General features: G+C 54.8%; 1 protein-coding gene across 3 annotated transcripts; it reads right to left on the minus strand.

Annotated features, from left to right (window-relative positions):
• Positions 1 to 13,865: 13,865 nt before the first annotated feature.
• LOC116795020 (ankyrin repeat and fibronectin type-III domain-containing protein 1-like) lies at positions 13,866 to 60,355 on the minus strand. Of its 3 annotated transcripts, XM_032704313.1 has the most exons (21): positions 60,127 to 60,355; positions 56,597 to 56,683; positions 54,488 to 54,616; positions 29,531 to 29,732; positions 29,018 to 29,225; positions 28,534 to 28,728; positions 28,147 to 28,260; positions 27,479 to 27,576; positions 25,827 to 25,917; positions 23,971 to 24,078; positions 23,632 to 23,731; positions 22,897 to 23,029; positions 22,025 to 22,144; positions 21,451 to 21,666; positions 20,938 to 21,104; positions 20,351 to 20,501; positions 19,447 to 19,615; positions 19,015 to 19,181; positions 17,950 to 18,160; positions 16,992 to 17,659; positions 13,866 to 15,047 (listed from the first exon to the last, which is right to left on the minus strand). In XM_032704313.1, exons 2-21 carry the CDS (start codon positions 56,668 to 56,670, stop codon positions 14,760 to 14,762), a joined length of 3,609 nt encoding a protein of 1,202 aa, XP_032560204.1. In that variant the 5' UTR covers positions 56,671 to 56,683; positions 60,127 to 60,355; the 3' UTR covers positions 13,866 to 14,759. The 3 variants fall into 3 exon arrangements, with proteins under 3 accessions (XP_032560204.1, XP_032560205.1, XP_032560206.1); XM_032704314.1 differs by lacking the exon at positions 56,597 to 56,683 and having other exon boundaries at positions 60,127 to 60,354; XM_032704315.1 differs by lacking the exons at positions 54,488 to 54,616; positions 56,597 to 56,683.
• Positions 60,356 to 64,993: the final 4,638 nt, after the last annotated feature.

Raw genomic sequence — 64,993 nt, forward strand, 5'->3', positions numbered from 1 at the left:
CAGGGTCTACTGAGTGGGTGAGGAGGACATATGAGCAGGTGATGCTCAGCCTGTCCCTGGCACTGCTCAGAGGGATGTCCTGCCAGCGTGCTGCAGTCCCACGAGGACTCGATCTGCTGGCGAGCCCATCCAGTCCTTCCGAGCTGCTAGTGGGCTGTCCCTGCCAAGGACTCATCCTGCTCCTGATCTGCTGGGAAGCCAACTGGTCAGACAGCCAGACTGAGTTCGCTCACCCTCTCCTGCTCTGCTCTCTGGCTGGAACCTTCTCCATCCAGCACCTCCAGCAGCCTACACGGCTCTCCTGAAGGCTCACCGTGACTTTGGATGTACCACTAGCCTCCTTCATCCCTCTTTCTGGGGAACAAAGGGTGGTTCAGGAACCGTGGGGCAGCCTGGAAGTATGGCAAGGTGACATTTTTGCCAGGGACAGGGACAACTTTACCTTGTTTGGAGGAGATGGCTGGGAAGCGGTTAACATTTGGTACTGGATTGATTTCTCCTGGAAGGAAGTGTCCTCACGCAGAAAAAATGCAGAAATAACAGGGTTGGGGTGTTGTGTTTTTGGTTTTTGGTTTTTGTTTGTTTTTTTTTTTTAAATAACTATTCTTTTTTTTCCAGTCATCTGTGCCATTTGCAGCTGATGGGAGGGGGGACAATGCTGGATGGGGGGAATCATTTGGGTTTGGGACCGATACTGCATTTACGGTGTACAAAACAAGGGAGGACATCTGTCCCCAGTGGAGTATTACGCACAGATCCAGGATTTTAACATTGTGCTCACGTCCAGTGTTATCACTGCAGATGCACAGAGATGGTAATGCATAACCCTGAGTTCCCTCCTCCTTGCTGTCCTCCTCATCTGCAACCCACCATGGCTCCCATTGCCCATGGTCCCACCATTCCCAAATGTCTGAGTGTTTTCCAGCCTCCTCCTGCCCTTCATCCATCCTTTTTCCTGCTCATTGATGCTTAGGGGAAGTAGCAGGCAGGAGCCAAAGGCTGGTCCTTCACACCTCTCCAAAGCCAGCCATGGAGAACAGAGCAGGGGTCTCCAAGACTAATTCAGGAACAGCCCTCAGAGAGTGCAGACTCGTCATCCAGAAAAAAATGTCGTCGCAGACAGCAGCATGCCAAGTGCTAGATGTGTGGTGCTGCAGCTCACCTCTTTAGTGAGCCTGGCCCCTGACTGTGCTCCCTGAGAGCAGCAAAATGGCATTTCTGCCACAGCCTGCCAGGCTTCTCTGTAGAGGAGGGTCTGTGTGCTCCTCTGGTGCTTCCACACTGGAGCACATTGGCTGGTGCAGAGCAGCAGAACCCCTTGCTGGGGAACGGCTGCTGGGAGCATCCCAAGAGAGGAGGCTGCTCCTGCTAAAATCCAGCCCTACCAGGAAGATGGCAATGCTGAGATGAGACTTTGGCTGGGATATCCTTGGGCACAGTCCTGTCACTTGGATGATGGGCCCTCACCAGCCCTGCCCAAGGTCCCTGGGCAGGCTCTGACTGTGGGCAGTGTGGCTTTGCCAAAAAGCTTTTCAACAAAACCTTCAGCCCGACTCTAGCTTTCCCTTTTGGCGTGTCCCTCCCCTGCCTTTCCAGGTTATTTCTAGTGGTGTGATCACCCAGGTAGTATTTTCAATCCTGCCAAAAGAGGTCAATTGACTTGTTAGTGAATACTCTAATGAAGAGAGATGCTGCTCTGTTGGCTCGAGCGAGACAGGACCCAGTTGTGTGCAATGTGTGCAACACGTGAGGGCTTCAACAAAGAAGAGACCTGAGGAATTGGGCTCTGCTGGAGAGGTTCCAGGTGCCCTGCTCCTGTCCTTGAGGAGAGGGGCAGGTGAAAGATGAACCAGAGGAGGGAAAAGAGGGAATTGGAGAAGCAGAGCAACCCATGTTAATTTTATTACCTATATATAAATGTGAAGGTTCACATGTGCCAAGTGGAGGTTTGCATGACCTCCAGAGCAGGCAAAGGTGAGCAGATGTGACTGGGAGGACAGGCAGTGATGGCAGAGCAGAGAGGCCTGCCAGTGGCTGGGAGAACGTGCTCTTACAGCAGGGAGGTGAGCACGTGCCCCACGGCTGGTTACAAGCAGCTCAGGCAATTAATCTCCCTTGCCTTGGGACTTCGGAAGAGAGAAGCAGCAGATTGGTGGCTACGTCCCGTGATTCACAATACATCTAATAGTTCTAGCCCATTAATAAAACATGCAGTTGGCCATGAAAGGCACATCTGCCTATTTTAAAGACTATAATAATGGATAAAGCTCTGACACATGGATTTCTGTAAGAAAACTAGCACTGTAAATAGCATTCCAAAATTATGTATTCCGTCAAATTCAATGGGACAGTTATTGTACGTTAATTAAATACTACTGAACTATTCAACAGTTGGATGGTGAATAGAGACCTGATTTTAGAAAGGCACACAGTCCCTCAGAACACCCACAGATTCTCAAGGCTTTTACTGGCATTCCCAGCCTGCAATCAGCTCTGATAACAGCAGGCAGGACAGGGATTCACAGGTCAAGTGACCCATCTGTAAGGAGCTCTGGGAACGTGAGGACATGGTTTAGTGGTGGACTTGGCAGTCCTGGGTTAATGGTTGGACTAGATGATCTTAAAGGACTTTTCCAATCTTAACTGTTCCATGATTCTACGAGCACAGATGTAATCCACTTTTCAGGTGATTAAATGATCGTGAAAAAGGATTACTCATCCTCTCTTCTGGAATCAGACCATCCAGAGCAAAACCTGCTCCACAATTTCTCTTTGCTTCTTAAGAAGGCCTCCACACCCTCCTTACTGTTGCCTCTTCTCCCTTCCTGAGATGATCTCCTGACTGCACTGCCTTCCAAGACCTTCTTCACTTTGGTTGACCTGTGCCTGTTGGATGTCTGTCTGGGGCCCTCCAAGCAGTGCAGACCCATTTACATGCAGGGTACAAACAAAGACATAAGAAAGGGCTGACTGCAATGGCAAGGCCCATGTTTGCAATGGGAAGAGAAGTGGGATAAAAGAGACAGGTTTTGCCCCAGCTCTGAACTGACCTACTCCAGGCTTGAGATGTTCCCTGACAGGGATGGAGAGGTCTGGTGGGGGGTCTCCAGGAGTCATGCTGTTCTCCATGATCCCACGGGAAACCCTTCTCCAAACTCCTGGGCTGTGTCACATCAGCTTTCACCCATCTCCTGCTGGTGGGGTTTCCTCCTCTTCCTTCTCCACAAACAGCCAGACCAAAAGCTAATGAAGTAGAGACAGACAGACAGACAGACAGAGGTACTTCCAAATCTTCACTGGTGCCTAATGCAGGAGTTCCTAAGGGGATCTCATTCTACCCAGTACTTTGGTCTGGGAGCTTTCGCATGACCCAGTCCAGGACTGCCGAGCTCTCTGCCGAGTATTGATAAAGCCTGCGGACACTTTCAAGTCTGCTAAAAAGATGTTCTGAGGTGACAGATCTTAAGCAACACACAGAGCCGAGCGCTGCTCTGCTCTCCACACCCTTCCCCGCTGCCAGGGAAAAGCAGCCACTATCAGTGATAGCTGGATCCAATTTATTAGGCGCTTCGAGGAGACATTCATCAGGCAGGGAGATAAATAATCTTCAGATGGGACAATTAAATTTAATTGCCTGAAGATTATTTGTCTCCTTCCCTGATGATTGTCTCTGCTGAGCGCCTTATAAATTGGATCCAGCTATCAGCAATATTAACGGCGCTTCCCCTCAGGACTGGCCCAGCTGCCCAGACCAAAACACTGGGCTCAGAATGAACTTTCACTGTTAGAAACTGTCACTGTTATCAAAACTGATGCTGACTCAAGGCTTGTGGGTGTTTTTTTTCTTGTGGTTAGACAGGTCTGTGCTTAAGGTGGCTGGGTTTTCTGGTCCCTGCTGGTGCATCCCAAGCTCAGCAGAGCTACTCCCACTCCGATGGCCCCCTGACAGTGATGTCCTGCTTGACAAAGGCTTGAGGAGGGAAGTGCTGAGCCCCAAGGTGGAGCGTGCAAGGTTTCAGTGGGCTGGATTTTGTTGTGGCTGCAGAAACAAGGAGGTTGTGGGGTACATACCACACTATGGAGCAGCAACGGCATATTGTGCTGGCCATGAGAAAAATGTTGACAGAGCCACATCTTGGACTAAAGAGACCTTCAAAATGTGTGTGGGCTCACAACTGCCTGTCCCAGCCGGTCTGCCAGCTCGACAGCCAGCACACCGCGGGAGCACAGCTTTTCCATGCGGAGACATCACCAGGGTAGCCACCTTAGTCATGCTACTCCAGGCCAGGACCAAAGCTGGAACCTCTTCAACAACCCAGGAGCCATCAACTCCCTCCTCTGTATACGCCTTAAGTCTGGAAAATATCTTAAATATGGGAGAGGAAAGGGAGGGGTTTGATCCTCAGCTGGTGTAAATCAACGGAACTCCATTGACGTTGTTGGACGATCACTGAGACTTATGTCCTCTGACCCCAAAAATTTCTAGGGAGGGAGGTAATGACTGCAGAGCATTCCAGTGTTGCAAGAGATCTTCCTCCAGTCTGACTTCAGGAAGGCTATAACTCCGAGGGCTGGGAAGCAGAGGGATAAGTGTCTGGTTGAAGGAAAGGGAGAAGGAAAGACCCCAGATTCCCAACTCTGAGTCCCAGCTGGAAGCCAAACTGGAATCAAGCAAGATGGAGCTGTACGGACCATACACCATGGGGAGATCTCATCCTCCTGTACCTTTCTGAGAGCAGAGAATGGATGGGGCTGGATGTGAGCACCGTGATATTTTGCCCTCACCCTCCTCTGGGCAGTGGTGGAGACTAAAGCATCTGCGAGTCAGGACCAAGTCTAACCGCCCTGGTGCCCGCCCTGCACATGGTGTACCACGGAGCAACCAGTGGCTCGCCCCACATCATCCACCCTGCCTGCCTTGGGAAAGCTTTGGGCTGTTGGCAACTGCCAAGGACCACGGGCAACACAACCCTTGGCTGCAACGCCGCCAATCCTGATGAGCTGTGTCCAGGCGTCCCTGAGCAAGAGGCAGCGCTCGGACGTGCAGGCCAGGGGCCAGCACTGTGCGCTCCTTCCTGTGAGCAGCGCCGAAAAGACCCTGGAATCAACATGTTTACTGACAGACTCCTGCACTGTTGGCCTGGTTTTCTAAGGAAATGAAGCTTGTGCAATCACATTGTCTGGGGGTGTCTGTTCCTAATAACTTCTCAGTCCACCAGCCAATTCCAATCCAATTTGTCGGAGGGGGAGAGGTCTCAAAGTACTGCATCCTACCCAGTCTCCTGACGGCACTCTGGGTGTCCAACTGGGGTGCAGGTAACTTGGACCAGGCAATGAATAGGAGCATCTTCTACACAAAGTCACTGAGAAGAGCAGCAAGGTCACAGTTGGTGGCCAGTAGGCAGCCCCCAGCCCTGTTGGGAAGAGGACCTCGCCAGCTGTGGCCAGAGCCGGATGCACACCGTCAGCTGAGGGAAACATGTGTGTCCGGAAGGACGCGAGCTCCAGCTCGTTAGCACATGTCTGGGCAGAGAAGGACAGAGTCTGCAGCAAGCCATGGCTGCCAGAACGCGTGGAGCTGAGTGCTGAAAAGCCTCCAGCTCCCTGAAGCACCGGGACTGAGGGATTTTCAACTGGAAGGCATGGGCTCCCAGCGGGCAGAAGTCTCTCTTCCGTGGGTGACGGACACTTCCAGGAGCGGAACCGCACCGGGGGCACCCGGCCAAGCAGTGTGGGACCCACGGCATGCCTTGTCTTGCTTCAGTCTGACAGGATCTGGACAGTAGTGCCTCATTTCTCCTCTAGATGCTGGTTTAATTTGCTGAAGGCATTTGATGGTGCACATGGTCTCTCTAGCTCAACCCTGCCAGTAACATGAGCTTAACAGAGCTGGAGAAGACTATTTTTTTAAGCGCCTATACAAACATGATTTGTTTTGTAATAACTCTTCTGTTCTGTTTTGAAGGGGATGATGGCTCTGGGATCTGAGGGGCTCGGAGACAGCTCAGAGCAGCTCGAATTCCTCCCCACATGCTATCAATTAACATCTTCATTAAACACCCATTCAAAGCCACTTCCAGCCAGAGCATGACGGCGCAACAAAGCTTGGTTTCATGAAGTCACCCACAGTCAGTGACAAATCAAAAAGGGCTTGGTGTGTCCTGTACCAGCTTCACATGGAGATGGGAGATAACTGCCGATGGAGGGAGCGAGTGTCCCTCCTCAGCTCCTCATTACCACCCAAGACACAAGCCATGGTGAGGGACCTGTTGCATGTGCACTTGTTGGGAGATGCACTCACTGCAGCAGTGGATCACATCCCCTGCTCCCAGGCCAAACCTCTGGTCCCACCAGCATCAAGAGCAACTCTCCAGGTTGACTTCATTGAGACTTGACTTTGAGTTAACCTGGCAAAGCAAGAGGACTGGGAAAGGCATCTGGAAGGAAACACCACTACAAAATTGTCCATATTGGTGTTTCCTAGAGACGCTCCAATGTATCTTCTGCCTCTATTTTACTTAAACTATCAGCATCCAGGAAACCCAGCCCCTAGCAGAGTACAAGCTGCCTGTCTGCACCACCATGCACATCTTTGTGCCCTCAGGGGTGACCACCAAGGGGACACAGCCTTCTGCTACCATGACTCCATCTCTGCTGGCCGTGGCAGCAATGGCACCAGTTGGTCCTTAGCCAGTCACTCTCACATCCTGGACTTGGTACAGATATCTGTGCTTCAGCCTGGGGCAAAAAGGTATGTTTCCATTTTTGGTCAAAATCTGGGATTTAAATACCTGTGGCAGCTTGGGTGCACCGATAATCCACTCTCAGTGCTCAGCCTAGGCTGCAGACCCTATCACAGGGTCTCCCCCTTCGTTAGACATCAAGAAAGCTGAACCTCTTGGTGAAACCAGACAGCACTGGGTCCCGCCATGCAGGCAACCCATCCACTTCTCTTCCCACCCTCCTTCCTGGTCCTACCATCTCACTATGGTTTCTCTCTAGGTGCTTGCAACACTCAGGGTGGCAGGACAAGGCAGCTCCTGTGAGACGATGAGACCAGGAATAGCCAGGGCCTGTTCACCAGCCTGGGGGTGTGATCCACACTCGTGTTTTACAGGGTAACAGTGGGTGGGATCTTGGAATATTCTCCCCCCTTGCTTCTGTGCCCAAACACACACGGTATTTGTGTCTGTTGTACTGAATGTTACGTGAGGGACCTTTTCTTTAAAGATACCATAAAATCATAGAATCATAGTGTGGTTTGGATTGGAAGGGACTTTAAAGCTCATCTTGTTGCAACCTCACTGCCATGGGCAGGGACACCTTCCACTAGCCCAGGTTGCTCCAAGCCCTGTCCAATCTGGTCTCGGACACTTCCAGGGATGGGGCAGCCACAGTTTCTCTGGGTAACCTGTGCCAGGGCCTCACCACAGATTCAGCTATGTGGATCTATAATTAGCTACTCATTTCCCCCTTCCTTAAGATAAATTTAGCAGACTTTGGCAGCTGGTTCCAGTTTGCTGGTGTCATTGTAGGGCAATCTGAGGGCAGTAACAGTCCAGCATGGACAGAAGTGGTGCCCTCCTTTACATCGAGCTGTTGTACGAAAGCCTCCACCCGTGACCTGCTTTGCATTGATGGATGGCACCAGACTGGGTTTTGCTCTTAATGCAGATCATTTAACTGGGTGTACTGCTCATGAAGGATCAGGAACAGCAATACTGGGACTGGGAATAGGGAATATCAGAACACTTGGGGACATAACACCTCCCAGTACTCTGCCCCACCATGTCACTGACCTGTAAACCACAGCACACGCTCTAATCCTTTCTGGGACACTTCACCCTTCTCCACCCCCTTCCCACGCAGTGTGTCTAGGGGCTCAGTGGGATGGATTTCTATGGCCTTACACCTTGTGCATTTGATTTCCAGTTTGGGGGTATTGTCAGAAAACAGCTGTGTTGTGGGAAAACACTGGGAATCAGGTTAACTGAAGCCATCATGGTGACGGGTCCCCTACACCTGCAAGCAGGAGAGGTGACATTTGTTTGCAGAGTGCTCCGTTGTGTTTTGGTTGTGGCTGGCTTTGGGGAGAACTTAGAACCCTTTCCAGTGCCTAAAGGGGCTCCAAGAGAGCTGGGGAGGGACTTGAGACAAGGGATGGAGGGACAGGACAAGGGGCAATGGCTTCCCACTGCCAGAGGGCAGGGTTACATGGGATATTGGGAAGGAATTGTTCCCTGTGAGGGTGGGAAGGCCCTGGCACAAGTTGCCCAGAGAAGCTGTGGCTGCCCCATCCCTGGAAGTGTCCAAGGCCAGGTTGGACAGGGCTTAGAGCAACCTGGGCAAGTGGAAGGTGTCCCTGCCCATGGTGGGGGGTGGGACTGGATGGGCTTTAGGGTCCCTTCCAAGCCTAGTCGTTCCATGATTCTGTGAAGTCAAGGACTGCACTCTATCAGTTTAAAAGCTTTCAAAAAAAGAAGAGCAGAATCATAATTTGTCCCTATCTCCATGTACAGATCAAGTTAAACTTCATCAGGACAAGCACATGGGCATCTCCAAAGGTTCTCTGAAGCCCAAGACTGCAAAGCACACCCTCAGCTTTGAGCATGTGGTTTATGAACTATCACATTAGACTGGGGCTTGAGGGAATACTGATATAAAAACATTATCTTAACACATTATCTGTTGGATTTTTCTTTTTTCTTCCTACCAAACTCAATCAATTTTAGCCATAATATAAATGTCCATAAAGTATTCTTGGTTTCAACAGAAGGTATCCTCCCTAATTCTTGAGTTATAATAAACTTACAGGTGAAAGTGAGTTTTGTTAAAAAAAAAAATCAGGTTTACTTTTCATTTTTGAGTGGAAATAAAATAAAAAAAAAACCATCATATTTTCAGTTCCTGTTTTCACAATATTTTATTTTTCAGGCTGCTTTGGGAGCAGAAGACTTCCCTGTGTCCCAGGAATTTTCTTGGGATGGAAACAGTTGTTTTCTGCCTGCTCTATACATGGGTTTGGAGAACCTCAAGCCAAAAAATCCTAGACACACCAAAGCCAGTCGGAGCTTTCCGATGGTGCTAATGTCACCCGGACTCTCATCTCCTCCAGCCCAAGTGTCTTCGTGGTTGGGAAATTGCAGTCTTGGTCTAAACTCTGTGTTGTCCAGCCCGGTTCCACATGGGAAGTGGCTTTGCCCACAGCGGACAGAGCAGACCAGTGTGTGTGTTCTCGGGGAAGCCTGGGCTGCCTGAGCAAAGGCTCCTTGACACAAACCTTGGGCCAGTGGTGTTTTGCTCAGCAAAACCGCATCCTCCGTGGGCATCTCGGCTGGCCATGGAAGGTGCGGGCAACCTGCAACCCCTTGATTCCACCCACCATAAATGTGATCACAGCACGTTTCAGTTCCATGGCAGTGCTATTTATAGGTCACGTGGGTAAACAGGCTGTGTCACTGCACAGGTGTGGTACAGAGTTCCTACAGATGGCAGAGCACAGATTAACTTGGTAATTGCATGTGCCAGAGTGGCCCTGGAACTTCCACTGTGTTTTGGACGGCTGGGGTGGCTCTTGCTTGTGTTCTTGCCCCCTGTTTGAGGGTAGAAAGGCTTCCGCTGCCTTCACCGGGGCAGGCTCAGAGCATCCTGCCTCTGTGGCCACTGCAGCAGCTCTTCAACTTTCCTATAACCAGAGCTGAGGAAAGAAGAAGTGTCCCAGGCAAAAAAAGAACAAAGAAGAAGGGACGGGAGAGGAAGAAAGAAAAAGGCAAAGAAAGGGCAAAAACCCCCAACCTCCAAACAACAACAACAACAACAAAAAAAAAAAACCAAACAAAAAAAAACAACAAAAAGCCCCACCTAATCAAACAAACAAAACAAAACACCCCAAACCCCAAAACATCCCAGTGTCTCAGACTCAGAGAGAAAACCTTGGAAAACATAAAGCTGGATTCATGTCTGATAAATTGAGCAACTCCCTTTGGATGGGATAAAAGCAGATCAGATGCTTTAGAACTGATGCCAACAAGCTCCTGATTTTGGGCAGGAATTTCAGTGTCACAAATTGTGTTTATTTCTATGAATATGCACAATGTGAGCAAAACACCACTCAGGCAGGGCTCCTCTGGTGATGGAAATGAAAACATTCCCATTACCTTCCATGGTTAATGTACTCAAGTTTTCTCCTGCTGTGCTTCTGGACCTGGGTCTACCTCCAAGTGGAAGGAGGAGAAGACCTGTTTGCCCCCCTGCACAAGCTGGTATTTTGCTTTCACTGTGCCCAGAAGCAAAAACTAATACACTGATCTGCATTCAAATGCTGTTAGTGATGCAAGCGACTTTGACAGAGAGACAAGAAAAAGGCCCTCACAAAATACAAATTGTTCTGCAGCGTCATCTTTTGGTGCTCCACAGCACCTGGAAGAGGAGCCCACACATCCCAGCTGAGGAGAATGGTCCCTGCCTCCAAGGGAAGGTGGAAAATGCCTTCCCATGTGGTGCCCACTGCTGCCCTCAGACCCTGCTTCTGCCCCACCTACCACGTGGCACTGCTCAGACCGACCCCTGCCCGGGGCAGATCTTCAGGGGTGCACATCTCCAGCTTGTGGGATTGTCTGTGGAAGGCTGGAACAAAACCCAGGGAGGGGTGGTGTGTGTGGGCAGGGTGTTGGGGTGGCAGCAGGACCGGAGAAGTGCCAGTCCCTGTGCTGGCACTGCTGAGGCACCTCCAGCCCTGGGGGCAGTTCTGGGTCCCTCAGACAAGAGACACTGAGGGTCTGGAGCGTGTCCAGGGAAGGGAACGGAGCTGGGGAACGGGCTGGAGCAGCAGGAGCAGCTGAGGGAGATGGGGGGGCTCAGTCTGGAGAAAAGGAGGCTCAGGGGGGACCTTCTGGCTCTGCAACTCCCTGACAGGAGGGGGGAGCCAGATGGGGCTTGGGCTCTGCTTCCAGGGAACAAGGGACAGAAGTGGAAATGTCCTCAAGCTGTGCCACGGGAGGTTTAGATGGATACTGGGTAAATTTCTTCACGGAAAGGGCTCTCCAACCCTGGCACAGCTGCCCAGGGCAGTGGTGGAGTCCCCATCCCTGGAGGGATTTAAACGCTGTATGGATGTGGCACGTGGGGACGTGGGTCAGTGGTGGCCTGGGCAGTGCTGGGGGAGCAGTTGGATTCAATGATCTTGAAGCACTTTTCCGACCTAAATGGTTCCACGATCCTGTGATACCGGTGCAGAGGGGTTAGTGAGCACTAAAGGTGCCCACCTGGGCTCAGGTGGGTGCAGCTACAGGTACAGGTGCCTCTGTGCCTGGGACAGGCTGTGGGACTGGGGACATGGACACCACAGGGACAGTTATATTTGTGTGGGTGACACAGGTCTGTGCAGGAGCAGCGTCCCCAACCCCCTGCATTCTCACCTGCCTTGCCCATTAAAATACTGGAGAAAAGGGATGCTACAAGCCAAATGATGCCTCTTCCATATCCACCTCCACTGCTTCCCCAAGTGGGGAGAGAGCAGGGCTGAGGTCAGGTGCTCTGGGAATTTTCCTCCATTACTGGTACCGTGGAGTGCATGCCAGGTCCCCATGGAGAAAGCCCCTTCACCAAACCCCTGCACCACTGTCTGGAGACCTACCAGGGCTTGTGCTGCCTGGGGTGACTGCTCCTCACCTGACAGCATGCCTTGTCACACCATGTCACCTCGGGCAGCCACCTTGGCTCCCCACAGCCCTTAACATTGAGACTGCAGCCTTAAAAGCTGCCACAGACAGAGCCTACTGGTTTCTACTCCCATTCCTTGGCCACAGAGAAGGTCAAGAGAGCATCTGAAGGCTTTGCAACCTGTTCAGGAAGAAAGCATTGGGATGTACCCATGAAACCACCCAAGGAGAGAATGAGAATGTGAAAGGAAGCAACCACCTTGCAAGTGAAGACTGAGAGGAGGCCTCATCAATCTGTACAAATGCCTCCAAGGGGTGTCAGAGGATGGTGCCAGACTCTTTTCAGTGGTGCCCAGTGATAGGAGAAGGAGTAATGGACATAAACTAAAACACAAGCTGTTCCACCTCAACATGAGGAAGAACTTCTTTCCATGGAGAGCTTGGAATCTCCCTCTCTGGGGACCTTCTAAACCCACCTGGGACATGTTCCTGTGTCACTTGCTCCAGGTGACCCTGCATGGGCAGGGAGTTTATGATTGACCGGATAATCTCCAGAGCTCCCTAATTATTCAGTGATTCTGTGAGGAGTGTGTTGTATCAGGACATCACACATCCTGGTACCCCTGGTTGGGGGGCTTCCTATGCAACTGATATGCAACTCCTACCCTTCCTACTCTGACTGCATCCAACTCTGCTCCTACCCAGGCCCTTGCTCTTTCCCTCTTCCTCTTCCAGGCAAGGGGAAGAGGTCCCATAAACCCATGTACTGTTCCTTGCAGCCAACTGATACATGTCGCTGTGTGGCCAGAGAAAATCCTGCAGAAAAGCCTTCACAGCCAGTGAGATCCTTCCACAGGCAGAGCTCCCCACAGAGAAGTGTGGGCAACCAGCTCCCAGCAGGGTACAGCTGGTCCATGTCCACCCTGGCCAAAGAGCCAGCATCTGGCTTTGGGTCATGGCTCCATCCCTCTCAATGGAGCAGGGTTTCTAGGAAGGGAGAACAAATTCGTAAGGAAAAGGGAGGCCTTTTTCCCCTTTGGGGTCAAATAAAAGGGCAGCAGGAGTTGCACGGCTCCATGCTGAGGAGCATCAGGAACCCAGATGTAGCTCTCTGTATGTAGCCCTGATCTAACACTATTCATTCCGTGACTTCCAGAAAGCCATTTAGTTTTCCACCAGTCATGCCTTCCCTCTCCCCTGCCCCAGGCTCTGAGCATCAGTAGGTGACACATGTGAAGGGAAGGGCCACCCTGCAGCTCCTGCCTCTTTGGGACGTCAATGCCCGTGGATGCCCAACAAGGACAAACTCCATGGGAACCTATACACTCACCAACCCACTTCTCCCTTGACCCGGAAGAGCGGGATTGGTTTTAACTTGAGGCAGAAGACAAGTAAAGGAGAGAGGAGATGGGAGAAGTGCCTTTTAAAGCGTTCCTTTGTCGCTCGCCTCCACGTCCCATGGTGGTGCCTGTGCTGACGTCAATGTGGTGCCGTTGATTTGCACCAGCTGAGGGGCTGGCACACGATCCTCCCCTCCAGAGTGGCTCTGACGTGGGGCGGGGAAGGGCTCGTGCTGGGATATATCCCTGCCCGTGCCACACAGTGTGTGCCGCAAGGCGAGAGCCACAACCCTCTGAGGAGCGGCAGCAGAGCCATGTGGCTGCCCACAGAGCCCCTCCTTCGCCCCAGCACCCAGGGATGGGGGTCTGCTGTCCAGCCCTAACCCCTCTATGCCAAGAGAAGGGCAGCGAGGTGGCTGCTGAAGGGCCATCAGCATCAGGAGCCTCACCTTGCCAAGGACCACCCGACTCACACCTTGCTTGCAGTGCCCGTGCCAGTTGGGATAGACCTGGGAGCTCTCCTGCCTTCCCACTCCTCTCCTGGGCTTCTTCCCTTGCTGGAGGCTGCGGGACCAGATCAATGCATTGAACTGCAGATGCTTGGGCTCTACAACCCTGGGCTTCCACCATCATGTGGAGGTGATGCCTTGGCATGCCCAAGCTTATTCTACTGCCTTCCAGAGCAATGGAGCCCGGAAAAATAAATCTAACTTGCTCTTTTCTCCCACACACACGATTTGCACGGTAATGTAACGCTCCGCAGCGTGGAAAGCTCCTGGGAAAGATGAGCCCAGCCCTTGGAATTGGGGCTGGTTTGGGAGATCATGGAATGCTATGCATCAAGCAGCAAGAAGGACAAGGGATATGCAGTCAGCAGCAGTCATTTTTACTATGGACCACAGGAGATCAGAAAAATAACCTCGGTAACAGGAGACCTAGTGGCTAACAAAATGTCATGCTGTAGGACGTACAAGAGAGGCCAAGCACAATCACCAGAACAAAACAGCACCCAGGAGGACAGGGAAGCCCAGGGACAGGGTTGCAGGAGATGCCCTAAAGCAAACCTCTAGTGGTATTGACACGTCTGCATGAGCGTGGGGTCCTTGGAAACAAGTCAAAGGGTCTTTACCTCTTCCCCTACTCCAGTGGCTCTGGCACAATGATTATTGACTTTTCCAGAATAAAAATAATAATATCATTTTGTTCCAAGAACTATGCACAAGAATCATTTCTCCAGGTGCAATAAAAGGAGGGCAGATAGGAAAATACCCTTCCCAGGGCTGGCCTTGCGGCTCATGCCCTCTCCTTACTGACACTCCAGCCCTCCCCAGCAATCCTTTGTGGTTTTGCCTTCAGTGAATCCCAAACAAGGTTTTTCAGAAAAAGAAGAAAGGGCATAAAAAAGGTATTGCTTCTTCTTCTTGTAATATTTTTCCTCTCTTTCTCCCCCCTCTTCCTCCTTAAAAATGTTTACTTTCAAAAATTCCATTCCTGCAGAGATTCCTCCCGAGCTCTGAGGTCTCTGCACTCCACCCTCCTCTTCCCCTGTCAGAAAAACTGAGTCTCTATGTCTCTTTGGTTAAAAAAAAAAAAAAAATTAAAAAAAATAACACAAACAAATAACACACAGCCCAGTATGATCCCATTCCACCCTGTGGACGCCTGATGAGAGGGTGTCTGTGGAAGAAGGAAGCATCAGAGACGAGCTGTCTACTCTGGAAGCTGAGGTTCCCGTGCTGCCCCGTCGGCTCTCCTCCTTTCATACGGTGGTCGCCGGCCCGTACTGGAGCACCAGAGGGGAGGTCTCTTTGATCCGGACGTAGAACTGCCCCTCGGGCCGGCTGGTTTGGAGGGACAGAGGCAAGAAGTCATCGGGAAGCCACCGCTCGCTCTCGTCGGAGGTGAACACCAGTCCGAAGTGCTCCAACTGCTCGTCACCGTAGCAGACGGCGGCCGAGTTGCCCAGCACGCCCCGGGAGATGTCATTCATCTCCAGCACCACCAACTTCACCACCTCCCTGGCGGACGTCTGGCTGGTGATGTGCAGCTGCAGAGAGAGAAAGGTGGGAGAGATGGATGGTAAGGAGGTGGAATGAGGAGGAAGCAGGGGCCAGCGGCAGCACACGGTGTGGAGGAACAGTGAGGGCAGAGGAACAGCCACCTCAGTGGTGCCCGGTGGTGTCAGGGCCCAAACCCTTGGACTGCTCTCTCCGAGTCCTTACTGCTCAAGTCTTGCATGTGCCACCTACAACTCTGCTCAGGCTGCCCCACCACTAGCTGTAACTAGAGAGGGACAGTCCCAGCCTTGCTCCTGACACCATGGAGGGACCTGTGTGAAGTCCCTCTTGTGTGTAGGGTCCAGACTATCAGACCAGCTGGACCACAACAGCTTGGCCAAACTACAGCTGAACTCTCTTCGGGACATGGCGCTAAATTTCATCCCGTTCACAAGCAGCAGTCATCTTTACTATGGGGTTCTCTCACCAACAGCCACCCTTCCCCCCCTCCACTACCCTGGGGACAGCCCTCTGAATCCCAAATACTGTCGAGAGAATGAGCTCAGTTGGCTGCTACCAACTCTGGGAGTCGCTACTTGACTTCCAAAGCCCGAAGGCAGGAGATCCATCCTCGCCTGGGCACGGCGACGGTTTCCTTTGGCACATCCGTAGGGGCTCACAGTGCCCCGGCAGGGTGGTCCAAGCCCTCGGCCCACGTGAGCCCTGCCAGTTCTGCACAGCCGTGGCTGGGCTCAGCTGATTTATGCCAGCCGAGGAGCTGCGCCTTTGAACTCGGCTTTCTTTGAGGGGAGCATCGTAAAACGCTTTCAAGCAGGCGTGTCCAGAGCTTTGCAACTTCAAAAGCCACGTGGGCAGCCCGCCAGGAACCCGAGGGCTGCACTTCAATTCCAAAGAAATCTATGGGCATTCCTCAAGTGGAAAAGAGTACTGCAAGGCAGAGCCCTCTCTGCTAGGATGTCTCTGCTGGGTGCAGAGACACTGGCTATCAAACCTCCCCAGCAACAAACCCCAGCTCGTTGGCTCTGTCCTTCCTCTGCCCTTTCTTTAGGGTCTGTTTCAACACAAAGTACTCCATGATTTAAGGATTTTCTGCTCCATCATCCTCAGTCCTGGGCACCAGGAATGTCTCAGAAGGGAAATTTCATCAGGGGAAGGATCTCCATGGCTGGGACCAAAGGAGGCCGCAGATCCAGAGGGAGGCCTGTCTAGGATGTTTGTCCTGGGGATTGTCTTCCATGGGGGATCCCACCTGGAGCAGTTGTGAGTGATCAGAGCTGGGGGGTCAGCTCTTGGCAGCAAAGCTCTTGTGGAGAGGACTCATGTCACAGCTGCACCAGCAGAGCCCAGTGCCTGCAGCACAGAGACAACTCTGCCTGCTCCCCCAGCTGGGACTGGAGTGAGTCCTGCCACTGGAGTTGCCGCGGGCTGGAGACGAGTGGCTTCTGCTCTCCAGGGGAAGGCTGGAGCTGGGAGCTCAGACCCAGGGAGGGGAGGCTGTGGGAGGGACATGGACAGGGCAGAGGGGTGACAGCTGAATTTCAGCTGGGGAGGATCATGTGTTTGAACACCAGGACATGGTGAGGGAAACCCACCAATGTGTCCTTTGGTCACTGCCTGCCCACACTGGGTGACGCCAACCTACTGTCAGCAGCTGAACCACAGACCAAAAACTGAAATGCAGCTTCACTGCCCTGTACCCTAAATTCCCTACAGGTGGCCCTGGATCACTCCTTCCACAGCAGTGGCTGTCTCTCCTGCAGAGCCACGTACCTAGTCCTGCCAGGAGCCTCAGCACTACAGCAGGGATTCAGGGCAGGAGTGCTGTGGGTCTCCAGGAGACCTCACCCCTTGGAGGATGGGGAGGGCTGTGCCAGGGTGGGCATGCAAGCCCCACTGCCTGTGTCCCCATCCTGCCAGCCCCGTCCCTCTGGGTGCAGCAGAGCCGAACCACTGCCCACAGCAGGCTCCGGTACCTTGACACTGGTCTCTTTGGAGAGTCCCGTTTCATACTGAGGGCAGACCCGCAAGGTGACAGAGCCCAGCTTCTTCCCTTGTTTGGCCAAGCACCCTGGCTGCTCTGGCTGCTGTTCTGGAAAGTTCTGAGTCCACTCATCCGAGCGTGTCCGGCAGACGGGCTCAGAACCCTGCCCGCCCCGGCGGCGCTCAGGGCTGGGCGTGGAGCCAGTCCCCAGCCTGAGCTGGTCACAGTGGCCTGTGGTCCTGCTCTCTGTCGGGGAGCTGTTGACAGAGCCGGGGCAGGACTTTCTGGGGGCCTGGCAGTGGGGTTTGGGAAAGTCCAGGCTGCTGGTCCGGACGCAGTATGCCTGTCGCTTCTCCGTGATGCGCAGCAGCTCGATCTGCCGGCTGGGCAGGACGAAGTCACTGTCGTAGAGCTCAGGGGGTGGCCGGTGCTCCTCGGGTGGTGGCGGTAGTGGTGGGGTCTTGAGCTCGTGGGTCTGCAGGACATCTGGGGCGCTGTCCTGCAGGGTGCGGGCGGCTCTCCGGCTGCAGCACTCGGGCCCTGAGGGTGAGTATACCAGGTCGAGCTCCTTCGGGCTCTGCGCCCGGCTGGAGTCGTAGTCACTGTCGGTGGCCAGGAACACCTCCGATGAGCCTTCCTCATCCGACAGCCCGTGAGAGTCTGCGAGGGGGTGAGAGAAGCAAAGAGGGGCTCAGTCTTAGTGTGGACAACCCCGGCTGAGGGTTTGCACCAGGTGGAATCCAAGGAAGCCCCCGAGGTTTTACCCCCTTGTCATACACCCGTGCTGCACTCGCCAAGGCACAGGCAGAGCTGAGACTGGCTGCCCTGCCCTACTCCTGACTCCAGCCCTGCCTGTACCTCGGGTGCAGCCACTGCAGCACCTCTGACCCCCTGAGCACGGGCAGCCCCCTGAGCCCACCAGGCAGGAGTTTGCACAGCCGGGCCCCTACCAGAGTTGAGCTTGCAGCTGGTCTCTGGCGAGGGCACCGGGGAGGGAAGGTAGTCGAGGTGGGACGAGGAAGATCGGGTTTTCTCCTTCATTGCCCCCCCAGCCTCGCTGAGGAAACCGCTGAGAGACACCCCACAGGAGGGCTGCTTGTAGCGGGCGTGCTGCAGGGCGTCCATGATCCAGCGCATCTCCCGCCAGATCTCCTCCATTTGCTGCCAAAATAGGAAACGGAGGATCCCGTTCAAACAGCAAATTACAGCAGCAAAAAAGCCCCACGGCAAAACACGGGCTCTGCCCACACACCTCTCCCAAGAGGTCTGGGGGAATCTCAAGAAAGCACTCTCAGGTGGGAGGGTGCTGCAGCTGCTGGTTCAGCAGGACCTGTCTGCGGCAGGCAGGGTGCTGGGGACAGGGGTAGTGTGGGATGCTTTTTTGCAAGTCCATCTCAAAATGCACTTGCAGGCCCTTTTCTAGCAAGAAGGGGACATGCAGAGCAGAAGCCTTTGGCTCTTTCCTCAGGATTTTTAATGTGATCACTGAAGTAAGAAGTTGCTAAAGTAACTGCAGCCTGGAGAAGACCTGAGAGCCCCTTCCAGTGTCTAAAGGGGCTCCAAGAGAGCTGGAGAGGGACTTTGGACAAGGGCCTGGAGTGACAGTTCAAGGAGGAATGACTTCCCACTGCCAGAGGGCAGGGTTACATGGGATATTGGGAAGAAATCCTTCCCTGTGAGGGTGGTGAGGCCCTGGCACAGATTGCCCAGAGAAGCTGTGGCTGCACCAAGCCTGGAAGTGTCCAAGGCCAGGTTGGACAAGGCTTGGAGTAACCTGGTCTAGTAGAAGGTGTCCCTGCCCATGGTGGGGGGTGGAAAAAGGTGGAAAAAGGTGAGCTTTAATGTCCCTTCCACCCCAAACCATTCTGTGATTCTATGAAAGCTTGGTCTGCTGTTGCCCATCAGCCACATCAGAGAAACCCCATGGGGCCAAAGCCACCAAGGCCAGGGAACAGCCTCTGCTCAGGTGCTCCTGCATGACTGTCCTGGAAGGTCCCATGGCTCCCACCCCATACCTGGATGTAGTCCTGAACCTGTTGGTGCCTCTGCTTGGCAGTAGAGAGCTCAGCATCAGAGAAAGCCTCCCTGAGGCTCTGCTGGGAGAGGAGGGACTCCAGCTCCAGGAGGGCAGACACCTGGCAGTACTGGGTGATGAACTCACGGTCGTACGTGAAGAAGTGGACTGGGGAGAGGAAACAAGAGAGGGGGGATGAAAAACATCAGGTCCTTTGCTGTGGATGTCCTACACGCTCCTCCCTATCAATCAACACAAGGAGGAGGCAATGCTGTCCACTAGTGCAGCCAGACAGCCCTCAGCACACCCCTCCACTTCTCCTCTCCAGGGAGGTGAGGGAGCTCCAGCCCACCCCACTGCCCAACCCAGCTCTCAGGAGGTCTCGGGGACAAGGGGGCCAGCAGGATTGGGTTTTGGCATCCCCTCTCCTCACCCAGCTCGAAGATCTGCAGCGGCAGCGTGAGGAAGCCAGAGCGAGGGGTGTAGGGGTTGTTCTGGCCTGGAGCAGTGCAGACATCGTCTGATGGAGGCAGCAGCAGCAGGAAGGAGACCTGATCCCCAAAGTCCAGCACTTCTTGGCTGTACAGACGGAAATCTTTGGCCTGCAAGAACACAGTGAAGGTAACAATGGCAAACATCACCTGGTGGGCCCTCTGCCAAGTCCTCATGCACAGAGGGACCACCTGCAGCCAGGGGACACTGCTGCTTCAGCACACAACCAGAGGTTCCTTGCTTCCAGTGTAATCTGCACTCCTCACTTCCTCTCCATTCTCCTAAAAGTCTCCAAACTACTGGTTAAAGTTTCCGTGACAGGGTCTTGGGGAAGAAGTGCCACACAATGGTCTCAGTGCAGGGAAGTGCCCTCACAGCTGCCCAGCCAGATGCATGTGCCTTGGCACTGGGGCTGCTGGGCACCTTCCGAGCAAATACTTGGCATGGTGGAAGAGGGTTTCTCCCCACACAGTCTGACCCCAGGGGCTGCAGCTCCAGCCCACCACTGACCAGGGGCCAGCCTGCTTCGGAGGGGCAGAGTTGGGCTGGTCTCATGCTGCCCAAGACTAAACCACGCGCAGGCAGTAATGCAAACCCAGATTCACTGTCCTTGCTTTGGAGGTACAGGTGAGGGCAAACAGCTCCTGGAGACACTGTCCCTGGGATGGCAGATGCTTCAGACTTGCCCATCACTCACCTTCTATTTGCACAGGACTAAAATCTCATGGGTGCTTCATTCCCGTGAGGAGGGCCCGGGGTACAGGTTCCCCACCTGCTGCAGTGACCAGCACGTGCTCACAGCCCCTTCCCCTCCCTCCTCCCCACACCTCGGCACCTGCCTCTACCTCTTGCAATGGGATGTTGACCAGGGTCATCAGCTCCTTGATGGCCACTTGGAGCTCACGAAACAAGGGGTTCTGGGAGGTGTCAGCCTCTGGCTCTGCAGGAATGGACTCCTCCACGCTGGCCATTTTCTGCAGCCATTCCCACTCCTCCCTGGAGAAGGACAGAGACAGGCAGATGAAGGAGAGAGTAGCTCGGGCTGGACCTGGACACACAAGCTCTATGAGAGCTGTGTTTGTTCAGCTGTTCCTCTCCAAAAAGTGCAGCACCCCAAGGAAAGTGCGAGCTGTGGAGGTAGAGAGTGAACTTGGTTTGCATCAGCTCCAGGCTGAATCATAGAACCAAAGAGTACCCTGAGTGGCAAGGGACCCACGAGGATCATTGAGTCCTGCACAGTATAACCCCAGCATTCCCACCTTGTGCCTGAGAGTACTGCACGGCAGGCAGTGGGGATTAGAGGGAATATTACACTGCTGCCAGGAGCTCGGGAGCAGAAGCAGGAAGTGATGGTGCTGTCAGGCTGGATGGGACGGAGCAGCCTGGCTGCCCTGGCTGAGCTGCCCTGGCTGAGCTGCCCTGCAAGCCCCACCTGGAGATGTTGGGGTTGGAGCGGATCTTGACGTGGCACAGGATGTTGGGGAGCTGCTCCGGTACCAGCACTCGGATCTGATCCACGGCACTGCAGAGCTTCAAGTAGCCCAGGTAGAGGCCCGGGGAGAGGGCATGGCTGCTCCTCTGGTGGTAAGCCAGCTTGTCCTGAGGAGAGAGGCACTGCTGGACTGAGTGAGCCCTCACAGCACAGCTCTCACCTGCCTTTGTGTTGATGCCATGGCACAGCCAGCCCAAATGGAGAAGAGGAGAGGCAGAGCAAGAAACCCAGTGCTGCTAGGGTGAATTCAGCACCAACCTGATGCCTCCCCTTGAAACAACCAGATTTTTGGAGGCTGGCTGGGCTGTGCTCCCTGTTTGCCTGCAGCCAGGACCAGACCCTTGGTGGCCTGGGCTCTGCCATGACCTTTCCAGCCCGAGGGGGAGCAGTGAGCACTGGTGGTCCCCAGTGGAGCCCACTGCAATGCCCTGCCCCAAGGGCCCCGACACACACCTGGATGGAGATCAGCAGTGTGTCCAGAGCTGTGGGCTCCTCTGGGGAGGACACGGACTTGCGGCTGGTCTGCAGCTTGCAGATGGGAACCCAGCGGACACTCTCGAACGTCTGGTTGGTCTTCACCTCCTTCAGAGTGACGATGAGGATGTTGCCCTGCTTGTCTTTGACGGGCTCAAAGAAGATCTGGCCCAGGTCCTGAATGCCCAGCAGCCCCTGCACAATGGGGTGGGAGGGCAGGAGAAAGCAGAGTGTCAGGGGACATCCTGGAGGCACAGTGCTTGTGGGTCTGTGCAGCTGGGATGTGACTGCAGCTGCTGGAAACCAGTCTGCCCAGCAAAGCACCCTGATGGTCCCCAGCCCCTCTGCATGAGACAGCCATGATGCCTGGCACCTCATTGTCCCACAGCCAGGGTGCTGCCAGGGAGGACAAGTCAGGGACATGCAGTCCATGGACCAAGACGTGGGCAGGACTGGCAGACCCCAGGCTTCTCCTGGCTGTGCTGCTCCCAAGGGAGCCTGGCCCCCGGTGTCCCACCAGAAGTGTTTGTTCCTCAGCCAGGCTCACCCTCACCTGCATCTGTGAGATGGCCAGCAGCATCTTGAAGCGTGTCTGCAGGATGCAGGAGCAGGACGACTGGGACACGGTGACGCACTGCCGCAGCCACAGGATCTCATCCCACATGCACGACACCTGCAGCACACAGCACACCAAAGGCTGTCACTGCCACAGACGGGTCACAACGAGGTGTTTGGGGGAAATCCATGTACCTTTCTGGTTGAGCTGGGTTAGGAATGTGCATGGGCACACAGCACCTCTCAGCAGGGGTGCAAATCCCCATGCCACAGACATCCTGATACGCCTCCAGAGCCTGTACCAGGCCATGTCCACTCAGATATCCATCTTCCTCTAGGACCTTCAGTTTGAATAGAACTAGCCAAGGGAGTAAGGGAGAAGAAAGCCTTCTCCATCAGTAGATAAGGACCATCCAGCAAACTATTTTGACCCTGAGCTGCCCACATACCCTTTCCCTAAGTCTGCTGACAGTGGAGGACCCAGCAGCAGCACCCTGCACCTCCTACAACAGAGGCAGAGTTGCTGTGGCAGGATGCTGAGGTGAAGCAGTTCAGCAGCTGAGAAGCCACTGCCATCCCTGTGGAGATACAGTGCCCACCCATCCTGGCACACAGCCTGCCTGGTGGGGCACTGGTGTGTCGCCCACCTTTGGGCTTCCAGGGACTGGGATGAAATGCCATTCCCTGATGGTTTCCTGGTCTGTGCTGAACCCCAAGCATCAGGCCCATGGGCTGCCTGCACTGCCGAGCCCCAGAGCTTGGGCTGGGGGGGAAGCTGCTGCCAGCCAAAGGCATCAGTGGTGCCTGATGCCCATTTGGGTCACCCTGACACTCCCAGCTCTCCCAGCACAGGGGCCCTGGGCCACCCACCTTGGTGAACCAGAGAAAATCTTGCATGAGCAGGCAGGAGTAGGTGTCATCAATCTCCACCACGGGGATCTGGTCTTCGTGGGTCACCAGGATGTTGTCATCCTTGTAGAAGATGGCTGTCAGGTAGAGGCCCCTGCATGGGAGGGAAGACACACCTCAGTGTCACCCCCAGCTTCCAACTTCACCTCCCAAAGGGCCTCTCTCCTGAGGGAAGAGGAGATGCCCAGCCCCAGGTCTCCGCTTCCCTCCAGCAGTCCATGGCAGCAGAGGCCCAGGGTCAGTATGGGAGCAGGAACGGCAGATGCCATGGCCAGTATGGGAGCAGGAACGGCAGATGCCATGGCTGATGCGCTCCTGGCACAGGGGAGGGTGATGGGGCTAGCGCAGTCCGTGCAGGGGACGCACTGGAGTGCCTGAAGGCCAAGCACAGGGGCGGGCAGTGGGAGGGTGCTGGGGTCTAGAGGAGGTGGTGTTGGGTGACACTGGGATAGTGCAGGGATCTGGGTACCAGCACAGCTTGGCCAGTCCAGATGGAGATACCAAGGAGAACATTCCATCTCTGGGTCATGGGACTCATCTGCACTGACACCACCAGCTCTCTCCAGCTGAAGACACACCTCTGAGCACCCTCAGCCCCCACCCTGCAGGCACAGCTCCTGGTGACACCCAGGATGGGCAGATCTACAACCCCACTGGGAGAAGGGCTCTCCACAACCCCATGCACCAGCCTCTCACCGCTTCAGCGTCTTGAGAAACTTGCTGCCGGGGTGGAAGAGGTGCTTGAGGCTCTTGGAGACCGAGTGCTTTCTGCTCTGGGGCTGGTTCTTGCAGGGCTCTGTGGAGCAGAGAGCAGAGGAGATTAGGAGCTGCAGTGGCAGCCTCTGGCATGGCACATCAACCCACTGGGAAGGCTCTGCCACGGTCTCCACTGCCTGAGCTGTCTCCCTGCTATGCTCATCTGTGGCACAGAGCTATTCCTGGTACCACCCCAGCTCTGTGGCTCACACCACAACCCTGGGGGACTCAGTTGGACCCCCCACCCCAACCTCCCTGCAGCACCATGCCTGAGCTCACCGTGGCAAATGCAGTGCTGGTGGACGGTCTTCACCTGGCCCAGAAGATGGTCCAGAGCTTCAGCCTGTCCCCTCCGCCGCGGGGCCCGGCCGTCGTACTCTCGCCAGTCTGTGGGGGACAGATTGACATCACCTCTGGCACTCCTTGGCCTGGGGGAAAGTGGGGTTCCTATCCCCTCCTCCCACATCATCTGTGTCCCCCAGGCACAGCAGTTGTGGATGCTGGGCACCTCTGGGGGTGCTGGGATTCAGGAGATCTCCAGTTCTGTGCCACTCTTCCCAGGAATTCCCAGCTCTGCCCAGCTCCCCGTGACCACTGGCCAACCTGCAGCGTGGGAGGGACATGGCATAGGGAAGAACTGTCTGTTGCTGCTGCGCTTTACTGGTCTTAAAAAATAAAATTCTTTCCAGTGTCTTCCTCCAGGTCTTCCCCATTTTCTCCGGGCGAGTGCTGGGAGCTGGGCTCACCTCAGCAAACACATAAATAAGCTCCCTCCAGCTCCACCCGTTGTGGGACGGCAGCAGGACCAGGAGTGGGGTCAGGGACCTGCTGGCTCTTCTCCCTCAACTTTACATTAATTGCTTTAAACACCCCCTGTGTCCTGTCCGCTGCTATTTTCCATGGAAAGTTCAGCTCTGTTAACTTTGGCTGGGACTTGCCACTATTTTTAGTAGCTTTAAAAACACCCAGGGAGGTGCCTGACTATATTCTGCTGGGCCAAGGAGGGATCTCTACTGAAGGGAGAAATATTAGTGGAGATAAAAATAAATAAACCCCACTCCTGTCTGATTCACTTCAGCCACACTCGATTGATGCTGCTGGCATCTCGGTCGTGGGGAATGTGACCCACGTGGGGTGGCAAATGGGCTTTAAAGGGGGTGCAAACATGACAGGGACACGGTAAAGCCCTGTCAGTGGACTGTGCTGTGCCCTTGCTATGTGCATTCATAGACATGCAAATGGACTTTTGGCAGTTTCCATACCAGAGCTATGTGGATCTGCAGCCAGAGCTGCTCATGGTGCTGCACATCTCTGACCATCGCTGTTCACTTCCACCTGCTCATGGTGCCCACCCCTGCTCCCTGGGCACCATGGTGGCAGGGAACATGTCCCCGCCACCTGCTCCTCAGGACAGGCTCAAGCCTCCCCTGAGGCTGCTCCTTACTCATTCACAGTACTAGTCCTGACGGACCACCACACAGCAGGGACCTGTTTTGGGACCTGAGGCAAGGGGCAGAGGCATCCTGGAGCCCCCTCAGCCCTGAACTTCACCACTTGGGCTGCTCCTTCCAGCTCAGTCCTCCTGGCCTGTCTCTGCCCAGCATTCCAGGGTGCCTTGTGTGACACTGGGTGACTGTTCCCCACCACTTTTCCTGGTGCCAGCATGGGGAGGAGAGTGCTGACACCCCAGAGCTGGTCTCTCTGGGGTTTGTGACTTCCATCCCAGCTAAGTGCCAGGGAATGCAGGTCCTTGGGGCTGGGCTGGATTGGGGAGAGCATGTGGTGGCACAGGGGGGGCTCCAGGCCACTGCCATGCAGGACTGGGACACTCTGAGTCCTGGCTCTTGGCCATCTCTTTGGCCTGAAATGGCTCAGCCTTTCCCAGGTGGCAAGGAGAACTTAAGGCTGAAAAATTACTATTTGTCAAAGCACCTGATGGCTGGAGGCAGCACCCCAGACTCCCAGGCACAGCCTCCCTGCCTGGCCTGAGACCCCAAAATTCTGCCTCTGCTCCTGGGTCCACCAGCTCCCATCCTGGCAGCAAGAGAGACCCCCGGGTGGCACAGGGAGCTGCCACCTGCCCCACCCACCCTGCAGCCGGTGCTGCTCCCATGGGTGTTCCTAGTGGTACTTACTTGAAGGGATGGCACACGGGGGCACGGAGGTTTGGGGGGGACCCCAGCCCTTCATGTTGTAGGCAGACACCCGGACATAGTACGCTGTGCCCTGCAAGGAGGGAGGCCCCACTCAGCACACAGGCACCCCTCCCAGCTCTGTGTGCCAGGGCAGGAGGGTTCCCCCCCGCCCAGTACCCCAGTATCCCATGAGGAGCACTGAACTGGAAGCCCACAGCCCAGGTCACAGACTCTTACCTGCCCCTCCTGTACATAGCCCTTGTTATCAGACACTAGAGAATCCCCGTGGCCCAAGTGGGAGGGTTTGGGGGGGGCAAAGGAAGGACTGGCCATTGCAAATGTTCCTTGCCAGAGGTGCTCCAGCCCCAGAGACATGGGGCTTCTGTAGGTTGGGGTGCTGCCGTACCCCTGGGATGTGCAGGGATCTGGCCCCTGGAAACAGGGAGCTGGCCAAGCGCTGTCAAGGGCTTGTGGCACTGTGACAGTGATTAAAGCCTCTGATTAAAGCCCAGCCAAGCTGCCAGATGTTGCCAGACCTCCAGGCACTCATGGAAGCAGACAGGAGCCCGGGAAGCAGTTCTGAGAGTGTGATTGATGGGCTCAGACCAGCTCCTTGCAGCAACACGGCTCCAGGCTCTGCTCGAGCCCCCTCCTGCCACGTACCAGGGCAGCTCTCCCACCCCAACAGCTCCTGAGCTCCGACACTACCGCCTTGGCTAAGTCCCGCTGTCTCACCAAGGGCATTCCCCGCTCCTCGAGCCAGTGATCCCTATCTGCCCACCCCTGGTGAGGGTGACCCCACCTAACCCAGCATCTCCCCATGTTCCCATCCTGAGCTCCATCCCACCACAGTTCCCAAGCCCGCCTCTTCTCCCCGCTGCTGGCCCAGTGCGTGCTGGGGACGGGACGGCAGCCTCGGGGAGGGGACAGCTGACAGGCAGCGTGGCTCTTGCGGTTCTCAGGGAGATAAAACAGCGGGGAGCCACAGTCCCACCAGCCCATGACCTTGCCGAGCTCCCGGACATGGAGATGGGGCCAGTCCCCCCCTCAGTGAGCGACAGGGCTGGTGTGAGGGGTTGGACTGTGCAGGTGGCAGAGGAACGAGCCACTGATTTATTGCACAGGAAGAACCCGAGTGGAGACGGGAGCGGGGTGGGGGACGGAGGATAAATCAGGCACAAGCTGAATGGGCCCATTCTGCCTGTCACTGCCCAGGCACCCTGTGCAGGGGGGTTCCCCGCTCCCAGTGGCTGCAGCCGTGCAGGGACAGACAGTTGCCTCTCCCAGCCCCGCACTCTCAGCTCTGCCCAGGCTGTGCCCGTGGAACGCACCATGCCACAATCTTATTGTTTCTGCTCGGGATGATCATAGAAAAAAGAGTTCTAAAGGTTGGAAAAGGCCTCTAAGATCACCGAGTCCTACCATACTCCCAGCACTGCCAAGGCCACCATTAAACCATGTGTCCAGGTGCCACATCCACATGGCTTTTGAACACTTCCAGGGATGATAACTCCCTGGGCAGCCCGTTCCAATGCCTCCCCGCTACAGCTTCAGGGAATGACCCTGTGGGCTGCCCCATGGCCAGTGACTTTTCCCAGCTGTGGGCTCTCCCCCCTCAGCCCTGACCCCTGTGGGGGCTCCCCAGGGCTCACCGACACCAGCCCCTGGATGGTGAAGTTCAGGTTCTTCAGCTTGTCAACCACAGCCTCCCCCAGTGGCGGCAAGAAGGTGGGGGAGCAGCTCCACTCCACTGCAAGAGAGAGACCCCAAGGTGTCACATGGCCCCAGAGCAGGGACAGGCCACCAGGGCCTGCCACATCACTGGTGGCAGCTGAAGAGGGACCCATGGGCAGCACAGAAGCTGGAGGTAGCGGAATGAAGGCAGGGAAAAGGGGGATTCCCAATGGGGGGAGTGCCACGGGGACCTGTGGTTCTACTCACAAAACCACATTAGATGGGGTCAGCACCTTTAATTTATGGGCCAGAAGTGGGGAATGGAAGAAATCCTCCCAGAAGTTAAAAGCATCTGGTTCAAGTGGGTGAGGGGCTCAGGAGAGGTAGCACAGCAAAGCCCTCCCAGTGTGCAGGATGAGGGGGTAGCAAACAAGTGGCACCCTGAGTTTTGCCTTGCTGCAGGGTGGTATTTGGTTTAGCTCAGAGCATTTGGCTGGTGGTCAGGCTGTCCTGCAGCCCTGGCTCCTCCTGTGCTCAAGTACAAAAGTGGCCAAGGGCTCTGCCATGCTGATGTGGGGCGTGAGGGGTGCCAGGCACTGCCGTGGCTGTGGCCCCCCCGCACTGCTGCAAGGATCCTGGTCCTTACCTTTGTACTTGGTGACAATAGCCGAGTTGACACTCAGGGGCTCCCAGAAGGTCACCTGCACCGAGGAGCTGCTGGCCACCAAGAGGTGGACGTTGGTGGGGGCGTCTGGCACTCCTGGGGACAGAGAGCACAGGGACCACTACAGCAAGGATGGTCACTCTGCCCCCCTCAGTGTCCCTCTTGGGCCTCCCCCCAGTCCCAGGGACATACTCCCTGAGTGGAACACGTTCTCCCTGCCACGCACCCATACTGTGAGCCCTGGTTACAGGGAGTGGGGACACTGATGGGTGCTGGCACAGCCCCGTGCCTGGACCACGCACAGCCCTGCTCCTTCCCCCAGTGCAGGGGCTGCCCCCCGGGCCCCCCAGCCCTCCTGTGGGCACTCACGGGCGTGCTCAAACCCTGCCTTCATGCGCTTGTAAAGCCGGAACCGCCACTCCCAGGCCTTGAGTTGCTTCTCCTTCTCGGAGCAGTCGGTGTTGGGTGCCTCGTTCACCACCTGCGCCGTCAGCTCGTTGACGCGCTGCTCCGCCTCCCGCACCAGCGTGGAGAGGTGCAGGGAGCGGCTCTCCAGGCTCATGACTGTGGGGAGGGGGGCACGGCCGTGGGTCCCAGGAGGAGAGACAGGAGGAAGGAGGAGAAGGTGCTTAGGACAAGCCCTGGCTCTGCTGGTAACAAATCCCCACTCTCAGATGCCATCCTCCCCTTGGTGTCCCAGTCCTGGGATCCACTTGAGTGCATGGCCCTGCTACAGCCTGCACCAGAGCCCAACGACCACTTCCCCACCCATACCCCACTGCCTGAGGTGCCCTGTTCCACCAGGCTGGAGACTCAGGTGACGGGCACAGCACAGCTCCCTGTCCCAACTCACAGTGTGGACTCTCCTTTGCTCCCGCCTGCAGCAGGGCCCTGGCGATGGGAGTGTTGTTGGTCATGATAGCGATGTCCAGGGGCAGGAGCCCCTCGCTGTTGGGAGTGTTGAGGTCCAGCTCCTCGGGGCTATACTGCTTCAGCAGCTCCTGGACCCTGTCGAGGTCCTGCAGCTCCACAGCCTCGAAGAGGGCAGCATTGCTCTGGAACTGGGTGGAAGGAGAAACACAGGTGGGCTGAAAATGGGGCACCTTCCTCCACCCCACTTCTCACCAGCACCTCATGAACCCAATCAGGGAGAGGGTGCCCTTGTCTCAGAGGCTTGGGAGCATCATCTCTTTGCAGACACATCTGGATGGTGCCAAGCAAACCAGCCCCAGCTGAACTTGCTTCAAGGTGTCTTCACTTAACACACTCTTGGGCTTCTACCTAGGTGACAGCATCACCCACACACAGACCCTCTACCCCCATGGAGCTCCTGTCCCCCTCTGGATGGAGCCCAGCAGGCACTGACCAGGTAGGACTTGCGGAGCTTCTCCTTCTCGCCCCGTCCCACCAGGCTGCCCTCGTCGAAGGACGTGTAGTTGACGCGGAATTTCCCCGACAGGTTCCGGTAGAGCCTCTTGGCCGCGTTGGGCGAGGAAGGGCCTGGCGGCTTCCTGGCCTGTGCCAGCTGCAGGTCCCGCATCTGCTGCGTCATTTTAGGGGAGGATGACCTGGGAAAAAGCAAGGAGGTTTGGGGAAATGAGGCACGGAGGGTGTGCCAGAAGGGCAGAGGCACATCTGCAGTTTAGAGACTGGGACACAAATCAGGAGAGCCAGAGCAGTGCTGGGTAGCACCAATGTGAGTGCCTGCAAGCTGGAGCCAGTGCCAGCAATGCCCTCCTCCATCTGTTATCACCTGAGGCAGGGTTGTTTCTCCTCCTCACCACTGCTGCTGGCCCTGCAGGCGTCCCAAGGGGTTCATAGGAACCCTGCAGGTGAGACCTTTCCTTCCAGACCCAAACTGAGATGCCCAAAGCAACCTCAGGCTGCTCAGCCCTGCCACTGGTCTGGATCCACTACAGCAGGGCAATCTCTCCTTACTCCCAGTTCCCAGCATTCAGCTCCTACAGAGACAGGTTGCCCCATCCAGGGCTGCCCAGACCCCTGTGGCAGTGGAGGCTGCAGGGGGCGACAGCCCTCAGCTCTGTGCTGGGCGACCGCTGTCCACCACACCATTGGCTTGGGATGGCCATGTGCACCCTCTCATGTCCATCCTAGCAGGAACCCACATCCTGCACTTATCATCATCCCTCAGCCCTTTCTGGTACATGACTTTCCTCGGGGTTGTTATTCCAGCAAAGGGTACCCTCTGAAATTGAAGCGGGAGCAGGGAATGGACAAAAGGCCATTTCCAATGTCATCAAGACAATGCCAGGTCCTGATGGGGACCAGTGACCCCAGTGTCCTTCTCATCAAGAGACCCAGGCTCCATAGCTGCTCCTCACCTTCTCCATCCACACTGATTGTGCTACAAAACCTTTTCTTCACTATGATTAGAGAATCACAGACTAGTTTGGGCTGGAAGAGACCTTGAAGATCATTTAGTTTCAACCTCCTGCTGTGGGTAGGGACATGATTTTGATTGCTGCTTTCAATAGCCATCATAAATATCTACAAGTCACTAGGAAAGCCAGTGTCTTTTCTGGGGCTTCCCAGAGTGGGAGCTGCCCCTCTCCCTGCAGCCAGGACCCTCCTGTCCCTATCAAGACCTCATCCCACCAGGGAAAGTCTCTAGCTTTGGTGTGAGCGTGGCCTCATTGCTGTGTGGGGCTTTCACCCGTAAGTCATCCTGTACAGCATGGAGGGTTTCCACTGGCATCAAACATCTGATCCCCTTCTTGCTGGAGCCCTGGCACACTTCCTAGACAAGGAGCATCAGGTCTAAAGAGCACTGAACATAACTTAACACAGCTTCTCTCAGTTTTGACCCCATATCCCTGTGTATAAGGACAGATATTTGGGGGCAAGGTCTTCCCCGAATTGCTTTATTGGTTAAATATCAAGTGTGATAAAAGCATGACATTTGGCTGAAGGTCATACCAAAAAGGCTGTGCCTGTGGTGATGATGTTTATAAAGCCATCATCAGGAGACAGGATATTAATAACCACCTCGCTCCGCGCTCTCCGTCGTCCTGATTTCAGATGAGGCACCGTGGGCTGCAGAAGGACTTCAATGATTATAACCTTTTATTGCTGTGATATTTAAGAGTGGAAAACGCTGGGGAGGTTGGCTCCTGGCAATCATTCATCTCACCAGCTTTAGCCTATGGATTTAGAGGTCTCCAGCATGGTCCAAGCCACGGTGTCAAGTTGCTGCCCTGGGTTGTTCCAGCACTGGATGTTATTTGAACAGAAGCTTTTATGGATCAGACAGTGAACACCAACCACACCAACCAATCGGCTATTTGCAAAAGCGGCCATGCAGAGCTGGGTGAGTTCTGTGCAGCAGGGTCCTGCTGGTTCTGGGGGGGGAGGAAGGGATCAGCACCCACCAGGAGGGTCTCACCACAGGGCGAGAGACCTGCACAATGCAGGGAAGGGCTGGAGAACCGGCCCTGGGCTCTCCTGGACCTTCCCAACTCCTTATACAGAGTCCTCAGCTTGCAGCCTGAGCACATCGTGCTTCATCATGGACATGGAGCAGCTCCTGGCACGGCCACTCCTGAAGTCTCCTCATGCCAAGGGCTCACACATGGCACATAAAAACTACAGATGGCAAGGACAAGATCCCAGAGATCACAGGAGCGGGAAAGTATCACACAGCCCTGCTGTCACTGGTGGACAGAGATTACGGGAAAAACCACCCATACCTGAGCCAGCAGAGTGTTCTGGCAGGAAGAGGCAGCCAGAAAAGCAGGTCTGACCCTCGGGCAAAGCCTGAGACACAAAGTGCTGCCTGATATATTTAGGAAAGAGAAATAACTGATTCGAGAGGTTCTCCAGCAAAACTTCGCCCTTTCTCTTGTGTTTAAGAGTTTCCTGCTGCCCAGGTCCTCTTCTCTCAACCTCCAGCTGCTGCTCAAGGGTGAAGATGTTGAGGCTACTCAACAAGATGCCTAATTCCACTGCGGCTCCCCTTCATCTGAGGAGGCAACAATGCTCTTCCCTCTACGGAAGTTGAAGGAGACCGTGTTGTAACAGATCCCTGTTCCATCCACACCTGCAGAATCAGGGGTTTAAAATGAAATGGTGCTTTGGAGCAAAAGCCTTTTTTTCTGCCAATTAAAACACATGGCAAACGACCCAGTACAGGCAGACTTCACAACTGGGTGGAAGTTCTCTCAGTGAGGGTAGAAACTGAGGTGACATAGAAATTTCTCCCTGTTTTCCCTCCTCTGATTTGCTTTAATGAGAAGTAAAGAGATGGAAATTATTCAGCACTCAGGAGTGAATATCTATCTATATTAGACCAGCTGCTCCAGAGATAAAAGAGTTTCCTGCCCTGTGGTTATGAGTCATCTGGACTCAGTGAAATAGTCTTGATTTATCTAGAGCTAAACTTTGCCCTGGAGCAACTGATAGCTGAAAACAACACCCACAGATGTCCTGCCCTCGGGGGCCAACCAGCCAACACCAGCTCATCCATGGCAAAGCCCCATCCTGCAGGGAGGTGTGGGAGGAGATCCCACCTGCTCTGCCTTTAGAGTCTCAGTGCAGCCAAACCAAATTTATCTCAACCTCAATCAGTTTCTGTTGCTAATTATTGTCCTACCTTCTGCAGAGAGGGGACAGGTGCTTTGCCTGCCCCAGCAGTTCAGTTCTCTGGCCATGGGGTGTGTTTGTGACCATCAGGGAGGTGGTGTGGACATCAGGTCTGCACTGCCATAAAACCATATACCAGCAAAAGTCCAACACCCTCTCCATGGAAGAGGCTGAGGTTCTGTGGAGGGATGTGTTAGGGCTGGACAGATCCATCAGATTTGGGCCCCTCAGACAACAGAGACACTGAGGGGCTGGAGCGTGTCCAGAGGAGGGAACGGAGCTGGGGAAGGGGCTGGAGCAGCAGGAGCAGCTGAGGGAGCTGGGGGGGCTCAGCCTGGAGAAAAGGAGGCTCAGGGGGGACCTTCTGGCTCTGCAACTCCCTGATAGGAGGGGGGAGCTGGGAGGGGTTGGGCTCTGCTCCCAGGGACAGAACAAGAGGAAACAGCCTCAAGCTGTGCCAGAGAAGGTTTAGGTTGGATATTGGGAAAATTTCTTCACAGAAAGGGTGGTCAGGTCCTGGCACAACTGCTCAGGGCAGTGGTGGAGTCACCATTCCTGGAGGGATTTAAATGATGTGCAGATGAGGCACTTGGGAACATGGGTCAATGGTGGCCTTGGCAGTGCTGGGGGAATGGTTGGACTCAATGATCTTAAAGATCTTTTCCAACCTTTGTGATTCTATGATTCTGTCTCATAAAGCAATGCAATAGAGGTGGTTTTCTCTTTTTTTAAAGCACATGAGGATAGATGTGCATAAGGCACCTCCATTTTCTCCCTCCTCCTGCATCAAACACAACCAAATCCACTGGGTAGTTCATAATGTTGTGGTTTCTGAAAATTCGGGGTTGTAATGGTTCCAACACTGCAGAACTTGGCCTAGTAAACAGTGTTAATAATCATTGTAATTTCACGATTTTAAGTGCATTTTGGTGAAGGGTGTAGCCTCTCTGAGTCTCCAGCAGAGAACCAGTCCCTGTAAGACACATCGGGTCTGTCCCACTGGCAGAGTCCAGAGACCAGGCTGGCAGAAGGAGCCCAGCAGGTACCTGGCCAGGCAGGGAATGACCATCCTGCCCAGAGGACACCAGACTAGACATAAGGAGGAAAGTTTTTATGCTGAGATTGGTCAGGCCCTGGCACAGGTTGCCCAGAGAAGCTGTGGCTGCCCCATCCCTGGAAGTGTTTGAGGTCAGGTTAGATGGGACTTGGATCAGCCTGGGCTAGCGGAAGGTGTCCCGCCCATGGCAGGGTGGTAGGATGAGATAAATGATCTTGAAGGTCCCTTCCAACCCAAAAGATTGTACGATGGGGCTGGTGGGGACCACGGTGGCCATCCCACACCACCTCCCACCAGCGGGAGCCCAGGCTGTGAACAGGCTCATGTGCAGGCAACGCTGCTGCTGGTGGCAATGACCTTCCAACCAAAACCTGAGGCTGCCTGGTCCCTGCTGCCCTCCATGCTGGCTGTGGAAAGGATTAGCTCATGGGTGCCTGCCCATGGAGGCAGTGAGAGGGCAGATTCCAGGCTGCAGATACGAGCTCAGCACTGCACTCTGGTCCTCGGGGTCAGTGTGGGTGGTTGTCCCTTCAGGGAGCTGCTCCCCACCATCTGCAGCCCGACGCAGCAAAGAGAAAAGCAGCAGGGCTCTGTGTATGAGAAAAAGAGTCTGAATGATGGAGAATAAAAGGTGCTGATGCTGACGTGGGGAGGAGAAGAAGGACGGGGTCCTTGCAGATCCTGTAGCCTCGTGGTACCATAAATATCAGTTGTCCATTAGCACAAGCTGCCAGGGATGCTCTCCTGAACCGTGGTCCAATGTAGTCCATAGGGTTATCCAAGAAACAGGCAAAGGACAGGAGAAGCCAGTTATCAGGGAGACAACCCAACCTAGCCAAGTTCATCCTTGTGCATGCAGGAATTCATGTGCTATGGCCACGGACACTCAGGCACTGAACACTTTACAGAGGAGCCCAACACAGAGAGCAGCTCCTCTCCAGTAACAGGGACATGAAGTGCAGTGTCCAGCATGAAGAGGAGCTGCTGATGCACTTGTATTTTCTACTCTTTTTGCCCAAGTATAAGCAATTTTTCATGACTGGCAAAATAGAGACTGGATCTAAAGTGGAACACGAGTAAGGGAGCCCTTCCAAAGAGTGGGATTTCATAACCCACCAAAAGGCACACTCAAAACTAGGACCAAATGCCATGCTCAGCATCCCTGCGAGGCAGCAGGGCTCACTGGAGCAGCAGGCACACCAGTTACCCACCCTGGGGTGTGTGGAGCACCAAGGTATTTAGGTATTGTGCAGTGACCCAGCCATGCAGAGACAGAGCAAAACCCTCCTGCTCCACAGAAACATCTGCGTGCCTAGAAAATGCACTTGCTTATTGAAACCTGGGTCCAGAGAAAGGCACCAAAGCAGACTTTGTTTGTTTGTTTCCTCCAGCTTTTCTCTTTTCTCCCCACTTGGCAAACCCATTGGGTTTTGTTTTGAGTGGAGCCAAAGCGAGCATGCCTCTTTTGTTTAGCAATAACAACTAACTTATATAGATGCTGTTCCTGCCAGGACATTTTTGTTTGAGCTCCAGAAGCCCAGTGTTATTAAAGCCTGATGCCTGGAGGAGCTCAGTGTGGTTCAAGGCTCTGGGGTCAGTGCAGAACCTCCCAAGTATCAGTGCTGGTACAGCTGTGGGTCATCTGTGCCGTCTCCACTGTGGGCACACCATGGTGCACCTCTGCTGCTCGAGCAGCTTGTGATCCAAGGGAGCAGAGAACAGACCCCATGGACACACAGCCCACCATGTCATGGCATGGCACTGGAGTGGAAAGCTGACTCCCAGGACCCAAATGAAAAGCACATCCTGGGTGAGATCTGCAACATCTACCCGTGCCCAGCGCCTTGCAGCTCTGCTGGAGATGATGTGGAGGATTCCCCCTTGGGAAAAAGGCGAGGTCAGAGCCGTGCTGCACCATCCCCAAATCAGGAGAATTTGCATCCCTTGGGGAGTGCTTGCGCTGGGAGCGGATGGTAAGGACCCCCCAGGTCCAGTCCTCACTCAACCATGGCAGAAGGGACTCACACAGGCCGGATAAACAATATCCCACTGGGAGTCGGTGGTGTCCTCCCAAGGCACGGCCATGTCCCCTGGTCTGCCACAGCAGGGAAGAGCCTGCCTGCACAGCTCATCCCCACTGCACCTCCCTCTTAAATCACAGCCTGAATCTGGGAAAGATGGGGAGTTCAGGGCTCAGAGAGAGGTTCAGAGCCAGCCAAGAAGATCACTTGCTGACAGTCTCCCATAAAACACTCTGTGCTGCAGGCCCAGCAGCACCTTTGGGGGAGGAAGGGAGCAGAGAGGCTCAAGCAAATTCTGCTGCAACACAATAATGCTGCTGCTTCTTGCTTTTCTTTTGCTGTATTTTTTTAATTAAGCATCTCAATGTTTAAAAGTGAGCCCAAAAGGACCCTGTGGCTTAACTCCATTTAAATATACCCAAAATCAGACTTTCAGTTCCTGGGTCCCCTGTGACATCTGCCATCAGGGTCAGGGCTGCTGTCAGACACACATTGCCATCATGAAGTGTCACTGTCCTGGCCGTGCCCACACAGGGCATCCCTCCTGCACACACTCCTCAAGCAGCACTGTCAGGACACGAGGGCACCTCTCCTTGGGGCCTGAGGGACAGGGCACAATGACTGGCTCCCCAGCCAAGGTAGATGATGCTGCCAGCACCCTCAGCCTCTGAGCACCAGCCTTGGGCTGCTGTAAGGGGGCACTGGTGGGCACAGCCTGGCTCTGGGCATCCCAGCCTGGCTCCAGGCACTCAAACCATCATTTGAGGGAGGGGATTCAACATCTCAAAGGCTCACACAGGCTCCATCCACAAACCTGGGTCAGGAAGGAGATGCTGGAGGCTTCTGAAACCAGTCCAGCTCCCCTGTCTTTAATGTTTTCAAAACGATTTACTCCAGCAGAGCTTCTGGGTGACCTGCCCAGACGGTCCCACCTAGAAAATCCACTTTCCTAATTCTGCACAACCAAATTCCAGGGGGATGGAGCCAAGTGGGTCTGTGCATTATGGACTGACGGTGTCTCTGCCCAGAGGGGTTTGGGAGCCTCTGCTCAGGGTGCAGCATCCCTGTGTGATTCACACATGTCCCTGGGGCATCTCCCAGTGCCAAAAGCCCACGGTCCCTTCCCACAGGGCAGGCATTGGGCATGGTTCAGCCCTGGGCCCCCACCTCCCGGCCAGGGCAAATCCTCCTCGCTGCCTCCCCACAAAGCCAGCCTTTAATTGCTGCTTGACATTAAGTATCTGAGCAAGGAAGTCTTGGGTAAATGTTCTTGCTATGGGAACACACAGTGCTGAGTCTCTTTAATTACATTGTTTTTGTTTGGCTTTTTTTATTAGTTGTGCTGCGGCTTCCCCTCCCTGACAGGCCAGCGGAGCGCATGCTAAATAAGGCCGGGTTTAAAGCCCGCCGTGAAACCCGACCCGCGGCACCAGACTGGCTGGACGCGGTGCAAGCCAGGGTTACGCGGGACACGCATTCCAGCCGCCGCGGTCCAGCTCCGGCCCTGCGCTCCCCCCGTCCTGCTCAGGCATCGAAGCCACTCCGAGCACAACCGCCACGCTCCAAACCACCTCTGCAACCTCCTCCTCCCCTGCTAGGAACAGCCTAAGCCCGGGCCCCACGCCGCCCCATTTCCATCATACCCATCACTTCCACACTGACCCACATCCCCGTGGTACCCACCGACTCCGCCTCCATCATACTCATCACCTCTGTGCCGGTCCCCATCCCAAACTGCCCTGCCCCACACCTGCTCAGCCCACCTCCAGGCTGCCCCTCGGGGCCAAAGAGCCTTCTTCCCACCAGCCACATTGCTTTCATCTTGCTCTGCCCTCCTTGTTATTTTAAAGGCATTCCAGAGGATGCTGTCAGGCTTGGATGTGGTTTGGTTGGGTTGTTTGTTTTCGTACTGGAGGTTTTATGATCGCATTGGGAACAAGCCCTAATTGAGCTGCAATTCGAATTGTAGTCCGTGGGTATTTGTTTCATTTTTGGAAGGGCTCAAACGACTGTGCAGCTTAGCTGGAGAACGCATTCGGTTTTAACTGGAACCTGATGGAGACAGGATGGAGCAGGACAGGCTGTCCTGAGCTGTGACCGAAGCCCAATGTGGCCACCTCAGTGCCAGGTACGCACAGCAGCAACAGGCAGCTCTGGTTGTGACCACAGCCCTGCGACCACCCAAAAACCCTGGCATTGTCAGGGAGGAGGCAGATGGAGCCAGAATTCCAGCGCCAAGAGCCAAGCATGCAGCCCTGGGGCCTGGCTCCACAGGGGCTTGCAGCCACCCTGCAAACCCGTGACCCCTGCAAAACTCTATGCCCTGCAAAACCCTCCCTTCTGCAAGCCCCTGTTCCTCCAAAATCCCTGTCCCCCCAAAATCCCTGTCCCCTCCAAACCCCTGTCCTCTCCAAACCCCTGTCCCCTCCAAACCTCTGTCCCCTGAAAACCCCTGTCCCCTGACAACATGCATCCTGCAAACCCTGCACCCTGCAAATCTCCTCACTGCAGGGTTTGTGACCTTGCGCTTGCCCGGCCCCCAAAAAAAGGGAGCTCAGCACCACCACCTGCTGCTCCTCACTGGGTCAGGAGCTGCCTCCAGACTGGAGCTGCTTGAAGGGAACAGGCAGCAGAAATGGGCAGGACCTAAAGGTCAGTGCCCAAGCTGCCCTTCACGGGACCTACATTGGTGTCACCTTCTGCTGACCGTGTCCAACACCAGAATTAGTGTTCAGGCCCCACACCCAAAATGTGCCCGATGCTCCCGGCACAGGTGACCAGCTGGACCTTTGCAGGTAGGGACAGACAGACAGACAGGTTTCCGAAGCACAGAGAGACCAGACAGCACCTGCTCTGCTCCACTCCCTTCCTTCCAGGATCTCACAAGCCCAGACGCTGGAGCAGGTCAGCGGAGCTCTGAAGACACCTCTGACCCGCTGGCACCATCCTGGCTAAATCAGACTTCCGTGTGTGAAAGGGGATGAGCAGTGGGGACTCGCTGCCTCTCCGTCAGGAAGAAATCCTATCCTGGCCTGGCCTGCCAGGAACGAGCAGTGTTCTGTGCCACAGCTGCATGTGTGCAAACCCTGCTCCAGGGATCAAATGCACAAGCTGAGTCATACGACGCCTGGGCTCAAAGATCACTGGAGGCAAAAGGAGGGAGAAAAAATATCCCTCTGGGTTCACAGGGGCCCAGTTTGGATCCAAGCAGAACATAAGGTGGATGCTCAGCGTGGGGATGCCCAGAGCCCAGCTGCCATGGTGGGAGGAGTGAGAAGGGACGTCAAGGTCACATCGTCCAAGTCTGGTCCTGTCCCCTTCCTGGGGCCTGGACACACACTTTTGGTAAGGGAGCAGAGCAATTCCATGGGAGCAAGTCCATGGGGCCAGAGGCTGTCCCAATGAGACATATGACCCTGGGGGCTGGGATGGCACTGCCCCAGCTCCTCTGGGGGCTGTTGCCATGTACCTGCACTCCAGTGGAATGTCCGTCACCTCCCCGGGCCAGGAAGAAGCACTCACCTGTCTTCCCTCAAGATGGCTTGAGCTTGTGCAAGAGGGATGTTGTGTGTTTGATGATGGCCCCACCTCAGGGTACCATCCCACACTGCCACCTCCTCACCCCCACTGACACCCACCAGGACTGTCTCCTCTGCATCCATCTCCCTATCCTGGGATGGTGGGAGTCCACACCCAGGCCCTCCACTCTGGTTCAAAGGTTGGCTCAGCTCCTTGTTCTGCTGGAAACAGGGCTGCTGAGAGCCGCATCCCTGCTGCCTGGCTCTGGGGCTGCAGCTCGCCCTGGCATGGAGGCACAGCTACATGTGGTGAGGGCTGAGACCTGCAGACTCATCACAGCAGTGGGAGGCAATGGATTTGCACCCAGACCTGCAGAAACAACCAAATCCTTTGACCTCCTGCGCCACCTGGTGCCACCAGGAAGAATGTGCCAGTGGGATCCCGGTTTTTATCAGAAACCACCTCTTCTCCAAAACCATCAAACAGTAGAAAAATGGCCCAAGAAGGACTTCTGGAGGTCTCCTGAGCTCATTCCCCCATGCCTATGGCTGGGCTCCATCCTCAGCCACCTACATCCCACCTGCTCTTCTCAGTCCTCCAGGAGACCTCCCCATTCCATCACTGGGATGTTCCTTCTGGTGGAAACCCACCTCCAGTCCATCATCCCACCCAAGCCACGCAGCTAGATGGGCCCAAGCCTCGTGACGGAAACCAGGCTGAAGACTTCCAGAGCTGCACCCAAAGGGGTTACCAAAGGCAGTCCACAGACATTGATCTCAGCAGGGAGGAGGAGACAACAGCCAAGACACAATGGAAGAGCAGACAAATGCACACACCCGGCTCCAGACCCGGTAAATGTTACTGGAGTCAGAAACCCGCTTTCCCACTGGAAGGCAACAGCAGGAGTCATCCAGCAGTGCTGGGCATGCTGGCCACTACCCACACACTGTCCCTGGCACTGCCACCAAGAGCAGCCACCCCCCAGTGGGGATCTCCTCGGACCGCTGCTGGTATGTCCCAGACTGGCAAAGCCCTTGTTTGGCACAGCTTCATGCCAGGATTTGTTCCTGCCTTGCTCAGGACCAGCTCCCTGCCCAGCACCCACTGGGGTCTTCTCTGACCCACCCATCCCACCATGGTGCCCTGCTGCTGGTCTTGTGCCAGCACCAATCGACTCCTGCAGAACACCAGAGGAGCTGGGGCACTGCCATCCAACTGCAACAGCACTCACACGTGCCAGAGCTGACCTTCCCTCCATGCATCTCCATGGAGTCAGCATCCAAAGCCTGCAGTCCAAGGGAAGAAGTCAGTTTTTCTCACCATTTTGCTAGAAAACACCCCACAAGTGCTAAAGTGTTCTTTTAACAGCGCTAGCTGGGGAAACGGCACCACCAGCCAGGCCTCTTTCCAGCTGGGGTTTGCCTGCTCCTTCATCAGACTGGAGCTTTCCCAGCCCATGGCACAAAAGCAGAAAGCTTTGAGATACCAACATGTGGAAAAGCCCCAGCTGAGGATAACAGAGCTTGTGGAGGAACTGCCAGAGCCCTCAGGACAGCAAATAGAAGAGATTTCCACCCTGATATGAAAGAGCAACTTTGAAAACCACAGGGATGACCAGGTCAAACTTCTGACCATCGGGACATGCCCTTCATGGACTTGATGACCTTGAAGGTCTTTTCCAACCATAATGATCATATGACTGTGTCTATCCATGCATGGGTGTGATGTGCTGCTGAGCACACCCATGGGACAGGGAGGCCTGCAAATATCCTTTCCCAGGTCTCACAGGATATGGGAGCACTGGGAAATGCTCTCAGCATTCTCCTCACCTAGAGACCTGCCCAAGCTGACCTGAGCTCTGCTCCTCGCTCTGCCACTGAGGAGAGAGGCAGGGGATGCCCACAGCCAGTGCCTCAGTTTCCACATGGGCAGTAGAGACAAAGACAATGTTGCTTTTGGTGAAGTGCTTTGAGATTTGTCATTGAGGAGCAGTTTGGGCTCCTTCAACCACCACCCCTGACCTGGACTCATGTGGGCAAGGGGGTGTCCCTAGAGAAGGGGACAAGAGGTGCTCTGTGCAGCTGGTGAGCAGTGGGAGCAGTGGCCAGAGTCTCTTTGTGGATGGGGACATCAGTAGCTGGCCCCCAAGAGCTCCTCCAGGCATGCCCAACCACACTTTCCAGTGGCTAACCTGTTTGACCAAATCCGTGTGGATTTCCATCAGGAATGCATCATCCCTGCCAAATTTCAAGTCTCTTTTACAAAGAGGAGACACCAGAAGTCCTCAAACAAAGAGAGAGGAGGAAGAAAAAAAAAAGAAATTGGCAAAGCTACCATTTTTCCTCAACTTTCTGCTGAAACTTGGGAAAAATAGAGGAAAAAAATTGGAGAGAGAAAGTTCAGCCTGAGGCAGAGAAGCATGGAACAATCCAGCCCAAACAGTTAAAGCCTGGGAAAGGTAAAAGCAAAGAAACTTCCACTGGGAAGTGTTATACAGCCTTACCAAGGGTGTCTGCTGGCTCCATCCATGGTGCCCTCCTCGTCTCTCCATGCAGCACCTAGGGATGACTTCCCTGCAGCATGGAAGAGCAAGGGTGGAGGTGGCCCTGGAGATTGGAGGCAGCAGTGGGGAGTGAGAGGAGACCGTTCTGACCCCAGCACCTCAGAGATCTCCTAAAGCACCTGGAAGATCCCTGCTCACACAGTTACACTGAGCAGGAACTTCAAGCCACACACAACCAGCCTGGGCTCCTCCATCAGCAAGAGGCTGGAAAACATCTTACAGAGCTGGTGGCCCCACCACTTGGTGGGTGCTGCTGTCTCCCTCCTCCCCCTCATCATGCCCTGAACAGCAAGACAAAGGGTGGAAACACCCTCACGCTCCTCAGACACTCTGCTCTTCCAAGCATGCTCCTCCCCTGCTTCTCCTGCCTGCTGCAAGACACTTTCCTCCAGACCAAGATGCCCATGGACCCGGAAAACCCCTCTATGTGCCCACTGCTCCCTGTCACTTGCTGGCCTAGGATGCCACAGCTCATCCCCGTTTTAACATGGGTGGCTCAGGCTGCAATCACAGCTTCCCATTTACTGAGCCAACAAGCCTCCAGCCCTGAGGGCCTCTCTTCCTCCATTATCCCAGTTTTTCCAGTGACAGACCAAACAACCTGGTGTGGATGCATGCAAAGCTAGCAAGTGTGAACTACAGGAAAAGTGTGGGAGCAGGACAAGGCAGGGGGATTTAACTCTCTCCCAGACCACGTGGGTGACTCTGAGCAAGTCACTAAAGACCTGGTGCTGCAATGGGGTGCCCACCATGCCCCTGAGACCAGGGAGAGCAGCAGTTATGGCAGCACGGTCCCAGTGCTGACAGGGACAGCTCTGTCTATCTGCTGGGGGTTTCACCTGGGATGAAGAGTGGCTGCTCAGGCAGCAGACACCCTGAGTTATAGAATCACAGAGTATCCAGAGTTGGAAGGGACCCACAAAAATCACAAGTCCAACTCCTGGCCCTGCATCAGGGCACCAGACACCCCAACAATCCCACCATGGCCCTGAGAGTGTTGTCCAAACACTCCTTGAGCTCTGGTAGCCTTGGGGCTGTGACCACTGTCCTGGGGAGCCTGTACCAGTGCCCTATGCAGTCCCCCTCTAGGGAAGGAACCTTCTCCTAATATCCATCCTAACCCTCCCCTGACACAGCTCCAGCTGTTCCCTCGGGTCCCATTGCTGGTCACAGAGAGCAGAGATCAGCACCTGCCTCTCTGCTTCAGAAGGATGAGGTGAGCATGTCAGTGCATGAAGAAGGCAGCCTTGGGTGCCTGTGCAATGCAGCATCCTGATCCTGACCTGCATCATCAGGAAAGGAGACAGCCAAAGAAACTTCCCAAGTTCATGTGAAGTTCATCCCAGTGGAGCTCTGCTCCATAAGCAAAACTTTCCTGCCTGCCATGACCAGGGCAGAGCAGGGCCAGGACTGCACTTGGGAGGACGAGATCTCTTGGCAGCATTCATCTTCCCCTTGCAAAGCAATCAGGGAAGTGCTCTGCCAGGATATTCAGCTCCTTGCTGAAGGAGCTCCAAGGGCAAGCTCACAGCTGAGCTTCCCTCAGACCCCACTGGGACAGCAACAGGACACTGGGAGCACACAGGGAAAGCAGAAGCACTGACTAAATGTCACGGCAGCTTATCTGTGTCCAGAAGCAGGCTTCTTGCTGCCCAGGATTTATCCTGGTGCGCTGCAGTGCACAGGATGCCCCAGCTCTCCTGCCCTCACGCACCCGCCTGGCTGTGGCACGGCAGGACTCGGCTCCGGAGCCCAGCTTGGAGCAGGGAGGATAGAAGAAGAGGTGGAGCACGGGCAGGGACAAGGTGCAGGTTGGACCTCAGATGAGCTGCACCGGCTAACCCAGCCCTTCACCCAGCTGCAGCTCCTGACAGGTCAGGAGGCAGGGCAGTCCCTCCCGGCACCACAGCCCAGCCCAGCCTCGGGGGGGTCTCTGCCCCTGGCTGGGCCCTGGCACGAGGCAGCAGGGACTGACCCTCCGTGAGTCTCTGGTGAGTCTCTCCTTTAAGGCTTGTGTGCTTTGACACAGGCCAGGCTTGCAGGGGCTGATGGATCCAGCACACAGCACCCTCCCACTTCAAGGCCCAGTGCACAGGGACATTTAAACCCAGAAGAATTTAGTTTAAGGTTATACCTGCCTGGATCTCCCCAGATGGAGTTGGAGTTAGAAGGAGTTGTCTGCCCACCTCTGCTCCTGCCACTGCCTCTGTCCATAATAACTGCTTCCTTCTCCCCAGTGAAGATGCTGAGGAACAAGAACATCACTTGGAGATGAAAACAAAGACACCTTTTTAGTACCTTCTCCCTGGGCAAAAGTTCCATCTTGCAGGACACCGCTCACAGCACAGAAACCTTAACTTTGGTGCTCTTGGCTGAAGTGCCAACACAAACTGCCAGCTCCAGATTGTGATCCCAGATGTACAAAGTCTACCAGCAAAGCTTGACCTGCCAGCCCTGAGCTCGGACCAAGCCCACATCTCATCCCTCAGTCTGGGGAACAAGTTGGCCAGCAGAAGATCCCATTTGTCAAGTGTCCTGGAGCAACATTAGCTCCTGAACCAGTGGATCTCACAGAATCATATAATCCTGGAATGGAATGGGTTGGATTGGAAGGTACCTAAAAGATCATCTTTTTCCAACCCCCTCCATAGGCAGGAATGCCAAAGTGCCTGAAAAAAGAGGTTAACATTGCCATGCTCCTTTCAAAGACTGAGAATCTGAGGGACAAGAAGGGCCAACTCTTGCCCTCAGTTGCTCAGTGGGCAGGGGAAGCAGGTATCACATGCCCAGGCCATCACTTCATCCCCACCCCCAGCCCAGACCAATCTGCTCTGCAAGGGGTGAAGCTCCAAAGCTCTGAAAATTCAGTTTGGGTTCTGGTCACTTCAGTGCTTAAATGTGGAGCCTGGGGGTGGAGAGGAGAAGCAAGACTAGGGGAAGGGGTAAGTAACGGTGCCAAGTCATCCTGCAATCCCTGCCTTCTCAGAGGCTGCAACAACCATGAGCTTTGAAACCTGCAGGGTTTGTGCAGAAACCATCAACTCAACAAGCCAGAGTCCCACCAAAGGTGACAATGGCTCCTCTGGGGGCAGTGGGCCAGACTCCATGCTGATAACACCAAGAAGAGATGTTTCTTGGGACTCTGCTCATCTCAGCAGCTGCTCTGTTGGCCTTGCTTAACAAACGCTACTACATAATGTCAGATGTTCATTTTCCACAGCTCCGAAACAACAGCTTTTTACAGCAAATCAAGAACTCAACACAAGAAAGACATAGGCTTGTTAGAAAGATTCCAGAGGAGGACATGAAGATGCTCCAAGGGCTGAAGCCTCTCTGGTATAGAGACAGACTGAGAGAAGGCTCTAGGGAGACCTCAGAGCCCTTTCCAGTGCCTAAAGAGGGCCTACAGGAAAGCTGCACAGGGACTTTTTTGCAAAGGCATGAAGGACAAGGAGGAACGTTTTTAGGCTGAAGGAGGACAGATTTAGGCTGGGTATTAGGAAGAAATCCTTCCCTGTGGGGGTGAGGCCCTGGCACAGGTTGCCCAGAGAAGCTGTGGCTGCCCCATCCCTGGAAGTCTCCAAGGCCAGGTTGGATGGGGCTTGGAGCAACCTGGGCTAGTGGAAGGTGTCCCTGCCTATGGCAGGGGATTGAAAAGAGATGATATTGAAAGCCCCTTTCAATGCAAACCATTCCATGATTCTATGATCTGAAGGCTGAAGAGAGCTTGGACCTCTCCAGTCAGGGCAGGGATGGGCAAAACGAAACCCATTACATGATTGTGTGAAACCATTAGTAAGGAGCCTGCTTTGGATTCAGGTAGGAGATGTGCCTCCCAGTTACTACCTGGTGAGCCCTGACAGGCCTTGCTGGGACAATTCTTGGATGGGAAGTAGACTTTGAGCAGACCTGTAGGGAGCTCAGGTGAACCTCTGCACCACGGGCAGAGTGAACACCAGAAGCAGTTTCTCATGGTGATGCTGCCAAGTGTCCACTTTGGACAAAGCAAGGCATGAAACTTTGCCTTTTCCTGGCCTGAAACTGGAAAGTCTCTCAGATCTGCACTATCTGGCACTGCCTACATGGAAAAATCTCCTTCATGTTGCCCAACAGTTCCTTGTGGCAGAAGATCATCCCTGTCTGACTTTCTCTCTTTTCAGTGAACTAAAGGTAACAAAGCAAAGTGGGACAGGGAGAGGAATGTCCCTGAGGAAGGAGCTGCTGGGGTAGATGGATGAACAGTTCAGTGTTGGGGACAAAGGGAGGAAATGTGAAAGTGAGGAGTGGAAGGGAACATAATTTCCTCTCTGACCTCCACCAGGCACTTGGGCTCACAAGCTTCCCTGAAAAGCAAGTCACAGAGGAAAGGTGGGTACAGGGGATGGGGAAGAGTTAGTGAGCAGGAAGACTCCAGCAGAGGTGGAATGAGGTCCCAGCACATCCAAGGACCTGGTCCCTAGTGTCCCGAGTGTCCCGGGCTGACTCCTGCCTCCCGTTTGGCCTCCCCGCTGAGTGCTGCCCGGCCTGCCAGCGGCCAAGCCAAGAGGTCCAGTGTTGACCTGGCACTGAGAGACACTCTCCAGGAAGATAAACAGGAGGTTCCTGAAGCTCTGGCAGGCAGAATTGTCTCTGCCAGGGGAAACTATCTAAGAGCAGAGGAAACCTGCCCAACAGCGACTGCCACTAGTAAAGGGACAAGGAAGGATTAAAAGTACTGGAATACCTTGGAAGCACTGGCTGTCAGGACTATCTGGATGTGTCCATGCTTCTGTGCCTCCTGATCAGTGTCCCCAGCAGCATCAGCAGCAGGACCAGTGATCCCTTCTGCTCCCAGGGATGGAGGGAAGTGCAGCCTGGCATTCCAAGGCTGGAGTGGGCTGCCAGCCTTGCTGGAGCTGCTCCAGACATGACTCCTCCACACTGCTCTTCCCCAGGTGCAAACCAGCTCATAGAGAGGCCAGGTTCAAAGCTGGAGGTCTGAAGACCTGACCACTAATAGGAAATCAGGACTATTATTGATATTCCCACTAAAATAAATACACTGAGGTATTTTTGTGTGCCGGAGAAGGGGTCTGGGAGAGCTAAGACCCTCCAAATCCAGTGCACTGACACCATGTGGTGATAGAACAAGGGGAAATGGCTTCCCACTGACAGGGTTAGATGGGATATTGAGAAGAAATTCTTGGCTGTGAGGGTGGGGAGGCCCTGGCACAGGTTGCCCAGAGAAGCTGTGGCTGCCCCATCCCTAGAAGTGTCCAAGGCCAGGTTGGACGGGCCTCGGAGCACCTGGGCTAGTGGAAGGTGTCCCTGCCCATGACAGGGGGTGGCACTGGATGAGCTCTAAGGTCCCTTTCAACACAAACCATTCTATGATTCGGTGGGAATACCAGCTGGTGTGGAGGATCCGATGGGTCCATCTGGGAAGGCTTGACTCACACTAAGATTCAGATACCCATGAGATTTCCCTTTCATACCAAGGATCTCCCTTTCATACCAAGGATTGCAACACCTCTGCAGTTTGCTCCTGCAGTATAACCATGAGACTTGGGCTGCCTGCTGTAGAAATTCACTGGCCCCTTCCAGGCATGGAGAAGAACCAGTGGAAATCCTGCAGGATGAAGAGCATCCTCCACACTCTTCAGCAGGGACCAAGGCATCCACCCTGCTTTGCAGATCCCAGCCATGGGAAATGGCAGAGGGATGATGACAATAAAACAAAACAATCAGGCAATTGGGCTATTGGAGAGAAATTAAAGTGTGCTGAGGGTAATGGACTGAGAAATAATCTTATCGGGGCTGGGAGGTATCAGCTACCAGCAAAGGGAAGTGGCCAGAGCACCACACCAGCACAATATTTTATATTTGTCTTTTAAATAAATGTTATTTGCTGTCTGTACTCTCAGTGAGGAAGGGATCTGGCTGAGGGGTCTGGTCCCAGACAGGGAGAACCTGGACATCAGCCTTCTCCGAAAATTTTCCTTCTGCCTCTTTCCGAGAGGGCTCAGTTTTTCCCACTGAAGTGACACGAGAAACAAATGCAGACAGGAGACCTGGACCTGCTGGAGCCAGAGCCTGCAGCAGCACACAGAGAGGGTCCAGCCCTCAGTCTGCTCCCAGCCTGTTCAGGCTCATCAGAATCACAAGCTGAGCTGCCTCTCCTGAGACGAGGAGGAAAGCTGGGCAGACAGAGGCTTGTGGCATCAGGAGGCACAAGATCTCCTTCCCCATCTGCACCCATTGGTCAGGGTGAAGCAGAGCTGCATGGGCCATGGCTCCTCTGCCACTGCAAAGGCTAAGGACTGGGCTAAGGACTGGCTGCAGCACCACATCAGTCCCATCAGGACCAGCAGTTGCCCTCAAGCCTCTGTCTGTCTGCAGGTGACTCAGGAAATGAGGATAAAAAGTGATCATGCACAAGTAGATGATCCCTTTGCAATGCTTTCCTGAAGGTTAACCCGACTGTCTGGGAGGTATTTGGAGGGCTCACTCCTCCCCATCCCCTTCAGCTTGTCCATCACAGTCACTGGTGAATCACTGTCCCACCAGCTCTGGGAGGGTGAACTCCTGCTCTCCCTGCACATCCAGAGGCACTGGCCATGCCCATTCCCAGGCTGATGGGGATATGGCCAAGCTCTGAACCACATCACCCCATGTGCAGTTAAACACTGAAAGCTCAGGGGCTCCCTTATTGGTGTCCACTGGAGAGGTGTACAGTGAGAGGGAGGGATGGCAACCCCAGGACAGGCAGCCAAGCCCCCATCCTGCCCTGGACTAGGGGGTGTCCGCAGACAGAGCCCTCCTTGTTCGCTGGGGTTGCAGCTCCTCTTGCCCACATTTATCGCCTGTGAATGAACTTTCCAGCATTCTGCTGATGGCAACGCCCATCTGCCCCTCTGGGGGGGAGTTCAGGCTGCCCGGAGCCCCTGGGCGAGGGGCCTGGCTGTGGGCTGGCTCCCCGGGAGCCTGGGCACCCCGGCAGCCCCTGGTGCAGTGTGGAAGTCCAGTTCCCACCCGGCTAATTCAATAAGTCACAGATACCATGACTTCATAAGGCACAGAGGCTCCACAGCTATTAGGGGAATTGGCAGCGGGGGGAGGAGCAGCTGAAATGGAGAAGGGATGGAGACGGGGAGGGTGGAGAGGGGGAAGCTAAGACAAGCAGCAGAACAAAACATCCCATAAATCATGAGGAGCTGCTGAAATACCAGAACAAATGACCCCATAGCTTGGCCATTGTTCCCGAGCGAGGGCTTAAAGCGCTCCCAGTCGAGACAAAGCGCCTCGCGTTTCGTTTCAACACCGCGCCGGCCCAGCCAGGACCTGTGCTCGGCACAGCCGGGCTGGGGGAGGCTCTGCTCCACCCCAGCTCCGTGGTGGGACCTCCAGGATGAAGGTGAAGCTCTCAGCAAGGCTGGCTGCCCCACAGCAGCCGCTGCCAATGTGGTGCCCACAGCTCAGCCTGCCCAGAGCATCTCCTTGCTCCCAGATGCCCCCACACTTCCCTGGCTCTGCCACTCTCTTCTTCCACTGAAAGGTTCAGGGCCTCATCTTCCTTCTCGTTTTCCCCTGCTCAGGCTAACAGCTTCCTGGTCTGGGAAGAGAAAGGGCTCCAGGACTTCTTCTCTGGAGTAAGACAGCTCAAGCAGGGCTGTGAAACCTGGAGGAGCTCTGAGCCCACTGTCTCTATGGTGCTGCTCCTCTTTGCCTCCCAAAAGTTGCTGACAATTCACTTTGTGCAGGCTGCCCCTGACAAAGGGACAATTGTCATGCAGAGAGTCCTGGGGACAGTCCCAGATGGCCTTGGAGTGCTGCAGGACCTGAGCTGTGCAGTAGCAGCTCTCCCAGACATTGGATCAGAGTCGGAAGGATCCAGCACCTCCCATAGGCCCTGCAGTCCCACCAGGACCACGGCACTTGGGTCCAGAAGGCGGGGGGGGGCAGGGCATCCATGCTGCTCGCCCACATCTGCCACTGCAGCAATGGCAGGAGGTTAAGCAGTGCCAGGCACCTCCAGAGCGTGGATTCCATGCCCAGCAATCCAGGGAGAACTTCCACACCGTGCGGGACCACTTAAAGGGGAAATATTATACTATGAAATTTTTAATAAATTTCATGAAAACAGTTTCCTTATAAAACTTTTGCCTTGCAACCAAACCCAAAGCACTGGGTAGAGGACAGCAACACCTGCGTGTGCCACCTCTACCAACCAGATGGTGCCAACGCTGTTCCTGCATCTGGTGGCTTCTGCCCACTTGGCACCTTCCAGCTGGGCCTCTGTGCTCTGCACTGGGGGCAGATCCCTGCACATCCCAGTTCTCGGCAGCAGGAAAGCGAGGAGCTGGGATCCAGCACCGTGCCAGGGCTCAGGCAAGAACACAAGCTGCAGGCAGGGCTGAGCCCGAGGCGGCCGCCTGTCGCCAACCACCAGACACGCCGTTGCCAGCGCGGCCTCGGCGCTTGTGGTGGGCAGCCAAGGAGCAGAACCAAGATAACGGGATGGGGGAGAGAGGAATGCACCGCATTTTTCCTGAGCCACCAAGGGAATTGGTTATTCTGACTGTGGATTGCAGGGAGGCTGTCTGACAGGAACAACTCCAGGAGCCCAAATAGGAAAACAGCCAGTAAGTAAAGGAAAAGAAAACAGAGAGAAATCAGGCTGAACAAGGGTTGAGTATGAGGAAAGGAGTGTGGGTGGAAGACAAGTAGAGGAATAAATGGAAGAAGGAAAACTAGGGCTAGAGGTGGGGAAGGAAAAGGATGCCAGGAGGACAAACCTGCCAATGCTGAGACTCCTGATGAGCACCGGAGCTGGAAGGATGTGAGAGGAACAGAGACTCCCAGCTCTGCACACACAGGAGCAAATCAGGGATCACAGTCCTTTTATTGGATTAAGCCTCGCTTAAGAGGGAAGATAAATGTGGAGCATATCTCAGGAGACAGGCACAAGAGGAGAGGAGGTCTCAGTTCACTCTAAGTGGGGAGAACACGAATTGCTGGAGTTTTGCCTATAGGGCAGTGCGAGGTCTCCACAGGAGTCACCAGCTTTCACCTTCTTCACCCCAACAACAGGTGGTGATCGGATTCAATTCAAGAGTAGTCTTGTGCTGTTTAGGCTTGGGAGCTAGATTAGGATTCCAGACTAGCAGAAAGCAGAGCTTTAATCAACCAGACCCCAAACCCTCCCTTGTTTCAGTTAGGAGATTTTGCCTCATTTGGAGCACACCCTGCGAGCCCTGGCACGGACCATCCAGCAAAGACAAGGAGAAGGAAATCAGCAAACCTGGACAAAACCAGACATGTGCAGCCCCCAGGTTTCTCCCCCAAGACTGGGAAAGATCCCTGCAATGCTTCTCTCCAGGCACCTCCCAGCAGCAGGACAGCGGCTCATGGGAGCAATGGGCTGAGGTGATCGGGGACATTCACAGCCTGAACACTGGGGACTTTGTGGGGCTGGCTTTAAAAAAAACACCCTAAAAAAGCCTAATAATGAAGTATTTATTTCAGTAAACAACATATGAATGAAAGAAGTGTTTTCTCAATACTTCACTTTTTCCTCTGCCTTCTCTCCCTTCCCCCCAGCAATTTTGTTTTTAATAAGTGGAACTAACGAGGCTTCGCTCACTGCTGGCCGAGCTGGGGAGCAGGACCGTGCTCCGCTCGCCTGGTGCAGCACATGAACATGTGCCATGGGAATAAAGCCTGCCTTGTGCCCGGGGGAACACGACCCGTCAGCGTGGTCCAACCAGGGAGATGTGCTTTGATGGACACACGGACTGTGAGACCTGCCATGGGAGCAGCCCTGAGCTTTTGGGTAGGCAGCACAGGACATCCAGCACCTCCTTTATTGTGGCAGCAAATAAACTGCATCCCCTGGCCCAGGGACTCTGGTCCAAGGTGTCCCCAGGGACTGGGAAAAGGGCCAAGGGGAGCTGAAGGCATCTCTGTCCCATCCTACCTGGCTGTGCTCAGGCAGCCACTGTGACACTGAACAGCTCCTTCTCTGCTACCTTGGCTCCATTCAGCCCTACCTGAGCACCTGAATAACTGGGACACTGGAAAACTGGCTCAGTTTGCCCTGTGTGGGGATGCTATGGAAGGAATTTCAAGCAGGAAACACTAATTGCCACCCCAGACTGACACAAAGCAAAGGGAACTGAAGATGTTTGGCTTCTCTACCTCCTCCTTGGCAATAGGTAACAGCAGGTTGAGGAGCCCTCCCTTGCCTTCAGGCCTTGGGGTTATGATAGGCAAGATACTCAGGAGCTGCTGATTTGGGAAAACATGGTCCATCGCTTTTCCATGGCCCTCCAGCCCACATGGGGTGAGCTGATCCCATCACACACAGTGTGGGTGTTCACCTCTGCACAGAGGTAGGGGAAAGGATGCAGTGGTGGCCCTGGGTTATAAATACAGACGAATCCGATGCACATATTTGCTCTGGAAGAGAAATGAGTCACCTGTAGATTGGCCAGGGGGTGAGCCATGTTTTCTGTCCGCCACAGCCCAGGATGGTTTGGAGAGACTACCTGAGGATGCTGATCCCACTGTGATGGGCACAGATCCCTGGTGACATACAGGGAACACGGAGAAAAGCTGTTCACACCAGGGAAAAGGCCAGGGGATCCCTTTGGAGGTCTTGGCTGCAGAGGAGGCTGAAAAATGCTCTGAATTGCCTTGCCAAGGAAACGTGCTCACATGTGGGCCAGGCACAGGCACGGTTGGAGGTGCAGGATGCCCTGCAGAGCAGCAGCACTCCAGGATTCCTGTGCAGGTGCCACAGCTACTCTTTGGGAACAAAATTCCTGCACTGTAACAACTCAGCTAAGACTGCTCCTGAGTGTCTGCTTAACCACGGCAAGGAGGAGAGGAGGAGGAAGAAGCACGCTGAGATGGTTGGGAGCAGGCGGTGGGCAGGGTCCCCTCCTTGTCATGGTGCCCCCTCCTCTGTGCCCTGCCGGCACCTGAACCCCAGCACCCCGACCCACCTGAGCCTGGCTGCAAGGTTGGATGTCTGATCCAGCTCAAGGTGTCTCCAGCCACAGATAAAACCTGCAGCTGCAGTCTGGGTATCATCCCTGGCCATGCCACCTGTGCCTGTGTCCCTGCAGGAACAGGGACATTGGGTCCATCTCTCAGGCCTTGCAGCCTCCAGCTCCAGTGATGGCACGTGGAAAACCAAAAGCAAAGGCCATCCCTCCTCACCCAGAGCTCATTTACAAGCTGGTTTACAAGATGCCTCTCAAAGAGCATCATATCCCGCTGCTGTGAGTCGCTGCTGCACAAGGTGCTTTGCCAAACACAAGACAGATGGTTTCCCCCAGGAAAATGCTATGGAGCGAGGGAAAATGTACCACAAATATCCCCTGACAGGGCTAAACTGGGATCCGAGGGCTTCAAAGAGGCATTTAAAGGGAGGAAAGAGATTTGCTGACTTCTCATGCTTGTTCGTTATGAATAAAAACAAACTTTGATTGTTTTCCTATTTGCTACACTACAAATTCACATATTTGTCTATTTGGGAGATGGAGAGTAATTGCAGACCAGGTTTCCTGATGACACCGTCTTAGCAAAGGGAAGAAAGTTGTACAAGTGGAGGAAGAAGTAGTCTGTTCCCAAATATCCTGAATTCTTTGTCTGGCTCATTAATACCTAGTGAGCTTTGATGCCCAACAAACCTCACAGATAAAGGAAGCCTTTGAGGAGGGTTCCACAACCTCACACTGAAGTGTTAGAACACACAATAGATGCCAGAAAGATCTCCAAAAAAAGCAGGGAAAATGAAAACCAAACTTGACATTCTTGCAATTTCTAAGCATTTCTTTTTTTATTCCTTTCTCCTTCTTTTTTTTTTTTTTTAAGTTTTACCCTCCTTTATCCATCTAAGGAAGCAGAAAGCAATGCAATTCCCAGCTCTTTTAAATCTCCTTAGCAGGTCACCTCTAACACTGGGAAGAGGTTGACTGTGATCTGCTTCCAAGACTATTGCATCAGAGCTCAGAAACCCAGGATAGGGAAAGGAAGGTTTGGGAAGGGAAGGTTTGGGAAGGGAAGGTTTGGGAAGGGAAGGTTTGGGAAGGTTTGGGAAGGGAAGGTTTGGGAAGGGAAGGTTTGGGAAGGGAAGGTTTGGGAAGGTTTGGGAAGGTTTGGGAAGGGAAGGTTTGGGAAGGTTTGGGAAGGTTTGAGAAGGGAAGGAAGGGAAGGCAAGGCAAGCACCAGTGGTGATGTTTGCCAGAGGTTATGTGCTCATGTGCCCCAGCACACACACAGTTCCAACACCCACATGAGCCCTGAAAGACTCTCATGGCTCAGTTTGTGGGGTCTCCTTCAGCCTCTCAAGGAAAGAGCCCCTGGGGCTCCTCACTGCTCCCTGCACTGGGGCAAGGGGGATGCTCTGGGGGGATACCCTGGGGCAGCCTCTGCAGCAGGTGGAGGGGTTTGAAGGGGTGTTGTCCCATGGGACATGGCTTCCACAGGGACAGAGAGATGCAGCAGTGGGGAAAGGGGACAGGAGGGGGACTGGAGAGGCAGGAACTCCTTCCCCCAGCCCTGTCCTGCAGCTCTTACCATTCAATGCTCAGAGACCTGGGCCGGAATGCAGACAGCTCGGCCGAGGCATACTCAGCTTTCCTTCTCTTCTCCTGCTTCTGCTTCACCGACAAGCGGTGGGCAAACCTAGCGAGGCTGCTCTCCGACCTGGGGAGGGGAGAGGAGAGGCGTTAATGGCACTGAAGTGCCCAGCTCCCAGTGGTACATCTGTGGAGACGCTCAGCACTGAAAGGAGGGGGCTCCCAGAGGGTCAGTGGCACAGGGAAGCAGAGGAGCAGGAGGTTTAGTATTCTTTGAGCAGGACAGGACCAGCACAGACCCATGTTTGCCAACTGAAGGTGCAGCCTGGCAGGTTGAGAGCACCAGGTCCTGCTCCCTCTGCAGCAAAATCACCTCACCAGGCTTTGCATTCCTGCTCAGACTCCAACTGATGATGGCCAATGCTGGAGAAACAGCCAGCAACATGTTGGTGGAGAGAATCAAAGCTGATCCCTACCTTGGCCACACACTCCTTCAGAGAAACCCTGGAGACCCTGTGGCCTCCCAGCTGGGGCTCCCAGACACTGGGACAGCTTCCCTGAGGAGGACTGACACAGAAACCAGCTCACAGTGGAGAGGTGTCAGAGGAGAAAACAGAAATGTGTGGGAGCAAATGGGTTCAACTGAAGGACCTGTCTGTGCTAATAAAGCCCCTTCCCACCAGGTGGGATGTCTCAGACATCCCTGGGACCTGGGAAAAGAGCATCTGCAGGCTCTGGGAACATGCCGCACACCCCTCTCCACTCCAGCCCTCTCCAGAGGAGAGCTGCTGTCCCAAGGCACATCTGCACTGTCTCCAAGCCCAGTAGCAGAGAACTGGCACTGAGGTTTGCTCAGGAGGCACCTGCCTTGCAGAAACTTCCTTTCCTTTCCTCTCCCTCTCCCTCTCCCTCTCCCTCTCCCTCTCCCTCTCCCTCTCCCTCTCCCTCTCCCTCTCCCTCTCCCTCTCCCTCTCCCTCTCCCTCTCCCTCTCCCTCTCCCTCTCCCTCTCCCTCTCCCTCTCCCTCTCCCTCTCCCTCTCCCTCCCTCTTCCTCTCTTCTCTCTCTCCTTCTTCCTTTCCTCTCCTTAAACCAAACCAAATACCTCCAAAAAAAGAAAGAAAAAACAAAGGTATTTCTCAGAACTGAGAGCTCCCTGCCTTTCCTCACAATAATTAAGCCAGCCCCAGCCAGCTAACAGTTTTTTCCCTGATACATTTTAAACACAGACATCTTCAATTCATTAACTCTGGTTATTGATTTATTTTTCAGCTTATGAATTGCTGTTGCTGGGGATAGGGTGGAGACAGCTTTCTGGAGAGGGCTCTTGTCTCTGCAGTCACCGCCGGCAAAGAGCCGCTCAGACCTTCCAGGGTCATTCTTTACATTCTTGAGAAGAAATCCTACTTTGATGTAAAGGATGAGGTTTGCCTTAAAAGAAACCCAGCAAGAAACCCAAACCCCAGCTTTCCTCTGCTCACAGCCGGAGGAAGAGGCGATGAAGAGGAGCAATGTGGGAGCCCAAGGAGCAGAGCCTAGCACCAACACTGTGCCCAGCACCTTGCTCTCCCTTGATGTGGTGTCAGAGCTCAGCTGCCATGGATAAGAACCCCGCTTGTGGAAGGGTGATGGGCAGGCATGGAACCAATGCTCTGCAGCACTGGCATGGTGTGGACCCCCGGGTGAGCAGGACTGACCCCCAGGAATGGGGCTGGGTGCGGGGAACAGGTGCTACTGGGTTCCTATAGCACCTCCTTGGTGCCATTTGACTGTTCCTGCCCGCTTTTCACCCACCCAGGAGAGGCTCCTGCCACCCTGCAGCTCCAGCTGAAGGGATGCTGGGGGTGTTGACCTCATGAGATTTGGGGACTGCCTGGAGAACGCTGCCCTGTTTGTTGCACTTGCCCCATCCTCACCACACTCCCTGCACCATTACAGCCACCCCTCCCAAATTGGTCCCCAGCAGGAATGAGGTGCTGGGAAATCCCAACCCCCCTGCACAGATTCAAGAAGGCAGCAACCCCCGTGACAAACAAGTGCCTCTGTGGTGCCAGTACGTGCCTCTTGCAATGACCACCACTGGGACAATGACACACTCAGGAGGTTTACCTGGATCTATCCACCTGCCCGAGCAGGGAGGGAGCAGCCACTGCATCCTTCAAGTTGGACAGAGCCAACAGCATCTGCCAAGAAGAGCTGGTGGGGGAAAAGAGGGCAACAGGGTTGAGGATGAAGGAGAGTTAGTCCTTGGGTCAGGGTGTGCTGGTGGGGCTGGAGAAGCCACCTGGGAGCTCAGGAACATGTGACCTTGCTGTGACTCCCTAATCATGGCATCAAAGGGAAGGCACAGGGAGAAAGGCGATGGATGCCCAGGGCACGTGCTGCCTAGATCTGCCTGACACAGGACAGGCAAGCCAGGCCACATACAAGCCAGAAGTTGACCAAGAATCTTGGGGTGCTGCTTTCACCCCCCAGAGCAACCTTCCAGCCTGCCAGCCACCACCTCCAGCTGCTCATAACCCCGTGAGAGGAGACAGTCGTGAGGGCTCTGATAGGCCGACACCTCCCCCTTGAGAGCTGTCAGCAACTCATCCAGCCATGAACCAGCCTCCTCTCACCTCTGCCAGCCCCAAAAGCTCCAGCAGAAGCATCACTAATTAGAAGCCAGGAGCACATCACAGATCATCTGGCTATTTATACAGAGCTGCTTTACATAAACTGTGCTGCAGAAGGGGGAATGAATCATACCTGCTCTGCCGTGACTGCAGCCTGCTCTGCCCCTCTCCCCTTGCCCCACCAAGGCCCTGTTTGTGGGTCAGCTCCCCTGAGCTCCTCTGCTGGGGCTACTCCCATCCCCTAGGATCAGGGTGCTCCCAGGGTCAGGATTATCCCAGGGTGGGGATGCTCCCACAGCTCTGGGTATTGTGCCCAGGTCTGGGCTTTGTGGTGTTGAGCCTCTAACATGGGGGATGCTGCCAGGACCACCCTTCTGCTTCCCAAGCGCTTTGCAAACACTAATAGATGCCCCTGTCCCTTGAGAAAGGTCAGCATTAGGGATTTTAAGGGAAACTGAGGCATGAAGATGCTGTGCAGGTGAGACAGGCAGCATCCATCCCTTTGTGTGCTTCACTGAAGACTTCTCTGCCTTCCCCCACCAGTACCACACACTCAGCACCACAAGTGCTGCTCTGGGCAACAGGTAGCCCCAGGGAGCCACTGTCACCTTGAGTCAGCTTCATGGCAGCTATGGGATGGGGACAAGGGCAGCACTGCCCCCCCAGCCCTGCCACTGCACGGCACTGCTCCAGGTCCAGCCGGGTAGGATCCAGACTCACCCGCCCAGCCCTCCAGCAGAAGCAGCATCTCTGCAGCATCTCAGTATTGGCATGGTCAGGGCTTGGCAGACCCAGCTGGCACCTGCCAAGGCTCTGTGGCAGTGCCTGCACCCCAAGGGGACTTGCCAAGGCTCTGTGGCAATCCCTGCACACCGAGGGGACACGCGGGAAAAGCCATCAATTGGAACACCAACCACAGTGCTGGGGAGAATTGTCTCCTGACAACCAGAGAAGGTTGTTCAGCTACTGTGCTGTATCATAAATCACACCTCTATGACTTGCCATCTGTCAGCCAGATTACACATGTTAAGAGTCCCATGTCAGTGTTTAAGTCAGAACACAGCATCTTTCTCCCAGAAATAATTATTGGTGCTGAAGGTTCTTGCAGAAATACCCATCATCAGCCCTTCCATCCAAAGCTCTGGAGAGAACAGAGCTGGCATTCCCAGAAGGCAGGACCACTGCTGCGGCACAGGGATGCACAGCCTCCATGTGACATGTCCCCCATAAACCCCCTGCTTTGAGCACACGGGGGGTGGCAGGGTCAGACATAGCGAACCCCCCATCCTGGCACCAGGCACGGCACCCAGCACAGAGCAGGCAGGGGCAGCCAGAAACGGAGGCTGCTACTGAAGGGAGATGGGGACAGTGCTGTCCCCAACCTGGTGTGCACTGAAGGCCCTGGAGTGTCCAACTAGGATGAGCAAAGGGTGCCCAGAGCAGCCCTCAGACCCCAGCCTGGCCAAGGGGGCAGAGATGGGCCCAGCGCAGGGCACAGCTCCCACAGCCCTGATGTGCTGTGTGTGCCACCAGCCTGTGCCCATCTCTTCATCCTGCACATCTTCTGGGAGTCCAACTCCACCATGGGCAGCTGCCAAAGCCCCTGGTCTGCCAAGGCAGTGGGGACACAGGCAGAGCACGGACACGGTGGGCTGGCAGCCTGTCCCCATCCTATCTGTGGCTCAGGCAGCTCGCTGAGCCGGCTCAGGACACAGCACCCCAGCACAGAAATCCCTCAGCTGCCCTCTGGGATGAGGACAAGGGGCTGAAGTGCCACCCTCCGCCCCCTCACTGGCCAGGCAGGCGGATAAGCAGTGACATTTCCCAAAGCTCAGCATAGAAATACACAGGGACTGGATTCATCCCTCTGGCTTCACCCTCCAGGCACAGGCGTGAATCCGGCCGGGGGCTCGCAATGCCTCACCACCACTTCCCCCACGCCACAAATGAGAAGTGATGACAAGCAAAATCCTGGTCCCCTCAGCTCCGCATCCCTCCCTCCCCTGCGGTGCCCCTGGAGAAACACCGTGGGCTGATCTGCTAAGAAGCCTTTCAGCAGTTGGCAGCCGGCGTGGTGAGCGTGTGCCTGCGGACGCCTGGGGTGCCAGCGTGTCATCTCACCCACTGCTGGCACAGCACGACTCGGCCGTGCCACGGCCAGAGCTGCAGGGAGACCGTGGTCCTGGCACCAAGCTGTGGGTGAGGGATGACCAAGGTCACCAGAGTGCCAGTCCAGGCACCAGCCCCGGCAACACCTCTGCTCCACCAACACACTCAGCCAAAGCCCTGCCCAGCTCACGGGCACCAGCAAGCCATCCCTCAGTGATGGAGATAGCACATCCAGGCAGGAATAGCTCCCACTTGTTGCACGCCTTAGCCTGGGACTTGGGAGTCAGCACGTGCCTGTACATGGCTCTGAACTAACCCAGCTCCGGTCAGGCAGCTCCCAGGCTCTTCCATCAGCACAGGCAACAGTCCCGGGATGAGCCATGGGGTGGCTGTGGGCAGCCCAGGCACCTGGCAGCAAGCAAACAGGCAGAGTTTCAGCTGGTTCTCCCTCCTCTGGGAGCAGCCACTGCACAAACAGCTTAGAGCTGGGCTTATCCCCACGGGCATCCCGGCTGCAGCCAGCCTTGGGAAGGTGGTTGTGTCTGGGGTGAGCAGGGTTGGGAGCACATAGCCCTGTGCTCCCCGCAGCCACGGGGTTTGGCTCCTGGCAGTCTTATTTGCACAGGTACAGTTGAAATAAAATAGAGGGAAAACAAAGCTGGAAAGGTACTTCCCGAGCAGGCAGCAGTCTTTCGGGAGAGGGGGGTTTTGGAAAGGGGAGACTCGTGGCCATGGACATGCAGTCACAGACCCCGGTCACAGACCCTGCTCACTGGCAGCATGCTTCCCACTGCCCACGGCTCTGTCATGAGTGTGCCGCCAAGGCAGCAGCCGGGACAGGACCCCCAGGAGCCGTGCACAGCAGTGCTGTGTAGGGAGAGATGCCCGTGAGCGGCGCGAGCGATGTTCACTCACCTGTATAGCCTCTGCTCCCTTCCCTCCCGGCTCTGCCGATCACCCACTGCCGGAGCAGCAGCTCATCCAAGAGTGGCTCTTCGTGACAGTCCCTGTCCCCTCTAGGCACACTCCCATCCCGGCCGGGGTCCCCTGCTCCCACCCATCGCCCGACCTCCTCAGCCACCGCCTCCGCTTCCCTCACCCATCACCTCAGGTTTCTCGTTTGCTCTGTGCTTGGCTCTTTTTTTCTCTTTTTTTTTTCCTCCCAATCTTGTTTCTATAGAAACAAGATTAGCAGAGGGGGAAATAAAACAGCCCCATGTGACTCAGATTCCAACACTGAAGAATCTCCTGGTTGCGTTCGCCGTGGCTTTACATAACCACGAGGCTGTGTGGGCTCAGCCGGGGGGACCGGGCTCGGACAGGGGCACCTGGCTCAGCCAGGGGGGACAGGGATCAGTCAGGGAGGGCCAGGCTCACATGAGAGGGGGATCAGGCTCAGGTGAGAGGGATCAGGCTCAGGTGAGGAGTACCAGGCTCAACTGTGGAAGGACCACCAGGCAGAAGGCAGCGATGCCTCACCTCCACTGGCACTGGGCTTGCTGTGACACTCCTGATGCTACAACATGGCACCAAACCCCACTGCCATCCCCAGAGGACACTGTGAGACCCCATCACCCTGCACGGCCCTGCTTCGCTACCTGTTGCCATTGAGAAAGGGAGAAAGCAGAGGTAGGAATGCTGAAAACTACCCTGAATGCCACCAAAACCTCTGGGGTCCCCAGGTGAGCTTTGGAGGAGGAAGCCCCAAGACCTCTCATGCTGCCAGGCCGTCCTGCCCCTGCCCTCACCACTCAGGAAAGTGGTTTTGGCCGCTGATCTCAAATCTTCATGGATTCATTGGTGAGCTGCAGACAGCCACGTACTCCATGCTCTGGACGTTCCTCCTCCTCAATCGCCCAAATTCACAAGCAATGTCTGTTGCTGGGGCACGCAAACCATCGATTGAGCTCTTCCACCACTGTTTTGGTGACCAGCAGGGGACAATGCCCACAGGCACTTCCCAAGCCCAAAGGGGTGCTAGACACTTGAGTTCCAGGTGAGCTGGGAAGCACTGAGGACCCTGTCTGAAGCCATCCCCTGTGTGTTCCCTAAGCTCCAGGACAGATTCTGACTGCACGTGGCCATTGCTGCCTGCCAGGATCACACACTCAGGGCTTCTGCCAATGACCTCCCGTATCTGTTTGGGACACTGCCCTTCTGCTGCACCTCAACGGGGCTCACCCTCTACTCCCCAGGTGCTGCCCAGGGCTAAAAAAGAAGCAGAGTGACTTTTTACTTAACCAGACAGTGATAGGACAAGGGGAAATGGTTTTAAACTAAAAGAGGACAGATTTAGATTAGATGTGAGGAAGAAATTCTTCCCTGTGATGCGGGTGGTGAGGCCCTGGCACAGGTTGCCCAGAGAAGCTGTGGCTGCCCCATCCCTGGAAGTGTCCAAGGCCAGGTTGGACGGGGCTTGGAGCAACCTGGGCTAGTGGAAGGTGTCCCTGCCCATGGCAGGAGGGTGGAACAAGATGAGCTTTAAGGTCCCTTCCAACCCAAACCATTCCATGATTTCTGTAATTCTATGAAAAGGGAATCTGGGGTGATGTCCTGTCAGAACACAGCAGTGAGCTGCCTTCCCCACAGAGCAGCACAGGACCTCAGTTGGGTTTGCAGAGCGGCAGAGCATCCCAGGAGGTTGCGCTCATCAACCGAAGGGTGGGGCATTGGCTTATCCACAGCTTCTCCAAGTCCCTGGCTTTCCTTTGGGACTTCAGTGTCCCACTTCTCAGGCTGACTCAGCCGTGATTAGTTGGTGAGCTCTGTTATTGTCACAGCCCCAAGCCTGCCCATGGGCTATGACATAGGACACCTCTCCCCCGGCCTGCTGGTGTTCAACAGGGGCTCATTTACCTCCCTGGCGGGCTCAGGATGGATCAGAGAGAGCAACAGAGCAGCTCTGGGCGCCCACAGTTTGAGCAAGTAATGAATTTGAACATATCCACCCAACCAAGCTTTTCCATGAGTTATCTCACTGGGCTGGGGAGCAGTGTGATGTGCCGAGCTTGGGCGATGCTGCAGAGAAGGAGCCAAAGGCTTGTGCAGTCCTGAGGGAATGAGCTCTGCCAGGGTGCTGCCTCACCCACCTGCCAAGGGCATAGCTTCTCAACCCAAACCAGCCAGTCTGGTGGGACCCAGCCAAGCTGGGGGTGCCTATTTTGACCTCATGAGAAGGCTGCTCAAGGGGAGGATAGCTGGACAGCAGGCTGAGGCTTCCTGAGGCCGGGAAGGGAGACTGTGGGGATGCTGCAGATGAGGAAAGAGTGGCAGGAGTTGTATGAGAGGGTAAAGAAAGAAGGTAGAGGTCTCAACAAAAGGGAACAAGAAGAGGTGTCTGCAGCTCTGGGCAAGTTGATCCTGAGACCCCGAAGCATTCCTGCCCGTGCCACAGCACAGCTCAACATGAGCCATCTCTTTGATTTCCCTGTAGCAGTAAAGGAGAGATGGGTCAGAGCTGCAGTCCCCCAGTAACCACAGCCCAGGGCAGCCCCTGCACTGGCCCAGCACAGAGAGCTCACTTGGAACTTGGAGAAGGGATTTTTCTAACAGTAGATCTCTCAGTGGTCACTGACATTTGCCAGATATTGGGGGGCATAATCAGTGCCCCAAGATTGTCAGTGAGTGCTGCTCTGCCAAGGCTGGCTCTTCATAAGCTGAGCAGGCACCGGGACTGATGCTGGGCTGGCCTCCCTGGGAAGAACCAAGCTGGACACTGCAGGACCTGGCTCTGCAGCCAGGAGCCAGGCAGAGCAGACGGGATCCTCTGTTTAAAGTCTGATAACAGGGTCACAAAAACTTCCGCCAGCAAAAGCACTTGGATACCTCAATCTAATTATAGCTGGTATTATCAGGCTGCATTACAATTAGCAAGTCAGTGGCCAGTCTCTATTTCTGGTCTGCAACACAAGGCGGGTCAGTGTTCCCAAAGATGAAGGAGAAGGGAAGCAGGGGCAGAAGGACGGAGATACCTCGCGGTGTGTTTAAATAAGCAGCACAGCTGCTTCCGAGGGCCGTGCAAAGGCAGGGTTTATTTGGAGGGTGTTTACGGGGAAGGCCAAGGAGAGAAACACAACCCATCCCTTCAGCACAGTCTCTGCCAGTCATTGGGGTCAACTCGTGAGTCTGTGCCCCCTCGCTGCCCTCACTCTTCAGGTGGGCTCCGACGTCCCACCAGACCTTGGAGCGGAATCGTGACCTGCCTTTTCATAGAATTAAGGTTGGAAAAGCCCTCTAAGATCATAAAGCCCAACCACTCCCTCAGCACTACCAAGGCCACCACTAAACCACCCAAGTGCCACATCTACATAATTTTTAAATCCCTCCAGGGATGGTGACTCCACCCACTGCCTGGGGCAGCTGTGCCAGGGCCTGACCACCCTTCTAGTGAAGAAATTTTCCCTAATATCCAATCTAACCTTTTCTGAGCTATTTGGAAGGCAGATTAAAGCAGCATCCAGGAAGGAACCCAACCACACATGCTACTCGAATCCCACAAAGTCTATTCCCGTTGGCCTGTCCAGCGTTCAGCACCAGGCCAGTTGCTTCAGGACAGTGAAAACACATGAAAGCACCAAGAATCCCTGGAAATGGATAGCATTTTTAGAACTTCTTTCTTGTTTTCTTTGAAAACCAGAGTTCTGTCAAACTTACAGCATTTGATGCAAAGAATGTGATGCTAATCCAAGCAGAAGGAACCATCTGATGAGCCTCAAATTAAAATGTTCCTTTGTTTTGGCTTTCAAACACTGCATTTTAATACTAATGCACACTCTGAATGGAAGGTAAATTTGCATGTTCTTCTTTCACTAAAAATTCTCTGTCAAAACAATAATTTTATTCATTTGCATTTTGACAATAACAACTGTCCCCCCTCTGACCAACATCTGTGCGGTGACAGAGATGCTGGGCACATGTGCCACAGCTTGGTGAGTCAACTGCACCTCCAGCATGCCTGTCCCACTGTGGGGCCTGGGACCCGCACCAGTATCATTTCCCTCCCTGGGCACACACCTTCCAGCTGGGAACCCAATCCCAAGCGAGTACAAGCCAAGGAGGCAGTGGAAAATGAAAGCCCATTGATATGAACGTGGCCCAAAAAGAGGCAGCAGGATTTTGGAAGGGGTGGGATTCTGAAGACAAGGTAAGATGATCTGGAAGTTTTCTCTCCAGATTCTAAGCAGTATTTAGGCTGGGATCTGCATGCCTGCCACCTTGTCACCATTTGGTGCTGTAAAACAGCTTAAAAGAGGAGAAGGACTTGGGAGTGTTGGTGGGTGAGAGGCTGGACATGCCTTGTCTGTGTGTGCTGGGATGCAGAAACCCTCCATATCCTGCACTGATCCCACAGCGTGGGCAGCAGGGGAGGGGGGGATTCTGCCCCTCTGCCCCCTCAAGCAAGACCCCACCTGCAGAGCTGCCTCAGGATATGGGGCACCAACTTCAGAAGGACATGGAGCTGCTGGAATGAGCCCAGAGGAGGCCACAGAGATATTCCGAGGGCTGGAGCCCCTCTGCTCTGGAGCCAGGCTGGGACAGCTGGGGGTGTTCAGCCTGGAGAAGAGAAGGCTCCGGGGAGACCTGAGAGACCCTTGCAGGGCCTAAAGGGGCTCCAGGAGAGCTGGAGAGGGACTTGGGACAAGGGGTGGAGGGACAGGACAAGGGGGAATGGCTTCCCACTGCCCGAGGGCAGGGTTAGATGGGATATTGGGAAGAAATTGTTGGTTGTGAGGGTGGTGAGGCCCTGGCACAGGTTGTCCAGAGAAGCTGTGGCTGCCCCATC

This window comes from Chiroxiphia lanceolata, chromosome 16 (assembly GCF_009829145.1).
Source record: "Chiroxiphia lanceolata isolate bChiLan1 chromosome 16, bChiLan1.pri, whole genome shotgun sequence".
In the NCBI taxonomy this organism is placed as follows: domain Eukaryota; kingdom Metazoa; phylum Chordata; class Aves; order Passeriformes; family Pipridae; genus Chiroxiphia; species Chiroxiphia lanceolata.

What these genes read in the sequence shown, in the direction of transcription:
- LOC116795020 (XM_032704313.1), bottom strand. Translation starts at nt 56,670, where the DNA reads ATGCTGTTGGCTCTGTCCAACTTGAAGGATGCAGTGGCTGCTCCCTCC. An exon ending in AGGTCTCTGAGCATTGAATG is followed by an intron (nt 29,733 to 54,487) that starts GTAAGAGCTGCA and finishes GCTTTTTCCCAG; the next exon opens with GTCATCCTCCCCTAAAATGA. An exon ending in CCATCCAGGGGCTGGTGTCG is followed by an intron (nt 25,918 to 27,478) that starts GTGAGCCCTGGG and finishes CCCTCCTTGCAG; the next exon opens with GGCACAGCGTACTATGTCCG.